We start from the raw sequence: 72,089 nt of genomic DNA, 5'->3' as shown, positions 1-72,089 counted from the left end.
CTGCATGTGTCTTTACGTATCAATGTTTCTGAGTTTTGGGGATATATACCCAGTAGAGGGATTGCTGGGTCATAAGGTAGTTCTATTTGCAGTTTTTTGAGGAACCACCATACTTTCTTCCATAATGGTTGTACTACTTTACATTCCCACCAACAGTGTATGAGGGTTCCTTTTTCTCCACAGCCTCTCCAACATTTGCTATTACTTGACTTGCTAATAACAGCTAATCGAACAGGTGTGAGGTGGTATCTCATTGCCGTTTTGATTTGCATTTCTCTAATAGCTAAAGAAGATGAGCATCTTTTCATATATCTGTTGGCCATTTGTATTTCTTCCTGGGAGAAGTGTCTATTCATATCCTCTTCCCATTTTTTTATTGGATTGTTTGTTTGTTTGTTGTTGAGTTTTATGAGTTCTTTGTATATTTTGGATATTAGGCCCTTATCTGAGCTGTTGTTTGAAAATATCATTTCCCATTTAGTTGGCTTTCTGTTTATTTTGTTATCAGTTTCTCTTGCTGAGCAAAAACTTCTTAGTCTGATGTAGTCCCATTCATTAATTTTTGCCTTCACTTCTCTTGCCATTAGAGTCAAATTCATAAAATGCTCTTTAAAACCCAGGTCCATGAGTTGAGTACCTATGTCTTCTTCTATGTACTTAATTGTTTCAGGTCTTATGTTTAGATCTTTGATCCATTTTGAGTTACTTTTAGTACAGGGGGACAAACTGTAGTCCAGTTTCATTCTTTTGCATGTGGCTTTCCAGTTTTCCCAGCACCATTTATTGAAGAGGCTTTCTTTTCTCCATTGTGTGTTGTTGGCCCCTTTATCAAAAATTATTTGACTATATATATGTGGTTTTATTTCTGGACTTTCTATTCTGTTCCATTGGTCTGAGTGTCTATTTTTCTGCCAATACCATGCTGTTTTGATTGTCGTGGCCCTATAATAGAGTTTAAAGTCAGGTATTGTTATGCCCCCAGCTTCATTCTTTTTCTTTAGGATTGCTTTGGCTATTCGGGGTTTTTTATACTTCCATATAAATCTGATGATTTTTTGCTCTATTTCTTTAAAAAACGTCATTGGAAGTTTGATGGGAATTGCATTAAATTTGTATATTGCTTTGGGTAATATAGCCATCTTGATTATATTTATTCTTCCTAGCCAAGAACAAGGTATATTCTTCCATCTCATTATATCTTTTTCGATTTCCCTTAACAATGGTTTATAGTTTTCATTATATAAGTCCTTTACATTCTTTGTTATGTTTATTCCTAAGTATTTTATTTTTTTTGTTGCAATCGTGAAGGGGATTATTCTTTTGAGTTCCTTCTCAGTTGTTTCATTGTTGGCATATAGAAAGGCTATTGACTTCTGTATGTTAATTTTGTATCCTGCGACCTTACTGTATTGGCCTATTGTTTCTAGTAGTCTTTTTGTGGATTCTTTGGGGTTTTCGATGTATAGGATCATATCATGTGCAAAAAGTGATACCTTTACTTCTTATTTTCCGATATGGATGCCTTTTATTTCTTTGTCTTGTCTGATTGCTGTGGCGAGAACCTCTAGTACCACATTAAATAAGAGTGGAGAGAGTGGACAACCCTGTCTTGTTCCTGATTTAAGGGGGAAAGCCTTCAGTTTAGTGCCATTTAATATGATGTTAGCTGATGGTTTATCATATATGGCCTTTATCATGTTGAGATATTTTCCTTCTATACCCATTTTGTTGAGAGTCTTAAACATAAAATTGTGTTGTATTTTATCGAAAGCCTTTTCTGCATCTATTGATAAGATCATGTGGTTTTTGTTCTTTGTTTTGTTGATATGGTGTATTACATTAACCGTTTTACGTATGTTGAACCATCCTTGAGATTCTGGAATGAATCCCACTTGATCATGATGTATTATTTTTTTAATATGTTGTTGTATTCGATTTGCTAGTATTTTGTTTAGTATTTTAGCATCTGTATTAATTAGAGATATTGGTCTGTAGTTTTCTTTTTTTGTGCCATCCTTGCCTGGTTTTGGTATGAGGGTTATGTTGGCCTCATAAAATGTGTTTGGAAGTATTGCTTCTTCTTCAATTTTTTGGAAGACTTTGAGTAGAATAGGAACCAAGTCTTCTTTGAATGTTTGATAAAATTCGCTGGTATAGCCGTCAGGGCCTGGACTTTTATTTTTGGGGAGGTTTTTAATGGTTTTTTCTATTTCTTCTCTACTGATAGGTCTGTTTAGGCTTTCTGCTTCTTCTTGACTCAGTCTAGGAAGGTTGTATTGTTCTAGGAATTTATCCATTTCTTCTAGGTTGTTGAATTTAGTGGCATAAAGTTTTTCATAGTATTCTACAATAATTCTTTGTATATCTACAGTGTCCATGGTGATTTCTCCTTTTTCATTTTGGATTTTGTTTATATGAGTTTTTTATCTTTTTTCCTTGGTAAGTCTTGCCAAGGGTTTGTCAATTTTGTTGATCTTTTCAAAGAACCAGCTCCTTGTTCTATTAATTTTTTCTATAGTTTTTCTGTTCTCTAATTCATTTATTTCTGCTCTGATTTTTATTATTTCCTTTCTTCGGCTGGTTTTGGGTTGTCTTTGTTCTTCTTTTTCTAGTTCCTTAAGGTGGGAAGTTAAGTGGTTCACTTGGGCTCTCTCTTGTTTGTTCATATATGCCTGAAGCGATATGAACTTCCCTCTTATCACTGCTTTTGCTGCATCCCATAGATTCTGATATGTCGTATTGTCATTTTCATTAGTCTGTATATATCTTTTGATCTCTGCACTTATTTCTTCTTTGACCCATTCATTTTTTAAAAGTATGTTGTTTAGTTTCCACATTTTTGTGGGATTTTTTTCCTCTTTTTTGCAGTTGAATTCTAGTTTCAAGACTTTATGATCAGAAAATATGCTTGGTACAACTTCAATTTTTCTGAATTTGCTGATGTTGTTTTTGTGGCCCAACATATGGTCAATTCTTGAGAATGATCCATGTACACTGGAGAAAAATGTATACTCAGTCACTTTGGGATGAAATGTCCTGTAGATGTCTATCATATCCAGGTGCTCTAGTGTTTTGTTTAAGGCCACTATGTCTTTGTTGATTCTCTGTTTGGATGACCGATCTAGAGCCGTCAGCGGTGTATTGAGGTCTCCAAGTATGATTGTATTTTTGTCAGTTTTTGTTTTAAGATCAATAAGTAGCTGTCTTATATATTTTGGTGCTCCTTGGTTTGGTGCATATATATTAAGAATTGTTATGTCTTCTTGATTCAGTGTCCCCTTAGCCATTATGAAATGGCCATTTTTGTCTCTGAGTACTTTTCCTGTCTTGTAGTCAGCATTATCCGATATGAGTATTGCTACACCTGCTTTTTTTTGGATGTTATTTGCTTGGAGTATTGTTTTCCAGCCTTTCACTTTGAATTTGTTTTTATCCTTGTTACTTAGATGAGTTTCCTGTAGGCAGCATACAGTTGGATTTTCTTTTTTAATCCATTCTGCTACTCTGTGCCTTTTTATTGGTGAGTTTAATCCATTTACATTTAGTGTAATTATTGATACTTGTGAGTTCCCTATTGCCATTTTATATCTTGCTTTCTGTTAGTTTTGTGTCTTGTTTGATCCTTCTCTTTCGTTTTTCTATCTTTTGTTTTTATTTGGTTGTATTCCATACATCTTTCCTCTGTTGCTATCTTTTTTATCTCATGTGCTTCTGTGGTGGTTTTTTCAATGGTGGTTACCTTTGAGTAATGAAAAGGGTCCCTACCCTGTTCATTGTAGTGAACTATTTTGTGAGTACTTTTGCACTCCATCGTCCTTTACTACTGTTAATCTCCATCTTCTCCCCCTCTTTCTTTTTGTTGTTGTCACAGTTTAAATTTGGTTTTATTGTGTTCTTCTTGGAGCTTTTACTTGTGGCTCTGTTTTTTTTTGTTCTTTGTATCTGATTGGAGAACCCCCTTTAGTAATTCCTGGAGTGGGGGTTTTCTTATGATAAATTCCCTCATCTTTTCTGTATCTGTGAATGTTTTTATTTCTCCTTCGTATTTGAAGGATAGCTTTGATGGGTATAGTATTCGTGGCTGAAAGTTCCTCTCTTTCAGGACTTTAAATATTGGGGTCCACTCTCTTCTAGCTTGTAGAGTTTCTGCTGAGAAATCTGATGATAATCTAATGGGCCTTCCTTTATATGTTGTATTCTTCTTTTCCCTGGCTGCCTTGAGAATTTTTTCTTTGCTGTTGGTTTGTGTCAATTTCATTATGATATGCCTTGGAGTAGGTTTGTTGGGGTTCAGAAAACTTGGAGTTCTGTTTGCTTCTTGAACTTGAGGCTTTAGTTCTTTCCACAGGCTTGGGAAGTTCTCATCTATTATTTGTTTGAGTATGTTCTCCATTCCATTTTCTCTCTCTTCTCCCTCTGATATACCTATTATTCTTATGTTATTCTTTTTGATGGAGTCAGATAATTCTTGTAGGGCTATCTCATTTTTTTTAATTTTTGAGTCTCTTTCTTCTTCTCTCTGTTGTGCCTCAAGTTGCTTGTCTTCTATTTCACTAATCCTCTCTTCTATCTGACCTGTTCTATTAGCTAAGCTTGTTACTTCGTTTTTCAGCTCATGAATTGAGTTTTTCATCTCTGTTTGATTTGTTTTTATAGTTTCAATTTCCTTGGACATATATTCTTTGTGTTCATTGAGTTGTTTTCTGAGCTCCCTATATTGCCTTTCTGTGTTTTCTTGTATATCTCGGAGGATTTTTAGGATTTCTATCTTGAATTCTCTGTCATTTAGCTCCAAGGTTTCCAATATATTAAATTTTTTCTCCATAGATTTTTCCTCATCTAGCTGTGTTACCTCTCTTTCTTTTGTATCCATGATATTCGATTTTCTCTTCCTTAATGGCATCTGAGGGTGGTTTTGCTGATAGTATTAATGAGATTTAATAAAGAATAAAAAGTTAAAAAAAATAAAAAATCGAAAAGAGTTGTTTTTTTTTAAAAAAATTAATAATGGAATAAAGAAAAATAAAATAAAAAATTTTAAAAAATGAAATTATTCCCCCCCTCCTTTTTTCCTCTCCTCTCCTCTCCCCTCTTTCTTGAGAAAATCTTGTGGTGGACTGTGAGTTATAACAAACAATGCCTGTGATGGAGGGCCTGAATTGGGGAAAAGTAATAAAGGGGCAAAAAAGAAAAAAGAAAAAAAAAAAAGAAAAAAAAAAGAGCATATGGACCCACAAAAAGCAAATAAGGAAAAAATTTGGGTCAAGAATAAAATGATTTGCTTTTAGGTGTTGGTTGTCTAAGAGTTATGATGAGAGGAATAAGAGGAAAACGGAAAAATGGGGGGACAAATTAAAAACTTACTATTGTATTTAGTGGAACAAGAACTAGATAATATGGAGAGCCAGGGATGGGAGCACTGCTAGTGAGTTAAAAAGGTGAAGTAAAAACCCCCCAAAATGCCACAAACATAGGTTTGAGTCCCAGATAAGATAATTTGTTTGTTATTGAGGTTTGAATGAGAGGAGATGTAAAGGAGAAAGGAAGAAACTAATATAGAGGGAGAAAAGAAAGAGAGAGAGAGAAAAAAAAGAGGGAACCACTAAAAGAAGAAAAAAGAAAGGAGAGAGAGAGAGAGTTAAGGGTTTTGGAGTGCAACCCTCATAGAGAGAAAGGAAGAGAAGAGAAAAGATAATGGGAGATGTAACACTTATGGGTAGTGTAGTTCAAGGAGAGGAGAGAGTAAGACCAGTAGAGAGTTAATCGGCCAAATTGGAGGAAGAAAAAAAATATCAAGAATGAAGATAAGAGAAACAAACGAACAAATATAATAAAATGTGATAGGTTATAAAGTCTGCAGATTATTCTTGATTTTGAGAGGTTATCTTCTTGCTTTTTCTTTTCTCTCCCTCTTCCTGGTCGGTGACTCTGTACCCCGGGTTCTGCCCCTTTGGCACGCTCAGGTAGAGGCTTGCAGTTGATAAGTCTCTATGGCAATGTCATGTATTGTGCTTTAGTCTCGTGGGAGTTGAGGCTCATTAGCATTTATAGGCTCCGACAGTGAGAGAGTCCGTGTTCCTGGAGCCTTTCTCCTAGTCTTTCCTTCCTCAATTAGTAGCCTGATAATCCAGCTATGGGGTTGCTGCTGCCTCTGCCTGGATAGTAAGAGGCTCAAAGAGCTGGCAACTCCCCACTCTATTTCCACTCAGCACAGGGCTCTGGGTAAGGCTCAGTCAGTCAGAGCTGCTAGCATAATCAGGCGGGCTTTCTGCCCACTCAAAGACCACTGGCTCTGCCACTCTGTCCGGTAACACAAGCGGGCGCCCACTTCTGGGGGGCGCTTGGAGAAAACTCTCACTCACTGTCTGCGACCAGGATATCCAGCCAGCAGTCTCACGCTCTGAGTGAAACCCCCAACCGCAGGGAAAAGTTGCAGCGTTGGAATTGAGTCTCGCTCCGTCCCCGTGCGTGGCTTTTGCAAGGCGCTGGGTCGGCTCGAGATTCCGCTTTGGCTCACACAAAGGCCCCTGACTCTGCCCCTCTCTGCGATAACACGGGCGCGCACTGCGGAGGCACTCGGAGGAATCGCTCACTCCTTATCTGCGCGCGCACACCAGGATATGAGGCCGGCCGCGGTTCCCTCTGAGTGAAACCCTCAGCAGCATGGAAAATCTCCACCGTTGGAAGTAGTTGTCACTCCCTCCCGTGCTTGGCTTTCCCAGGGCGCTGGGGCTGCCCAGAGACTCTGTCCTCGGCCCACAGAAAGGCCTCTGACCCTGCCTCTCCATGGGGCAACACGGGCACCCACTCTCGGGGCCTAGGAAGAAATTCTCGCCCACTAACTGCGCACCGACCAGGAGACCGGGTAAAATGGCTGCTCCGCTTGTCTTTCTTTGTTTGGGTTTGGCGCGAGTGTTAGCTTGTATTGCCCGGGTTGCCACAGGATCAGATTTTCCTCGGCTTGGATCTCTGTGCCACAGCCTGGTTCTGCCGTTTGTGCCGCGGCGGCCTGGATCTATTCACCCCCTTTGCCCGCCTCAGTTTCTATATTCACAGTTACCAGAGAAAGCCGCCCTGTTTAGGTTAGTGAGGAAGGCGGAGCATTTCTTACTCCCTTTTTCCTTCGGGGTTTGGTTATATATTTAGCCAATTTTTCACTCAATCATACCTTTAGGTGTATTGTGAAGCATCTGGAAGCTCCAAGTATAGGTTTTTCTGTTTCTGGTTGAAGATCTTGTTGAGTTTTGGGGGAGATTTATCGGTATCGCTTCCTACCCCGCCATTACTCTCTGGATTTCTCATTTTTATAAAGGCATCAGTCATATTGGATTAGAAGCTTGCCCTATTCTAACTAGTATTATCTCATCTTAAGAAATTACACCTGCAACAAATATTCCCAAGTAAGGTCATATATTTCAACATACCATAACACAGTTGTGCCACATGTCATTCTGCATGTTTTCCATGTCTAGCACCTTGGCTTTCTCCACGTTCCTCTCCCTTGCATTATACCATTCAGTTTTCTAACTAGATTTTGTGTGTGTGTGTGTGACAGAGTCAGATAGAAGGACAGATAGGGACAGACAAACAGGAAGGGAGAGAGATGAGAAGCATTAATTCTTCGTTGCAGCACCTTAGTTGTTTATTGATTGTTTTTTCTCATATGTGCCTTGACTGGGGGGGCTACAGCAGACCGAGTGACTCCTTGCTTGATCCAGTGACCTTGGGCTCAAGCCAGCAACCTTGGGATCAAGCTGGTGAGCCTTGCTCGAACCAGATGAGCTTGAGCTCAAGCTGGCAACCTCGTGGTCTCAAACCTGGGTCTTGAGCATCCTAGTCCGATGCTCTATCTACTGTGCCACCGCCTGGTGAGGCAGTAGTTTTGTAACTAGAATTTAAAGAACTCTCATTCACGTGACAGCTAAGGCAGCACTCTGTATTCTTGAGACTTGTTTGGAGGTTCTAGCAGGGGAGCGCAGCTACTCGTATACCCTTGACCGAAGAACGGTCCTCTCCTCTAGCGGGGAAGGTCGTCCTCTTCGACCGAGTGCGCAGCTTCGGGAGGGACGCACATGGAGCAGTGAGGGAGGAAGGGGACTAGCCAGCCAAATCAGCCGAATCAACCCTGGCGATCCATGGGGTGACAGATGTCGCAGCCAGATCACCCTCACATCCAGCACTCTGTATTCTTATCACTGCCGATTTGCCATCTTACAATTCAGGCCTTGTGCTCTGCAGAGGAAGTAAGTTTGCTATCTTGGAAATGTTTCAGATAATAAAAAACAAACAAACAAACAAACAAACAAACAAACAGAACAACTTGTTTGAAGGACTGTTCGATGACCCACTCATCATTCCTATATTTGTGTTGTCTTTGCTTAGGTCTCTTTACTTTCTGATCTTTTCTCTTAGAAAACTCCTTCAGACAAAGAGTTTTTCTCCTCCTTAAGTTCAGCCACCCTGGCAGAGGATCTGACATGAAGCCCATGCGTAGAAATGATCAGTGTAGGCACCATGGAGCAAGGTTAATGAAGAGCAGTTTTTATTCTATGACCATATCTCCACACTGCCCCTCTCTATTTATATATTCAGCATATGGTTGGCTTTTTAATGTTGCTTTAATGTTTTCTCTTATATTTAATTATTTAAAGATTTAATAACAAACTGCTGAGAATCAATCACACACAAGGGACACATTTCTTTGAATTCTTGCTCTTTTTTTCTGCCTTTGCATAAGAGTTCATTTAAGCCACTGAAAATTAAAAGCACAAAGCCATAAAGGGAAAAAGACAAAAACAACTTAAATTCATTCAGAAAAAGATATCTGTAGGTGAAATCAAACTCTCAGCAATATCTGATAAGTATCTCTTATCAGCATTAGACAGTAATAATAACCAGGGAACACTAAAAAAAACCCCAAAAAACCCTTCAATTTCATTTTGTATCTAATAATAAAAAGACAGTAGCTTACATGTCAAAAATTTTCTTTTTAAAATAAATTTCTTTTGAGTTTGTTTCTGAGTATGAGGGTCAAGGAGAAGGAAGGATAATTACTGCTATGGGAATCTAGTCCTATCGACAGAAAAAGCAATTTCTAAAAATATCACTTAGGCCTGGCTGGTTGGTTCAGTGGTAGAATGTCAGCCTGGTGTGTGGATGTCCTGGGTTCGATTCCCAGCCAGGGCACACAGGAGAGGTGATTATCTGCTTTTCACCTCTCTTCCTCCCCTTCTCTCTCTCTCTTTCTCTCTCTCTCTTTCCCCCTCCTGCAGCCATGGCTCAGTTGGTTAAAGCAAGTTGGCCTAGAGGTACTGAGGATAGCTCTGGTGGCCTCCACATAAGACATTAAACAAATGGCTTAGTTGCTGAGCAATGGAGCAACAAGCTTCCCAGAGGAGCTGAGCATCAGCCCTAAGTGGGCTTGCCAGGTGGATCCTGGTAGGAGTGTGGGAGTTTGTCTCTCTGCCTCCCCTCCTCTCACTAAAATTAAAAAAAAAAGAATTACTTAGAGAATTTTAGTTTATTGCTTAATGTTTTAGGGTCTCCTCTATTTCTATTTATTATTTGTGTAAGCTAATCCAGTTTGGAAATCATTCACTAATTAGCATATTCTACTGATAGTTTTAAACAACCAACTTTGTCAGACAGTGCTTCAGGTAATAAAGATCCACCCAAAAGCAATATCAACTTTATTTCTGCCTTCATAGACAACCACACTCACCCTTGGGGTCAGAGTTAATAAAAAGAGAATTATAATTCATGTACTATGAAGTAGGAGGTATAGGATACTATGGAAGCCCAGAGGAAAAGCACCTAAACCAGATTTGGAGAAAATGAGCAACAAACCCTCTAAGAAGAGACAAGTATCCCAAGACCTGAAAACCCAATAGGAATACAACTGATGGTGTGTGGTGAGGATAAATAGTAGACTTTATGTAGAGGCCAGTAGTACTTAGTCATTTTCTATCTGTGTATTTTAAATAAGAATTAAGATACAAGTAGTTTACAAATAACTCTAGAAACTCTTCTAAAGACAAAAATCTCAGTGACCTTCTCCAGAAGAAGGTCCTCTCTAATCATCCCCATGTGACTGGGTCTGACACTCCATTTGCTTGCTTCATTTAACACTGCTAAGAAGAGAAACCCAAGTCTATATCTGCCAACCAGGGAGTTCCCTGAACCAAACTCTTAGAGTTCCAACTTTTAGACTGGCCAAAAGGCAGTCCAGAAAACTCCAAGAATATAATAAAGGGACTTCTCCTGACCTTGAACTAAGGGTTCACATCCCTTGAAATTCTCTCTGTGGCAGATTCCTTTGGCCTTTACATTCTATTTTCATGCCTATTTAAAACTGTGACTGTTATTTGCAAACCAAAATGCAATTATAAGAATATACAGTATTTTTCGCTCCATAAGATACACCTGACCATAAGATACAACTAGGGTTTTAAGGAGGAAAATAAGAAAAGAAATATTCTGAACCAAATGGTGTGTTAAAATATTTAATAAAATACTGTATTTTTCACTCCATAAGATGTACGGGCATTTTCCCCTCCACTTTTGGGGGGAGAAAGGTGTGCCTTATGAAGCAAAAAATACAGTATACCAAAGAATATTATATGCTATTATGGATTTTTTTCCAAGCTATATAAAGTTTATTTCAGTTAACCTTCTTATCTCAGAGAGCACACATTTATGAAATATATAATTAGAATACTTTTTAAAAAACAGTGGACAAATAAAACTTTATTTTTTAATTTTTAATGATGTTTCTCCAGGATTTCATTAATGAAAAAGTTAGTTTTTACTTACCATCCTGAGCACTGTAACAAATCTTACCATCCCATCTTATAATGCCTGCATTTTTCTGCAAAAATGAAACCAAAGAGACAGCACTGTTGGTTTTGAAAAATGTCATTTAGAGCATAGTGGAATATGTGTTTTTGATAAACAATAACATTTATTCCAAAAAGATTTGTTGTTCTACTTGCCAGGAACTGATCTAAACAAAAATCACCCAAAACAATAAAACAAATAAGTTTATAGTATTTTAGTTGGGAGGAGAAAAATAAATAAAACAAATTATACAGTATATTAGCAGGTGATAAGAAATGTCAGAAAAAATTAAGCAGATAAAGGAATAGAGAATGCTGGCATGAGGTTGCTGTATTAAACAGGATGATTGGAAGGTAGCCCTTAAGCAATCACTTAAAGGAATAGAGAACAAGCCACGTATTTATCTTTAGGAGTGTCCCAGGCGGGGAACACCTAATGGAAAGGCCTGGCATGTTCTAGGAGTCCCTAAGTCGGTGGCTAGAGTGAAGAAAATGAGGACCAAATTATGTGGGACTCCTCATGCCATGCAAGATCACTCCAACTTCTACTCTGAATAAGATGGAAGTCTTTGGAGCGTTTTGAGTAGGAACATGGCATGCTCTGATATTTCTCTGGCTGCTGTGTTGAAGATACATGGTAGGGCAATGAGAGTGGACACAGAAACTAGTTAGGAGACAATGACAATAGGTCAGAAATGATGGTGACTCAGGCTGTGGTGGTTGAAATAGTATCCACAGTTCAGATGGAGGATTAATTGTAAAGTTAGATCCAATAGACTTTTTCCATAGGTTGAAGATGAGATATAAGAGAAAAAGAGAAGTCAGGTGACTCTTAAATTTTTTACCTGAGCAAATGGTAAGATTGAGCTGCACTTCATCTGAGCAGGGTAGACAGCAGATAGGACAGATTAAGACTTATTTTTCTTGGAAAACACAAAAGAAATATTCCAGTACACCTTTTATCTCCTTAAAACTTTGATATAGGCCCTGGCCAGTTGGCTCAGTGGTAGAGCGTTGGCCTGGCATGCAGGAGTCCCAGGTTCGATTCTCGGCCAGGGCACACAGGAGAAGCGCCCATCTGCCTCTCCACCCCTCCCCCTCTCCTTCCTCTCTGTCTCTCTCTTCCCCTCCTGCAGCCAAGGCTCCATTGGAGCAAAGTTGGTGGCCCGGGTTGGCCCGGGCGCTGAGGATGGCTCTGTGGCCTCTGCCTCAGGTGCTAGAGTAGCTCTGGTTGCAACAGAGTGACACCCCGGATGGACAGAGCATCGCCCCCTGGTGGGCAGGCTGGGTGGATCCCGGTGGGGCGCATGCAGGAGTCTATCTGACTGCCTCCCCATTTCTGGCTTCGGAAAAATACAAAAAAAAATACAAAAAAAAAACTTTGATATAGATTTTTAAATTCTCAAATATAAAATTTGATCTAGTACAAATTGTCATAGATCAACAGCATACCTTATTTGGAAGCACTTACTGACAAACTGACCTACATGGAAAAACAAAAACAAAACCCCTTCTTTGACAAAAAGGATTATTTACTCTCTATTCTTAAGTGCTAACCATTCGCCATTTGCCATTGACATTTCTGGCTGGAGTTGAAATGCAAACATTTCCCTAAACCCATTAACTTTCCTCATCACTTCCTTTAGCATGGGTGTTTTTAAGGTTTGCTGAGGTGCAGTCTGGCCCACTCTTGACTGGGACCTGAAATAGAGACCAGAGGTTAACACATCTCTGGCCGCATCTTTTAATTGACCTTCAGTTTATTGTTTGGTTTCCACTTTTCTTATTCTCTCTTTGAAAAATGAAATCTAAATGACTAAGTCATTTACAATCTTCTATTCCAATTCCTTTCCCTGGTATCTCATTTCATGTTTATTACTCTTTTTGGATGAAATAGTTCTGCCTGAACTATCCATTTACATTTATTTATCAAAATGTTACATCATATCTTTTTCTTGTAGACTTCTATTATGTTCATTTCATCAACCTCCATCAAAACTCAATGAAATCTTTTATTTTTGTTCTCAGGTAATTTTTAAAAATATATTTAGAATTTTATTTAGAAAAGTAACTTTAATGAAGTGACATTGATCAGTAAGAGTACATAGTTTCAGGTGAACATTTCTATAGCATGTGAACTGTTGATTATGTTGTATACCCATCACCCAAAGTCAAATCACTTTCCATCAACTTATATTTTTCCTTCTTTACCCTTCCCCACCCCTCCCCCATCTCCTTCCCAAACATCCCCTTCCCCTTGTAACCACTTCACCTTTACCTATGTCCAGGAATCTCAGTTTTATATCCCATTTATATGTGAAATTATACAATGTTAAGCCAGAAGGCACGGCCACGGCCACTATCACAGCAGCCCGACCCATGCAGGTTCGCATTGGATTCGGACAGTCGGTAAAGAAATCATGGAGCCAAAAACTGGTGGGCCATAGTCTTTAATCCTAGCTTGCACCCGGCGGGCAAGTAAAAATACACACTGGGCTCCAAAACCCAGTCACATTCAGTGCTCACAAAGCTACTGATTTATCCGAGTTTCCTAGAATCAAAGGTTTCTAGCTCACCAGCCTTATTCTCCTCAGTTCCCCATCTCCTTCCTTATCCCAGATACAAACTCTGTACAAACTGGCATCTCACTCAGCACTCCGCCATCTTGGCTGCTTTTCCTGGCCTTCTCTACGTGGCCTCCTACCGCTGCTGGCTCTACTCTCTCTGCTCTCTCATGCTAACCTCCGGAACCAAAAGCCCAAAATCCCGTTTTGCCCCCACTTTATACTGTAGCTTCACAACCTCTAATCCAATATACAAAGTAGGGAAGTCTCCAACCCAAAGTCACCTTCTGAGGCATGATTGGATTGCACCACCCCACATCAAAAAGGGTAGGAAAGGCTTAATCCCAAAACCAAGCCCCAGGCTACAAGGATTCCGCCTGCCTTTAGCCCACCCAACACACATTAATATCACCTGGGCGACGGCCTCCTCATGTTATCTTTAACAAAGTGAGCATAATACATTCCATCTGCCCAACAATCCACCCCTATGCTCACTTTACTACCCACAATCTATACCACCGGCATCCCTGTGCAAGGAAATTAGAACATTACACAAATTACAACAGCAAAAATAATACAGTTTCAACAATTACAAAGGTACACTTCACCAGTCTCTGAGCACTTAGCGCAAAATGTCCTCGGCCTTCTTTCTAGCCACGGGAAAAGATTCCTGGGGTAGGGGAAGGGCCTCCATTAAAGCCACCCCCACCCCCATCAGGGTATTTCACATTGTCCAAAATCCATAATCCGTAAGCCCATCCAACAAAGGAGCCAATGCCCACTCCGGTCATAGTCCAGAAAACCAGTCCACGCACATGGGGTGTCAGCCACCCCCCTCATTCCTGCCATCCTCGCAGGTCTTACACTGTCCCAAAGAGGGGCACGTGGCAATGGCAGTCAGCATTTTCATCTCTGCTCCGGAAAGCATGTCCAGCCCTATGTCACCAAATCGCAAACCTACCGGGGCCATAGTAGGTGCTCCTTCCAGCTGGGCTTCCATCTTCTGGGGACTGCAGATCACAACTCCAGCCCAATTCTCCTCATCCTCCAAAGAGGAACTGAAAACACCAACTCCTGCTGCCAGGCTCAAACCCCAGGCTGCCGCCGCCTTCTGCTCCGCAGACCTTGCAGCTCCGGACCCGGCCTCAGCTTCAGCCTCAGCCTCAGCCCCGGCCTCCTGCTGCTGCTGGCTCTCCACAACATCCAGGGCGAGCTGCAACTCACAAACCTCTGAATCCTCCTCCAGCGTTTGCTCCATTTCCAGGCGAATCACGAACACCTGGTTGGCCTCCTCCTCCAGCATTTCCTCCAGCTCCAGGGTCAGCATCGGTTTCTCCTGCGTTTCCTCCATCTCCTTCCACTGCTCGGTTTGCAGGTCCCGGGCAGCCTCTTCCACAGAGCTCTCAGTTTCCTCACGCATGGTTGTAAAAGTCAGCCAGCATATGATCCCCAAAAGGACAGCCATGGGGAACCCTAACACTAGCCAGTCCTCTACTCCACCACTCAAAGGCTCCTTGCCGATCTGTATCGAATCCTGCCGACTACGCCAAATGTAAAGCCAAAAGCCATGGCCAAGGCCACTATCACAGCCGCCCGGCCCATGCAAGTTCGCATTGGATTTGGACAGTCGGTAAAGAAACAGCGGAGCCAAAAACTGATGGGCCATAGTCTTTAATCCTAGCTTGCACCCGGCGGGCAAGTAAAAATACACACTGGGCTCCAAAACCCAGTCACATTCAGTGCTCACAAAGCCACTGACTTATCCGAGTTTCCTAGAATCAAAGGTTTCTAGCTCACCAGACTTATTCACCTCTGTTCCCCGTCTCCTTCCTTATCCCAAATACAAACTCTACACAAACTGGCATCTCACTCAGCACTTCGTCATCTTGGCTGCTTTTCCTGGCCTCCTCCACGTGGCCTCCTACCGCTGCTGGCTCTACTCTCTCTGCTCTCTCATGCTAACCTCCGGAACCAAAAGCCCAAAATCCCGTTTTGCCCCCACTTTATACTGTAGCTTCACAACCTCTAATCCAATATACAAAGTAGGGAAGTCTCCAACCCAAAGTCACCTTCTGAGGCATGATTGGATTGCACCACCCCACATCAAAAAGGGTAGGAAAGGCTTAATCCCAAAACCAAGCCCCAGGCTACAAGGATTCCGCCTGCCTTTAGCCCACCCAACACACATTAATATCACCTGGGCGATGGCTTCCTCGTGTTATCTTTAACAAAGTGAGCATAATACATTCCATCTGCCCAACATACAGTTTTTACATTTTTCTCACTTATTTCACTCAGTATAATGTTATCTAGGTCCATCCATGTTGTCATAAATGGCAATATGTCATTGTTTCTTATGGCTAACTGCTATTTTATTATATATATATATAATAAAATATTATATAATATTATATATAATAAAATATAATAAATATATAATATATTTATATAATATATATAATATATTATATAATATATTATATAAATATATTATATAAATATATAATATATAATATATTTATTATATATAATATTTATTATATATAATAAAATATAATAAAATATATATATAATATTTTATTATATCCCAGTTTTATATCCCATCTATATGTGAAATTATACAATGTTAAGCCAGAAGGCACGGCCACGGCCACTATCACAGCAGCCCGACCCATGCAGGTTCGCATTGGATTCGGACAGTCGGTAAAGAAACCATGGAGCCAAAAACTGGTGGGCCATAGTCTTTAATCTAGCTTGCACCCAGCGGGCAAGTAAAAATACACACTGGGCTCCAAAACCCAGTCACATTCAGTGCTCACAAAGCTACTGATTTATCGGAGTTTCCTAGAATCAAAGGTTTGATTCTAGGAATATATATATATATATATATATATATATATATATATATATATGGATATATATCTATGGATAGATATCTGTACAAAATCTTCTTTATCCAATCCTCTATTGAGGGACACTTTGGTTGTTTCCATGTCTTGGCCACTGTGAATAATGCTGTGATGAACACAGGGGTGCATGTGGCTTTACATACCAATGTTTTTTTGAGTTTTTGGAGTAATGTTTTACCCAGTAAAGGGACTGTTGAGTAATATAGTAGTTCTATTCTTAATTTTTTTGAAGAACCACCTTACTTCCTCCCATAATGTTTGTACTAATTTGCATTCCCACCAGCAGTGAATGAGGGTTCCTTTTTCTCCACAGCCTCTCCAACACTTGTTATTACCTGTCTTGTTGATAATAGCCAATCTAACAGGTGTGAGGTGCTATCTTGTCATTTTGATTTGCATTTCTCAAATAGCTAGTGAACATGAGTATTTTTTCATATATCTGTTGAATATTTGTATGTCCTCTTGGGAGAAGTGTCTGTTCTGGTCCCCTTCCCTTATTTTTTAGGTTTTTAAGTTTTTTCTTTTAAGTTTTTTTATTAATTTTATTGTGTTAACATGGATGCAAGTGTCCCCTTACCCCCAACTCACATGCTTCCCCTTGCATTCCCTTTGTTCCCCTCCTCCTAATGCCCTCCCCCCTTACCTCTGGGATTTTCTGTGCAGTTATCTGTATCTATGTGTTATGTATATGTAATTTCACTAATCCCTTCACCTTCTCTAATCCTGTCTTCTCATTCCCCTTCCCTCTGACAGCTGTCCCTCTGTTCCCGGTGATCCTGCCTCTGCCTCTATTCTGTTCCTTAGTTCACCTTGTTCATTAGATTCTACATATAAGTGAGATGATATGTTATTTGTCTTTCTCTGTCTGGCATAATGATCACCAGGTTCACCCAAGCCATCACAAAAGGTAAGATTTTCTTCTTTTTCACAGCCACATAGTATTCCATTGTGTATATGTACCACTGCTTTTTAATCCACTTATCCACTGATGGACACTTGGGCTGTTTCCAGATCTTGACTATTGTAAACATTGCTGCAGTAAATATGGGGGTGCATATCTTCTTTTCAATGAGTGTTTTGGGATTCTTAGGATATATTGCTAAAAGGGGGATAGCTAGGTCAAAAAGCAGTTCTATTTTTAATTTTTTGAGAAAGTGCTATAATGTTTTCCACAGTGGCTGCATAAGTCTACATTCCCACAGCAGTGCAGGAGGGGTCCATTTTCTCTACACTCTCACCAGTACTTATTGTGTGTTAATTTGTTAATGATTCTCATTGTTAATGTATCTCATTGTGGTTTTAATTTGCAATTCTCTGATGATAAGTGACATTGAACATTTTTTCATATGCCTATTGGCCATCTATGTCCTCTTTGGAGAAGTGTCTATTCAGTTTTTTTGCCCATTTTTACATTAGATTGTTTAACTTTCTGGAGTGAGTTTTAGAAGTTCTTTATAAATTTTGGTTATTAACCCCTTATCAGACTTATTGTTCAATATGTTCTCCCATTGTGTGGGCTGTCTTTTTATTTTGTCAATGGTGTCTTTTGATGTGCAAAAGATTTTAGTTTAATATAGTCCCATTTGTCTATTTAGTCCTTTATTTCACTTGTCCCTGGAGATATATCAACAAAAATATTGCTATGAGAAATATTGAAGGGTTTACAGCCTATGTTTTCTTCCAGGACGTTTATGGTTTCATGACTTACATTTAAGCTTTTTATCCATTTTGAGTTTATTTTTGTGAATGTTGTAAGTTGGTGGTCTAGTTTTATTTTTTTGCATGTACCTGTCCAATTTTCCCATCACTGTTTAATAACAAAATTTTCTTTACTCCATCGTATACTTGTGTGTCCTTCATCAAATACCAATTGACCATAAAGGCATGAGTTTATTTCTGAGTTCTCTGTTCTGTTCCATTGATCTATATGCCTGTTCTTATGTCATTATCAAGCTGTTTTGATTACAGTGGTCTTGTAGTATAACTTGATATCAGGAAGTGTGATACTTCCTAATTTATTCTTTATTTTCAAGAATCCTGAGGCTATTCAGGTTCTTTTTTGATTTGATATAAATTTTTGGAATATTTTTTCTATATCTTTGAGGTACACCATTAGTATTTTAATAGGAATTGCATTGAATCTATGGATTACTTTGGGTAGTATAGATGTTTTAATTATGTTTATTCTTCCTATCCATAAACAGGGTACATGCTTCCACTTGATTGTATCTTCCTTGATTGCTTTTTCCAATGTCTCATAATTTTCTGAGAACAAGTCCTTTACCTCCTTGGTTACATTTATTCCTAGGGACTTTATTTTTTGTTGTTGCTGCAATAGTGAAGTAAATTGTTTCCTTAGTTTCTCTTTCTGACATTTTATTGTTGGTATATAAAAATGCCACTGACTTCTGAATATTAATTTTATATCCTGCCATCTTACTGTATGCATTAATCAGGTTTACCAGTTTTTTGACTGAGACTTTAGACTTTTCTCTGTACGATATTATGTCATCAGCAAATAATAATAGTTTTACTTCTTATTTTCCAATTTGGATGCCTTTTGCTTCTTTTTTCATGTCTGATTTCTGTGGCTAGGACTTTCAGAACTATGTTAAATAAGAGTAGTGAAAAGGGCCACCCCTGCCTTCTTCTTAATCTTAACAGAATTTTTTAAAATTTCTGCAAATTGAGTATGGTGTCGGCTGTGGGTTTGTCATAGATAGACTCTTTTATGTTGAGGTATGTTCCCAGTATTCCCACTTTGCTGAGAGTTTTGATCATAAATGGGTGCCAAATTTTATCAAATGCTTTTTCTGCATCTATAGATATAATCATGTGAATTTTATTCTTCATTTTGTTTATGTGATGAATCATATTTATTAATTTGTGACTATTGTACCAGCCTTGCCTCCCCAAAATAAATTCCACTTGATCATAATGTATGATCTTTTTGTTGTATTGCTGGATCTAGTTTGCTAATATTTTGTTGAGAATTTTAGCATTTATGTTCATTGGGGATATTGGTCTATATTTTTCTTTCTTTGTAGTGTCTTTACCTGGTTTTGGAATGAGGATAATGCTTTCCTCCTAAAATAAACTTGGAAGTCTTACTTCCTCTTTAATTTTTTGAAATAATTTGAGAAGGATAGGTGTTGTTCTTTGAATGTTTGGTAAAATTTGACTGTAAAGTCATCTGGTCAAGTACTTTTGTTTGCTGGGATTTTTTTGATAACTGATTTAATTTCATTTGTTGTAATCTGTTTAGGTTTTCTGTTCTTGCAGATTGAGTTTTGTAAGATTGTATGTTTCTTGGAATTTATAAATTTTACCTAGGTTGTCCAATATTTTGGCACATAGATCTTCATAGTATTTTCTTACAATCCTTTGTATTTCTGCTGTGTCAGTTGTTACTTTCCTACTTTCACTTCTAATTTTATTTCTTTGAGTACTCTCTCTTTTTATCTTGATGAGTTGGTTAAAGGTTCATCAATCTTGTTTAACTTTTCAAAAAAAACTAGCTCATGGTTTCATTGATCTTTTCTATTGATTTTTTAGCTTCTGCATCATTCATTTCCACTCTGATATTATTATTTTCTTTCCTCTACTTCTTCTGGGCTTTATTTGTTATTTTTCTAGTTTTTTAAGTACATGGTTAGATTGTTTGAGATTATTTTGCTTCATAAGGTATGCCTATAGTGCTATGAATTTTCCTCTCAGGACTTCCTTTCTGTGTCCCATAGATTTTGAGTTGTTGTATGTTTATTTTCATTTGTTTTAAGAAAATTTTTTATTTCTTCCTTGATCTCATTGTTAACCCATTTGTTATTTAATAACATTCTATTTAGCTTCCACATGTTTGAATTTTTTTGTTTTTTTATTGTCATTGATTTCTAGTTTCATGCCATTGTGATAAGAGAAGATGCTTGATATGATTTCAATCTTTTTAACTTTATTGAGACTTTTTTTGTGTCCTAACATGTAGTCTATCTTAGAGAATGTACAATCAGCACTTGAAAAGAATGTATATTCTGCTGCTTTGGGGTGAAAGGTTCTGAAGATATCTGTTAGGTCCATTTGATCTAATGTATCATTTATGGCCACTGTTTCTTCATTATTTTTCTGTCTAAAGCAGTGGTCGGCAAACTCATTAGTCAACAGAGCCAAATATCAGCAGTACAACAATTGAAATTTCTTTTGAGAGCCAAATTTTTTAAACTTAAACTATATAGGTAGGTACATTGTTATTAACTTAATTAGGGTACTCCTAAGCTGGCCTTTGCACTTGCACTCAAGGGCCAAAGAGCCGCATGTGGCTCATGAGCCACAGTTTGCAGACCTCTTGTAGATCTGGCTATTGATGTAAGTCAAGTATTAAAATCCCCCACTATTATAGTATTGCTGTCAATCTCACCCTCTATGTCCATCACAATCTGCTTTATATATACAGCTCACAAAAATTATGGAATGTTTCAAAATGAATATGAAGGTATAAAATGTCCCCTAATTTTTGTGAACAATATATTTAGGTGCTCTTATATTAGGCAAATAAATATTTACAATGGTAATATCCTTCTGTTGGATTGCTCCCTTTATCATTATGTAGTGACCTTCTCTATTCCTTACTATGTATAGCCTTTGTTTTAAAAGCTATTTTGTCAGATATAAGTATTGCTCCCCCAGCTTTTTTTTTCATTTCCATTTGCATGAAATACTTTTTCCTATCCCTTCACTTTCAGTCTCTGTGTATCCTTTGTCCTGTGGTGGGTCTATTGTAGACAGCATATGTATGAGTCTTGTTTTTTTATCCATGAAAAAGTCCTATGTCTTTTGATTGGAGCACTTAACCCATTTACATTTAAGGTTATTATTGACATGAACTTATTTATTGTCGTTTTATTCTTTAAATCTACTATCCTCTTTCTCTCAATTTCTTTTTTCCTTTGCTCTTTTTATAGCAGGTCTTTTAACATTTCTTGCAGTACTGACTTGGATGTAATGAATTCCTTAAGTGTTTTTTGTCTGGTAAGCTTTTTATTTCTCCATTAATTTTAAATTATAGTCTTGCTGGATAAAGTAGTCTGTTTATAGGTCCTTGTTTTGCATCACTCTGAATATTTTCTTGCCAATCTCTTCTGGCCTCAAGTGTTTCTGTTGAGAACTCAGATGTCATCCTTATAGGGGCTTCTCTGTAGGTACTTAACTGCTTTTTTCTTGCAGCTTTTAGTATTTTTTCTTTGTCTCTTAACTTTGTCATTTTAATTATGATGTGTCTTTGTGTAGGCCTCTTTGGATTCCTCTTTTATGGGACTCTCTATGCTTCTTGAACTTGTGTGACTTTTTTCTCACCAATATAGGGAAATTTTCAGCTATGATTTTTTTCAAACAGTTTCTCTATCCCTTGTTTGTTCTCTTCTCCTTCAAGAACCACTATGATGTAGATGTTGCTTCTCTTCATGTTTCCACAAAGGTCTCTTAGAGTTTCCTCATTCTTTTTGAACCTCTTTTTTAATTTTTATTTTTTTGCTGCTGTGCTTCTGTGCTTTTTTTCATCTTGTCCTCTAAATTGCTGATTTGATCCTCTGCTTTATCCAGCCTGCTGTTGATTCCTTCTAGTGCAGTCTTTATTTGTGATACTGTATTTGTCATTTCTGACTTTTTTTTATTTCAGTGTCCTTTTTGATGCTGCCTATCTCTCTCTAATTTCTCATTGTGAAGATACATTGTTGCTCTAAAATCCCTGGGCATCCTAAAAATCATTATTTTAAACTCCGCATCTGGTAGTTTGGTTACTTCCATTTGAGTTAGTTCTTTTTCTGGAGTTTTCTTCTGTTGATTTATTTGGTTCATATTTCTTTGTTCATTCATGTTGTCTAAGTATAAGGTAGAGTAGTCTGACTTTGAAATTTGTTGTGGGTATTTATGAGAAATATGAGCTCATTTGTATTGACCTGCAGGCCACCTTATTTCTTTTCTCTAAGAATGCTTCTTAAGGGTAGTATTTTCCCTCCTGATGTATGTGAGCAGTTGGTCCTTTTGTGGGTGCAGTTATCCCTTTAGGCTGGCTGGCCCTAGGGGTAAACCTTGATCATGTGTATTAGCCACTATGCAGTGTCTGTCCTGTTGGGAAAATTTATTTTCAAAGGTGTCAGGTACCTGATGGATTTCTTTTAGTGTGTTCTGCTTGTGTATTTAGCTGAGTCTAGGGTTGTTGCTTTTTGCCATCCACTACTGGTTATGTTGGTTCTAGGTATTCTTGGGTTGGCATCAGCCATTGTTTATAATTTGCTGTAGGCTACCTGTCTGGAGCTACTGCTTTGTTTGTTGTTTGTGACTGCATTCCCTGTGCTTGGGTAGAGTGGGAGGGTCCAACCTGTGTATAAGGATCAGCTTCCTCCTGCTTAGAAATGACAGAAGCTCTGTAAAAGTCCCAAGCTGCATAAGATTTGCTTCCCCTTCTCAGCTGCTCCACCTCCTCTTGCCCACAGAGTCTTCTGTAGAAAGATTGTAGTGTGGGTTAAGACTGGCCTCACCCAACCAACCCCTATATAGGTTGCACACTTGGTGGAGCAGGGCAGCTGAAGTTGGGAATACAATGTTTGTGGAACCCCCTACTTCAGGGGTTTCTTGGTCAGGAGCTCAGTAGAGGGAAAGTGGCCCCTACTGCAGAGCCTAATCCCCCAGCAACTGCTGGATTCTCAAATTTTATTTCTCCCCAGCAAGGTGAACAACTGGTTAAGACTGAGTGGAGCCAACAGTCCCCTCTGTAGAAGTTCTTCCAACTGGTGTGATGTTGATCTCAGGGAGGAAGTCTGAGAGAGTCCTCTCCTGGGGCTGACTATGCCTCCCCAGAAAGTGGCTAAGCCCCTCAACCAGACCCAACAATAGGTTTGTGGGGACCCACATTTTAAATATCTGTGCTCAAAGCCTCTCTCTACCTTCCTCCTGTAAAACCTAGCCCATCAGGGCAGGATATCCAGGTCAGCTGACTATGAAGTTTCACCCTGTCCAATGCACATGAGTTGCTGTGCTGGTGCTGATCACAGAAAGCAGAACTCGCCTCAACTGAGCCAGGTGTGGGGAACCCTTCCTTAGGACATGCAGCTAGCAATGATTGTTAGGTCCTAAAATGAAGTTCCACACAGCCTGCTACTGCATATGACAGCCCTGGGCCTCCCTGAAGGGAACCGGTGCAGACCAGTGGGGGACACTGCCCATGACTGACCTCAGCAACCTTCTTGGACCTATAAGCAGTCCAGTTTATGGCTGCCTCTGCTGGGCCCAGGTGCACATGGAAATACCATGCTTTACACCTCAGCTGGCTTTTACCCACATTTGTTTTAGGGAAGATCCACAAAAGGCCAAAGTTTCCTGAGCCTTGCCTCCTGCAGCCTTTGTCTACTGGCTGCCTACTGGGCTTGACCACTGAAAAACCTCTGATAGAGTTGCAGGCATCCCCAAACTACGGCCACCGGGCCGCATGCAGCCCCCTGAGGCCATTTATCTGGCCCTCCACCGCACTTCCGGAAGGGCCACCTCTTTCATTGGTGGTCAGTGAGAGGAGCACAGTATGTGGCGGCCCTCCAATGGTCTGAGAGACAGTGAACTGGCCCTCTGTGTAAAAAGTTTGGGGACCCCTGGGGGCAATTCAAGTATTAGGAAGTATGGTGGGTGTGGCTCAGCCCCAGGTGTCAGTCTGTCTAGATAGCTTTTACCCATCTCAGTAGAGTGTGGCCCCCAGGAGTCTGTGGGCTGGCCTCTGAGACCCAAAGGTGTGGTCTTCCCACAGTCTGGATAGTTTCTACTGAGTCTCCCTTGAGGTGGAAGCACCAGTCATAAACCCAGGAGCATCCGGGGAAAAGCTCCAACCTCAACACCAGAAAACCGCGTCACTGACATGCCCCCTTGCCTCCAGGCTGACCTCTGAGAACAGCTCAGTTTTCATGAAGTGTGCAAGAGAGACTCCCAAGGGTGGGGCAGATACTTTCCCCCAGACTGATACTGCATGGAGGGGAAGGCTCCTTCCCAAGAAAGATGGTTACTGCGATATTGGAGAATGACTTTTGATAGCCGTCCCTGTCCCAGTAGAGCCCAAGCTCTACGTAGATCAGGCATTTCTGATTCAACTTCCCTGTGCAGTGGGACACTTCTGCTTTTCAGGGGGCAGCCTCTTCCAGACTACTCTTGAGGCAGCTATGAGGATGCTACTGATCAGTGCCGACATTAACTGCGGTGTTCACCTTGCTGAGGAAAAACACAAGTGACACACAAGTTAGTTGCAAGAATCACACAGGCAATTTATTACTCACAAATCCTTTTGAAGTGACTGGGTACAACTTAAGGGGGTCCCATCTGCGTGCTCCTCTCAGCTGTCTTTGGTCAGAGCTCAGAGCAGCATGGAGACAGTCTACGTTCACGTTGGAGTCTGGGCGACTACCGCAGCAGGGAGCCCCTCAACTTCAGTACCTTTTCTGGCCAATGGCTTCTAACAGGTGTCAATCTACAAGATTATCATCTCAAACTACCTTTTTGAGAGTTCCTGAAAGGAGTCCTTTTTATGTTAATCTACTGAAATGTTACAACAAGCCACCTTTAAGATGTTCTTAAAGAAGCTTCTTGTTTATGTTAACTTACAGAGTTATGACATCAAGCCACTTCTTATTTATGTATAACTTAACACACACACTAACTGGGCCCTGCTCAAAAGTCAGAGTCTGTTTATCACATCTGAACACACTATATTAATTCCTATCCAGACAGCATAAATTTATTTAATTTCCTCAATTAATTTTAATATTCTATCATAATTATTTTTATATATCTTCCATATTTTTTAATATTTCTACATATTTAATTATTGTAACATTATATTACTACAAAAGTCCCCCACAGTGTCTCTATCTGGGCTTCCAACTTCACACTCTCTTTATGCAACTCTAGACTTCTCAGCCTTCCTTCTACTAGAGCCCCGTTAATTGACTGTGAATAAGATTTTCTGTGCTGGCCCTTTAAGATGGATCCTGTGTCTTTTACAGCTTCAGTCTCTTTCTCACTTAAAGAAATCTCAGCCCGCTTGACCTGTGGTGGTGCAGTGGATAAAGCATCAACCTGGAATGCTGAGGTTTCCAGTTCAAAACCCTGGGCTTGCCTGGTCAAGGCACATATGGGAGTTGAAGCTTCCTGCTCCTCCCCTCTTCTCTCTCTCTCCTCTAAAATGAATAAATGAATAAAAATAATTTAAAATAAATAAATAAAAGGTTGTTAAAAAAAAAAAGAAAAGAAAACGCGGCTCTTTTTACTGCCATATGCTGTGTGGGTGCCTCTTCTAGGCTAGCACTCGGCCTGGGGCTTAGGACCCTCTCTTTTTAAGGTGACCACAATGAGAGTCCCTTCAGACCCACTGCCACCACTTCCTCCTGGGCTTCTTTTGTGACTCCTTAGTTATAGACTCTTCTTCATTTAGTCCAAAGTTAGTTTTTCAAGATGACTGTTCTCAAATTAAATTGTAATCCTATTTGGTCCTTGGAGGTGGCAACTGGAATGTCCACCTACTCCATCGCAATCTTGGAATCTGCCTTTCCCCATTTTTTAATTGGATTATTGCTTGTTTCTTGCTGAATTTTGTGAGTTCTTTATATATTTTGGATATTAACCCTTTATTGGAGCTGTTGTTTCCAAATACCGTCACCCATTTGGTTGGCTGCCTATTTATTTGTTTTGTTGTCAGTTTATTTTGTTGTACAGAAACTTTTTACTTTGACATAGTCTCATTTATTAATTTTTGCATTTATTTCCCTTGCTTTTGGGGTCAAACTCCTAAATTGTTTTCAATGGCAAAGGTTCATGAGCTTAGTAGCTATGTTTTCTTCCATGTAATTTATTGTTTCAGCTCTTATATTTAGGTCTTTGATCCATTTTGAATTAATTTTTGTGCAGGGGGACAAACTGTAGTCAAGTTTCATTCTTTTGCATGTGGCTTTTCAATTTTCCCAGCACCATTTATTGAAGAGGCTTTTTTTTCTCCATTCTGTGTTTTTGTCTCCTTTGTTAAAAATGATTTGTCCAAGAGTGTGGTGGTTACCAAGGGTGGGGGGGGGAGGGAGGACATGGGAGGGAGGGAGGGAGGGAGAGAGTTAGGGGGAGGGGGAGGGGCACAGAGAACTAGATGGAGGGTGACGGAGGACAATCTGACTTTGGGCGAGGGGTTTGCAACATAATTTGATGACAAAATAACCTAGACATGTTTTCTTTGAATATATGTACCCTGATTTATTAATGTCATCCCATTACCATTAATAAAAATTTATTTAAAAAAAAATGATTTGTCCAGATATGTGTGATTTATTTCTGGGCTCTCAATTCTATTCTATTAGTCCATGTGTCTGGTTTTCTGCCAATACCATTTTGTTTTGATTATCGTGGCTCTATAGTATATTTTGAAGTCAGGTAATGTGATACATCCAGCTTTATTCTTTTTCCTCAGGATTGCTTTGACTGGTCAGAGTATTTTATAGAACCGTACAACCCTGGTAATATTTTGTTCTATTTCTTTAAAAAATGGCATTGAGATTGCTTTAAATTTGTTTATTGTTTTGGGTTATATGACCATTTTAACTATGTTGATTCTTCCAACCCATGAACATGGAATATTTTTCCATTTCATTGTGTCTTTTTCAATTTCTTTCAGTAATGTTTTGTAGTTTTCAGTATATAGGCCCTTCATATCCTTTGTTAAGTTTATTCCTAGATGTTTTATTTTTTGTTGTTGTTGCAATTGCAAAAGTAATTGTTTGTTTGTTTTTTTAGTTTATTTTCTGAATGTTTCATTGTTGGCATATAGGAAAGCAGTGGACTTTTGTACATTGATTTTGTATCCTGTGATTTTACTGTATTGGTTTATTGTTTCTAATGGCTTTTTGGTGGAGTCTTTGAGATATTCTATATACAGGATCATGTCATCTTCAAAAAGTAATACCTTTAATTCTTCTTTTGTGAAATAAATGGCTTTTATTTCTTTCTCTTGCCTGATCATTCTGGCTAAAAATTCCAGAACTCTGTTGCATAAGAGTGGAGCGAGTGGGCACCCTTGTCTTGTTCCTGATTTTAGAGGAAAAACCTTCATTTCTTTCACCATTTATTATGGTATTAGCTGATGGTTTGTCGTATATGGCCTTTATTATGTTGAGGTACTATCTTTCTATTTCAATGTTATTGAATGTTTTAAACATAAAAGGATATGGAATCTTATTGAATGCCTTTCTGCATCTATTGATTGGATCATATGACTTTTGGTCTTTGTTTTGTTGATTTGGTTTATTATATTGATCGATTTTCATATGTTGAACCATCCTTGGGCTCCTAAAATGAATCCCACTTGATTGTTATGTATTATTTTTTTAATGTGTTGTTGTATTTAATTTTCTAGTATTTTGTTTAGGATTTTTGCATCTGTATTCACTAGAGATATTGGTCTGTAGTTTTCTTGTTTTGTGTTTTCCTTGCCAGGTTTTTGTATAAGGGTTATGTTGGCCTCATGATATTTGTTAGGGAGTATTTCTTCTTATTCTATTTTATGGAAGACTTTGAAAAGAATAGGTATCAAATCTTCTTTGAATGTTTGATATAACTTACAAGAGTAGTCATCTGGTCCTGGCCTTTTGTTTTAGGGGAGGTTTTTAATAGTTGTTTCTATTTCTTCCTTGCTAATATGTCTATTCAGGTTTTTCACTTCATGACTCAGTATAGGAAGATTGTATAGGTCTAGAAATTTATTAATTTTATCTAGGTTGTTAATTTGGTGGCATATAATCTCTCGTTATAGTCTATTATGATCCTTTGTATATCTATGATGTCTGCAGTAATTTTTCCTCTCTCATTTCAGATTTTGTTTATATGAGACCTTCCTTTTTTCCCCTTAGTGAGGCCAGCCAGTGGTTTGTCAATATTATTGATCTTTTCAAAGAAACAGCTCTTTCTTGTATTAATCTTTTTATATATTTTTTGTTTTCTATTTCATTTTGTTCTGCTCTAATTTTTACTATTTCCTTTCTTCTGCTTAAATTCGGTTGCCTTTTTACTTCTTTTTCTAGTTTCTTAATGTGTGATGTTAGGTTTTTAACTGGGATCTCTCTTGTTTCTTGATATAAGCCTGAAATAATACAAACTTCCCTCTTACTGCTTTTGCGGCATCCCCAAAATTTTGATATGTCATGTTGTCATTTTCATTGCCTGTATATATCTTTTGGTTTCTGCTTTTATTTCTTCTTTGACCGAGTCATTTTTTAGAAATATGTTATTTAATTTACACAATTTTGTGGGTTTCTTTAGTTTCCTTTTCCATTTGAATTGTAATTCCAAAGCTTTATGATTAGAGAATATGCTTGGTATAATTTTAATTTTCCTGAATTTGTTTATGTTAGTTTTGTAGCCTAACATATAATCTATCCTTGAGAATGATCCACGCACACTGGAGAAGAATATATAATCTGATGTTTTGCAATAAAATGTCCTATAAATTTCTAATATGTCTATTTGGTCTAGAGTGTCATTTATGGCCAATATTTCTTTATTAATCTTCTGTTTGGATGATCTATCTAAAGCCGTTATGGTGTGTTGAAATCTCCAAGTATGATTATGTTTTTATCTGCTTCAATTTTTAGATCAGTTATTAGATGTCTTATAGATTTTGGTGCCCCCTGGTTCAGTGCATATATATTAAGAAGTGTTATGTCTTCTTGATTCAATGTTCCCTTTATCATTATGAAATGTCTATCTTTGTCTCTGGTTACCTTTGTTGTCTTGAAGCCAGCATTGTCAGATATGAGTATGGCTGCATCTGTATTTCTTTGGATATTCTTTGCTTAGCAAATCATTTTCCAACATTTTATTTTGATTTGATCTTTATCATCTTTAAATAGTTCATGTTAACAAAGAGTTGATATGGTTTGTGATTTGGTGCAGTACTGCATCCAGAACTACACACTATAGCAAATATAAGAAAGATTATCCTAGAAATTCCAGCAATGGGATGAGTTAATTGCCTGATGAAGCATTGTGTTTTCCCATTTATTAAAAGGCTGATGCAGTAAGAGAAATATTAGAAAATGGATCTTTGGTTGAGTAGAGAGTTAAATTATAAATGTTACAACTTTAATTTTATAAATAATATACTTGAATTTTATTTTTTTAAGGTTTATTTTATATAAGGATCATTTTATATAAATATAGCATGTACCAGAACCTGGGAAAGAAAATATATTTAATAATTTGTAGTTGTGCTAGTAATAAAAGTAGCAGCAATAATAATGAGTTATAAGAAAAATAAGAAAAGTAAAAAAAAAATTAAATGCTCTGTAAATACATCTACACAAAAAAAGCACTCATGTTTTTGACATTTTCTTTGTGATGGATGGATGGGAAACAAAGAGTTGTGGAGAGAAAGAATGAAGAAGGAAAGAAAGAAGGGAGGGAGGAAATGAGGGAGGAAGGGGACATGAGTGACAAACTTAGAAGGCCTTCTTTTGCCTTAATATTTAAATGATAAGTTGGCAAATAAAGGGTTATCTGTTCAAAATTATATTCCTTCCAGACTTTATCAACATTATATCATTATTTTTTAGCATCCCATATGACAACTGAGCATTCTGCTATTAATCTGATTCTTGCTTTTTGTAAGAAAATTTTCCTCTCCTTGAATTTATAGAATTTTTTTACTTTTGCTCAGAGGTTTCACAAATATGTCCCTAAAAGTTTCTTTTTTCATTTGATTTTATCTCCTTTTCTGTCAAGTCTTTATTCACATCAGAAACTTTTACTTCTATTTTTCTTGTGTATTTCTTCTCTCTGTTCTTTAATTCTTTTACTGTTATTAGACAGATATGGGATATCTTAGACATATCTTCCATACACCAGGGAAAGCAGGCAACTATTTTCTCCCTCAGCACTGAAGAGGTTGATAATCATAGAAACTTTGATTGCAATACATGGGAGAATATGAACAAAGAGGGAGCTTCCCTTCTGAGCCTGGGAGCCCCTTGCCCATTGCTTTATTCTACTTTATTCCCTGGGATCAATACCAATGCTGCATTTTCCTATAAACCAATTGCTGCATTTATTCCAAAAGCTGTTCCTGTGTCTCTAAACTAGAGCAAATGCTGTCTTAGCAAGAATAAAGATTGGAGTAGTTAACCCCTAAGGCCTTTTAATAATCATCACACTAACCACCTTTGGCTTATTTCTACTTGCAAGTCTTGCATCTTAGATCTAAAGATTTTTCCGAATTCAGCTGAAAAAAAAAATCATTCTTAAATGGTACCCACTTTCACTATTGGGTCACAGGCATTTCTCTATCAAGCCGAGTTTATTTTCTATGTGTCTTCCAAAAATCCCTTAATAATCCTGATCTGTTGATGATGTTTTTTCCAGGGGATGCCAAAAATAAGTTTGTAATTTTACTGCCCAATGGTATGTTGTGGTCCTGTCTTGCTTGGGTTTCTAGTTTCACTTTTTTTACCCTTATTTTTATATATTTTCTATCTCCTTCAGTAGGATTATAAAAGAAAAGACAATTTAATGTTTTTAGTCAGACATCTTGAATTGGCATTGTTAAATTGTGTTTTAGTTGTTTATTTACGTGACTATCCCCACTAGATCATAAATTCCATGATGTCAAGATCTCCATATAACTTTACTTTGATATACCTTCCCTGACATGTGAAAGATACAAAATAGAGGTTACATAATAAATAATTATTTAAATTAGGTAGAGTGGCTATAAAAAATATACTATTACATTAAGTTTATCAGTACATTATAGAAAATAGTCATCTCCTGAACTTGCCACAGAATGATAGGAAAGGAAATCTTTATCATGTCTACTGCACTTTCACTGTGCTATGCAGAAGGAAGCACTATAAAGAAGGTAGCATTTTTATGGAAGCTCAGACAAGGGTGCTCAGGGTGGTCAGAGAGGAGGCAATGTGAGAAATAGAGGGAGAATGAATTCTCAACTTCTCTCCTCAACCTTTTTCTATAAGAGATTCCAGTCCTGTCTTACACATTTTACAGTGTATTGATTATCACTCCTCTTCTCTAAATTTCTTGCTTAGCTTCATTTCTCTGGCCACATTCTGGTTTCCTACCCCTACTTCTCTGACTTTGGTTATCTCAGTTGAATCCACCTCTGACTAAGTGCAATCCTGAGTCTGTTCCTTGTTGTTGTGCAACATCACCGGTCCCAGCCCAATACATAAGATCCGGACAAGTTTGTACATATTGTTATCTAAATTTTCTCAGTTATATATTTAACCTTAATAAAATTAGTATAATAATTGCATCTCTCCCACAGCCTAGGGATAATGGTAAGCTTAATGCATCATCATTTATTTTCAGTCTCAAAAAAGTATAACTAGAGCCTCATGCAAGAGCCATGGTAACTTATGAGCAAAAAAGCGAGTCGAAGCACTGAGGGTTCTCAGGTTACTAGCCACTTTCTTCATAACTTCCCACATAAAAACTTAAAAAGTGATAATTATTATATGCATTAACAAGTCAAAATAATTAAGGCTGATTTTTATAATTACATGAAATAATAAAGAGAGCAACAAAAAGATTATTATAGCACTGTAAAGCAGAGTTTATGATTGAATAAATTTACATAAAATAAATTTACAATAAAACTTGTTAGTCAATCTAGCAGCTAGTGTAACCAACCATTTTTTTTAAATTTTTTATTTAAATAAATTTTTATTAATGTTAATGGGGTGACATTAATAAATCAGGGTACATATATTCAAAGAAAACATGTCTAGGTTATCTTGTCATTCACTTATGTTGCATACCCATCACCCAAAGTCAGATTGTCCTCCGTCACCTTCAATCTACTTTTCTTTGTGCCCCTCACCCTCCCCCTAATTCTCTCCCTCCTTCCCTCCCGCGTCCTCCCTCCCCCCACCCCTGGTAACCACCACACTTTTGTCCATGTCTCTTAGTCTCGTTTTTATGTTCCACCAATGTATGGAATCATGTAGCTCTTGTTTTTTTCTGATTTAATTATTTCACTCCGTATAATGTTATCAAGATCTCACCATTTTGTTGTAAATGATCCGAAGTCATCATTTCTTATGGCCGAGTAGTATTCCACAGTGTATATGTGCCACATTTTTTTTATCCAGTCTTCTATTGAAGGGCTTTTTGGTTGTTTCCATGTCTTGGCCACTGTGAACAGTGCTGCAATGAACATGAGGCTACATGTGTCTTTATTTATCCATGTTTCTGAGGTTTTGGGGTATATACGCAGTAGAGGGATTGCTGGGTCATAAGGTAGTTCTATTTGCAGTTTTTTGAGGAATGACCATACTTTCCTTCATAATGGTTGTACAGTCCCACCAACAGTGGATGAGAGTTCCCTTTTCTCCACAGCCTCTCCAACATTAGCTATTACCTGTCTTGTTGATAATAGCTAATCTAACAGGTGTGAGGTGGTATCTCATTGTAGTTTCGATTTGCATTTCTCTAATAACTAATGAAGCTGAGCATCTTTTCATATATCTGTTGGCCATTTGTATTTCTTCCTGGGAGAAGTGTCTGTTCATGTCCTCTTCCCATTTTTTTATTGGATTATTTGTTTGTTTGTTTTTGAATTTTATGAGTTCTTTGTAAATTTTGGATATTAGGCCCTTATCTGAGCTGTTGTTTGAAAATAACATTTCCCATTTAGTTGGCTGTCTGTTTATTTTGATATCAGTTTCTCTTGCTGAGCAAAAACTTTTTATTCTGATGTAGTCCCATTCATTTATCTTTGCCTTCACTTCTCTTGCCTGTGGAGTCAAGTTCATAAAATGTTCTTTAAAACCCAGGTCTATGAGTTTAGTACCTATGTCTTCTTCTATGTACTTTATTGTTTCAGGTCTTATATTTAGGTCTTTGATCTATTTTGAATTAATTTTAGTACACGAGGACAAGCTGTAGTCGAGTTTCATTCTTTTGCATGTGGCTTTCCAGTTTTCCCAACACCATTTGTTGAAGAGGCTTTCTTTTCTCCATTGTGTGTTGTTGGCCCCTTTATCAAAAATTATTTGACCATATATATGTGGTTTTATTTCTGGGCTTTCTATTCTGTTCCATTGGTCTGAGTGTCTATTTTTCTGCCGATACCATGCTGTTTTGATTGTCGTGGCCCTATAATATAGTTTGAAGTCAGGTATTGTAATGCCCCCAGCTTCATTCTTTTTCCTTAGGATTGCTTTGGCTATTCGGAGTTTTTTATAGTTCCATATAAATCTGATGATTTTTTATTCCATTTCTTTAAAAAATGTCATAGGAATTTTGATGGGAATTGCATTAAATTTATAAATTGCTTTGGGTAATATGGCCATTTTAATTATATTTATTCTTCCTATCCAAGAACAAGGAATATTTTTTCATCTCATTGTGTCTTTTTCTATTTCTCTTAACAATGCTTTGTAGTTTTCATTATATAGGTCCTTTATGTTCTTTGTTATGTTTAGGTATTTTATTTTTTTTGTTGCAATCGTGAAGGGGATTATTTTTTTTAGTTTGTTTTCTAATATTTCATTGTTGGCATATAGAAAGGCTATGGACTTTTGTATGTTAATTTTGTATCCTGCGACCTTACTGTATTGGTTTATTGTTTATAGTAATCTTTTTGTGGAGTCCTTCGGGTTTTTGATGTATAGGATCATATCATCAGCAAAAAGTGATACCTTTACTTCTTCTTTTTCGATATGGATGCCTTTTATTTCTTTGTCTTGTCTGATTGCTCGGGCCAGAACTTCTAGCACCACGTTAAATAAGAGTGGAGACAGTGGACAACCCTGTCTTGTTCCTGACTTAAGGTGGAAAGTCCTCAGTTTTATGCCATTTAATATGATGTTGGCTGATGGTTTATCATATATGGCCTTTATCATGTTGAGATATTTTCCTTCTATACCCATTTTGTTGAGAGTCTTAAACATAAAATTGTGTTGTATTTTATCAAAAGCCTTTTCTGCGTCTATTGATAAGATCATGTGGTTTTTGTTGATATGGTATATTTTTTTTAATAAATTTTTATTAATGGTAATGGGATGACATTAATAAATCAGGGTACATATATTCAAAGAAAACATGTCTAGGTTATTTTGTCATCAAATTATGTTGCAAACCCCTCGCCCAAAGTCAGATTGTCCTCCGTCACACTCCATCTAGTTCTCTGTGCCCCTCCCCCTCCCCTAACTCTCTCCCTCCCTCCCTCCCATGTCCTCCCTCCCCCCCCACCCTTGGTAACCACCACACTCTTGTCCATGTCTCTTAGTCTCATTTTTATGTTCCACCAATGTATGGAATCATGTAGTTCTTGTTTTTTTCTGATTTACTTATTTCACTCCGTATAATGTTATCAAGATCCCACCATTGTGCTGTAAATGATCTGATGTCATCATTTCTTATGGCTGAGTAGTATTCCATAGTGTATATGTGCCACATCTTCTTTATCCAGTCTTCTATTGAAGGGCCTTTTGGTTGTTTCCATGTCTTGGCCACTGTGAACAGTGCTGCAATGAACATGGGGCTACATGTGTCTTCACGTATCAATGTTTCTGAGGTTTTGGGGTATATACCCAGTAGAGGGATTGCTGGGTCATAAGGTAGTTCTATTTGCAGTTTTTTGAGGAACCACCATACTTTCCTCCATAATGGTTGTACTACTTTACAGTCCCACCAACAGTGAATGAGGGTTCCTTTTTCTCCACAGCCTCTCCAACATTTGCTATTACCCGTCTTGTTGATAATAGCTAATCTAACAGGAGTGAGGTGGTATCTCATTGTAGTTTTGATTTGCATTTCTCTAATAACTAATGAAGCTGAGCATCTTTTCATATATTTGTTGGCCATTTGTATCTCTTCCTGGGAGAAGTGTCTGTTCATGTCCTCTTCCCATTTTTTTATTGGATTGCTTGTTTGTTTGTTGTTGAGTTTTATGAGTTCTTTGTAAATTTTGGATATTAGGCCCTTATCTGAGCTGTCGTTTGAAAATATCAGTTCCCATATAGTTGGCTGTCTGTTTATTTTGATATCAGTTTCTCTTGCTGAGCAAAAACATTTAATGGGACTACAATGAATGTAGTCCCATTCATTTATCTTTGCCTTCACTTCTCTTGCCATTGGAGTCAAGTTCATAAAATGTTCTTTAAAACCCAGGTCCATGATTTTAGTACCTATTTCTTCTTCTATGTACTTTATTGTTTCAGGTCTTATATTTAGGTCTTTGATCCATTTTGAATTAATTTTAGTACACAGGGACAGGCTGTAGTCGAGTTTCATTCTTTTGCATGTGGCTTTCCAGTTTTCCCAACACCATTTGTTGAAGAGGCTTTCTTTTCTCCATTGTGTGTTGTTGGCCCCTTTATCAAAGATTATTTGACCATATATATGTGGTTTTATTTCTGAGCTTTCTATTCTGTTCCATTGGTCTGAGTGTCTATTTTTTTGCCAATACCATGCTGTTTTGATTATCGTGGCCCTATAATATAGTTTAAAGTCAGGTATTGTAATGCCCCCAGCTTCATTCTTTTTCCTTAGGATTGTTTTGGCTATTCGGGGTTTTTTATAGTTCCATATAAATCTGATGATTTTTTGTTCCATTTCTTTAAAAAATCTCATAGGGATTTTGATGGGAATTGCATTAAATTTGTATATTGCTTTGGGTAATATGGCCATTTTGATTATATTTATTCTTCCTATCCAAGAACAAGGAATATTTTTCCATCTCATTGCATCTTTTTCGATTTCCCTTAACAATGCTTTGTAATTTTCATTATATAGGTCCTTTATGTTCTTTGTTATGTTTATTCCTAGGTATTTTTTTTGTTGTTGTTGCAATCGTGAAGGTGATTATTTTTTTGAGTTCGTTTTCTAATATTTCATTGTTGGCATATAGAAAGGCTATGGACTTTTGTATGTTAATTTTGTATCCTGCGACCTTACTGTATTGGTTTATTGTTTCTAATAATCTTTTTGTGGAGTCCTTCGGGTTTTCGATGTATAGGATCATATCATCAGCAAAAAGTGATAGCTTTACTTCTTCTTTTCCGATATGGATGCCTTTTATTTCTTTGTCTTGTCTGATTGCTCTGGCCAGAACTTCTAGCACCACGTTGAATAAGAGTGGAGAGAGTGGACAACCCTGTCTTGTTCCTGATTTAAGGTAGAAAGTCCTCAGTTTTATGCCGTTTAATAGGATGTTGGCTGATGGTTTATCATATATGGCCTTTATCATGTTGAGATATTTTCCTTCTATACCCATTTTGTTGAGAGTCTTAAACATAAAATTGTGTTGTATTTTATCAAAAGCCTTTTCTGCATCTATTGATAAGATCATGTGGTTTTTGTTCTTTGTTTTGTTGATATGGTGTATTACGTTAACCGTTTTGCGTATGTTGAGCCATCCTTGAGATTCTGGGATGAATCCCACTTGATCATGATGTATTATTTTTTTAATATGTTGTTGTATTCAGTTTGCCAGTATTTTGTTTAGTATTTTAGCATCTGTATTCATTAGAGATATTGGTCTGTAGTTTTCTTTTTTTGTGCCATCCTTGCCAGGTTTTGGTATGAGGGTTATGTTGGCCTCATAAAATGTGTTTGGAAGTATTGCTTCTTCTTCAGTTTTTTGGAAGACTTTGAGTAGAATAGGAACCAAGTCTTCTTTGAATGTTTGATAGAATTCACTAGTATAACCGTCTGGGCCTGGACTTTTATTTTTGGGGAGATTTTTAATAGTTTTTTCTATTTCCTCCCTGCTGATTAGTCTGTTTAGGCTTTGTGCTTCTTCATGACTCAGTCTAGGAAGGTTGTATTGTTCTAGGAATTTATCCATTTCTTCTAGATTGTTGTATTTGGTGGCATATAATTTTTCATAGTATTCTACAATAATTCTTTGTATATCTATGATGTCTGTGGTGATCTCTCCTCTTTCATTTTGGATTTTATTTATTTGAGTCCGGTGCCTTTTTTCCTTGGTGAGTCTTGCCAAGGGTTTGTCAATTTTGTTGATCTTTTCAAAGAACCAGCTCCTTGTTTTATTGATTTTTTCTATAGTTTTTCGGTTCTCTATTTCATTTATTTCTGCTCTGATTTTTATTATCTCCTTTCTTCGGCTGGTTTTGGGTTGTCTTTGTTCTTCTTTTTCTAGTTCCTTAAGGTGTGAAGTTAAGTGGTTTACTTCGGTTCTCTCTTGTTTGTTCATATAGGCCTGAAGTGATATGAACTTTCCTCTTATTACTGCTTTTGCTGCATCCCAGAGATTCTGATATGTCGTATTTTCATTTTCATTTGTCTGTATATATCTTTTGATTTCTGCGCTTATTTCTTCTTTGACCCATTCATTTTTTAGAAGTCTGTTGTTTAGTTTCCACATTTTTGTGGGTTTTTCCCCCTTCTTTTTGCAGTTGAATTCTAGTTTCAAGGCTTTATGATCAGAAAATATGCTTGGTACAATTTCAATTTTTCTAAATTTGCTGATATTGTCTTTGTGCCCCAACATATGGTCAATTCTTGAGAATGTTCCATGTACACTAGAGAAAAATGTATACTCTGTCGCTTTGCGATGAAGTGTCCTGTAGATGTCTATCATATCCAGGTGTTCTAGTATTTCTTTTAAGGCCACTATATCTTTATTGATTCTCTGTTTGGATGACCGATCTAGAGCCGTCAGCGGTGTATTGAGGTCTCCAAGTATGATTGTATTTTTGTTAGTTTTTTTTTTAAGGTCAATAAGTAGCTGTCTTATATATTTTGGTGCTCCTTGGTTTGGTGCATATATATTAAGGATTGTTATGTCTTCTTGATTCAACTTCCCCTTAATCATTATGAAATGACCATTTTTGTCTCTGAGTACTTTTTCTGTCTTGTAGTCAGCATTATTAGATATGAGTATTGCTACGCCTGCTTTTTTTTGGGTGTTGTTTGCTTGGAGTATTGTTTTCCAGCCTTTCACTTTGAATTTGTTTTTATCCTTGTTGCTTAGATGTGTTTCTTGTAGGCAGCATATAGTTGGATTTTCTTTTTTAATCCATTCTGCTACTCTGTGTCTTTTTATTGGTAAGTTTAATCCATTTACATTTAGTGTAATTATTGACACTTGTGGGTTCCCTACTGCCATTTTATAAATTGCTTTCTGTTAGTTTTGTATCTAGTTTGATTCTTCTTTTTTGTTTTTCTATCATTTGTTTTTGTTTGTTTGTGTTCCATACTTCTTTCCTCTGTTGCTACCTTTTTTAAGTCAAGTGTTTTTGTGGTGGTTTTTTTAAGGGTGGTTACCATTAAGTAATGAAAAGGGTACCTACCATATTCATTGTAGTACCCTATCTTATAAGTATTTCTGCACTTCATCATCCTTTGCTACTGTTAATCTCCATCCTCTCCCCCCTTTTTTTCCTTTGTTGTCACAGTTTAAGTTTGGTTTTATTGTGTTTTTGGTGGAGCTGTTACTTGTGGTGTTGTTTTCTTTTGTTCTTTGAATCTGGTTGGAAAACCCCCTTTAGTATTTCCTGGAGTGGGGGCTTTCTGTTGATAAATTCTCTCATCTTTTCTGTATTTGTGAATGTTTTTATATTTCCTTCATACTTGAAGGATAGTTTTGATGGGTATAGTATTCTTGGCTGAAAGTTCCTCTCTTTCAGGGCTTTAAATATTGGGGTCCACTCTCTTCTAGCTTGTAGAGTTTCTGCTGAGAAATCTGATGATAATCTAATAGGCCTTCCTTTATATGTTGTACTCTTCTTTTCCCTGGCTGCCTTGAGAATTTTTTCTTTGTCATTGGTTTGTGTCATCTTTATTATGATGTGCCTTGGAGTGGGTTTGTTGGGGTTAAGAAAACTTGGTGTTCTGTTTGCTTCTTGAATTTGAGGCTTTAGTTCCTTCCACAGGCTTGGGAAGTTCTCGTCTATTATTTGTTTGAGTATATTCTCCATTCCATTTTTTTTCTCTTCTCCCTCTGATATACCTATTATTCTTATGTTATTCTTTCTGATGGAGTCAGACAATTCCTGTAGGGCTTTCTCGTTTTTTATTATTTTTGAGTCTCTTTCTTCTTCTCTCTGTTGTGCCTCAAGTTGTTTGTCTTCTATTTCACTAATCCTATCTTCAATCTGGGCTGTTCTGTTAGCTAAGCTTGTTACCTCGTTTTTCAGCTCGTGAATTGAGTTTTTCATTTCTGTTTGATTTGTTTTTATAGTTTCAATTTCCTTGGTAATATATTCTTTGTGTTCATTGAGTTGTTTTCTGATCTCCCTATATTGCCTTTCTGTGTTTTCTTGTATATCTCTGAGTATTTTTAAGATTTCTATTTTAAATTCTCTGTCATTTAGCTCCAAGGCTTCCAATATGTTAAGTCTTTTCTCCATAGATTTTTCCACATCTATTTGTGTTACCTCTCTTTCTTTTGTATCCATAATATTCGATTTCCTCTTTCTTATTGGCATCTGAGGGTGGTCTTATTGATAGCACTAATTAGAATTAATAAAGAGTAAAAAGTAAAAAAAAAAAAAAAAAAGGTAAAACACCCCACAAACAAAAACAGTAATAATTTATTATTTCCCCCTTTTTTTCTCTCTTCTCTTTCCCTCCTCTCCCCTCCTCAGGGAAATATCTTGCCTATAATGGAGGGCTTGATTTGGGGTGAAGAGTTCAAGGGGCAAAAAAAAGGGAGTAGGGACCTACTAAATGCAAAAAAAAAAAAAAAAAAAAAAAAGGAAGAAAATCTTAGACAAGCATAAGATGATTTGCTTGTATGTGATGGTCAACTAAGAGATATAATGAGAGGGATAAGAGGGAACCAGAAAAAAGGACCAAAAAAGAATAATAAAGAAGAAAAAATAAAAATAATAAGTAAAAATCTGTTGTATTAAGTGGAGCGAAGACTAAATACAATGGAGACCTTGGGTTGGGAGGACCCAAAATGCCACAAAAATAAACAAACAAGAAAAAAAAATAAAAACAAAAGCAAAAAAGAGAAATAAAGCCAAAAAAAAGCCTTGAGTCCCAAATTAACTAATTTGTTTGTGATTGAGGATTATATGGGAGGAAAGTAAAATGAGAAAAGAAAAAACGAATAGAAAGGAAAAAATGAGAAAAAGAGAAAAACGAAGGAAGAAATAAAATAGGAAGAGAAAAAAAACAAAATAAAGCAAGACAAAAAAAAAAAAAAGAGGAGAGAGTGAGAGTTAAGTGTTTTGGAGTATAACCTTAAAGGAGGGTGAGGATGAAGAAGAAAAATAAAATGCAACACTCATGGGTAGTGTAGTTCAAGAAAGGGGAAGCATAAGATGGGCAGAGAATAGAAGGACCGAGGTGGAGGAAATAAAGGCAAAAAGATAGAAGAAACAAACAACAACAACAACAACAACAAAAATAGTGGATCAAGTTGTAAAGTCTGTGGTTTTTTCTTGATTTTGAGAGGTTAACTTTTTCCTTTTTCTTTTCTCTCCCTCTTCCTGGTCGGTGACTCTGTACCCCAGGCTCTGCCCCTGTGTCACTCTTAGGTAGGGATTTGCAGTTGATGGGATTCTATGGCAATGTCATATAATTGGCTTTAGTCTTGCTGGAAGTAAAGGCTTGTTGGCGTTTGCAGGGTCCAACGATGAGAGAGTTTGCTTTCCTGGATTCTCTCTCCTAGTTCCCCCTTTCTGAATTAGCAGCCTGGTGATTCAGCTATAAGGCTACAACTGCTTCTGCCTGGGGAGTAAGAGGCTCAAAGAGCTGAGAAATCCCCACTCTATCCCCACTCAGTGCAAGGCTTTGGGAAAGGCTCTGACAGTCAGGGCCTCCAGTGTAATCAGGCGGGGGTGGGAGTCAATTGTTGTCAAGGTGACTGTTCAGCGCCTATCATTTAGTTGGACCTCTCAACCCAGGCTTTCCACACTTTGTAGCCTGTTTTTGCAGGGAAGAAGAGGCACTAGTCTCTGCTTACGACTAGTGTAGTATAGACCTTATTATCTGCCAAGTCCTTCTTGTTAGCGTTTATCCCTAAATATGGAGGCTCTATTAATCAGAAGTTGCCCCCGCCCCTTTAGCAAGAGGCACTAAAAAATATCACGCCTCTTGTCTTGGAACGCTGAATTGAGAGAGATCTTATCAATTAGAACCGAGGGTGCGCAGATTTCATGGGTTAAGCTAATTTCAGTGATTGGGTCGCAGCTGTGCTTCCGAAGGTATTTTAGGCTGCCTGCGTGCGCCCCTCCCCCAATGCTTGATTGTTAGCTTGAATGGCTGGGTGAGGTGCCCCGCCCACGGAGAGAATCTCCCAAGCCTCTCCTGCTCGCCCCGCCGCTGGCGGCTGGACCGCACCAGGCGCAGGATAATGGAGCCCCCTGGGTGTGCGGGCCAGCAGGGCGCCCTGGGCGCGTGGAATGCCCAAGGCACGCGCGCGAATGGGGCGCTCCGGGCACCAGTGGCCGGCGATCCCCACTCGCAGTGTGCGGGCCGCTGGGAACATCAGTGGTGCTCAACCAGACCGGGTGCGCGCGCCGCGGTTCGTGGCGGCCGCTCCGCTCGCGGCGGCGGCTCGCGGGGGCTCGCGGCGGCTCGCGGTGGCGGCTCGCGGTTCCTAAGTATATGGGCTGACTCACCACAGGCGCACTTCCTTGCGGTTTGAAAGAACGTCCCTGTGGTAGATTCCTCCACACCCTCGTCTCTCAGATTCAAGTGATAACAGTCCTTTCGCTATCAGGTTGTGTGGAACTCCGGAATGCTCCGAGGATAAATTTTTCTGTTTCTAGTTGATAAATTTGTTGTGATTTAGGGGAGAGCTGTCGGACGCGCTGCTCACGGAGCCATTTCCGTGACGTCACCCGATATGGTATATTAACATTAACCGTTTTACGTATGTTGAATCGTCCTTGAGATTCTGGGATGAATCCCATTTGATCATGATGTATTATTTTTTTTAATATGTTGTTGTATTCGATTTGCCAGTATTTTGTTTAGTATTTTAGCATCTGTATTCATTAGAGATATTGGTCTGTAGTTTTCTTTCTTTGTGCTGTCCTTGCCAGGTTTCGGTATGAGGGTTATGTTGGTCTCATAAAATGTGTTTGGAAGTATTGCTTCTTCTTCAGTTTTTTGGAAGACTTTGAGTAGAACACGAACCAAGTCTTCTTTGAATGTTTGATAGAATTCACTCGTATAACCGTCTGGGCCTGGACTTTTATTTTTGGGGTGGTTTTTAATAGTTTTTTCTATTTCCTCCCTGCTAATTGGTCTGTTTAGGCTTTGTGCTTCTTCATGACTCAGTCTAGGAAGGTTGTATTGTTCTAGGAATTTATCCATTTCTTCTAGATTGTTGAATTTGGTGGCATATAGTTTTTCATAGTATTCTACAATGATTCTTTGTATATCTATGATGTCTGTGGTGATTTCTCCTCTTTTATTTTGGATATTATTTATTTGAGTCTTGTGCCTTTTTTCCTTGGTGAGTCTTACCAAGGGTTTGTCAATTTTACTGATCTTTTCAAAGAACCAGCTCCTTGTTTTATTGATTTTTTCTATAGTTTTTCTGTTCTCTAATTCATTCATTTCTGCTCTGATTTTTATTATCTCCTTTCTTCGGCTGGTTTTGGGTTGTCTTTGTTCTTCTTTTTCTAGTTCCTTAAGGTGTGAAGTTAAGTGGTTTACTTGGGCTCCCTCTTGTTTGTTCATATAGGCCTGAAGTGATATGAACTTTCCTCTTATTACTGCTTTTGATGCATCCCAGACCAACCATTTTTTTATCTGAAGAAGAGGTGTTGTTTTACGTCATTTTGAGGCATTCAGATTAATGAGCTGGAAAGTATGTGCTGTGAATTTTTACACATAGCAGGAAGTTTTGTGGTGAAGTTCCATATTTGTAATTTATGAGTGAATCTGATTTATCATTTAGATTTGTAAAAATGAGCCAGTTTGTGGGAATAAGTAAGATGCATGATTTTTACAGTAGCAAATTAATAAAAGTGAGTAAAAATAATCTTTGGAGATAAATTTACTCAAAACTTATTTTATCATATGCACTTTTTTTCTGGCATTATAGTGGTCAGTAAATTTGGAAAATTTTCAAACCTTAGGAAAAGAACTTTGGAGTTGCAAACTGTAGCAGAAACTAAACAGACTTTCACAAAGCTTATTTTCCCTTCTCCTCGAACCACACTGAAGCTACATTTCTCATGCACCTCTGCAGTGAGACATAGCCTCATACTAGAATGTGCACATCAACACTTTTCATTACAGGTCCACAAAATCCTCCTATGAGTGGTCCTTCCCTTTCTTTCCCCTGTCATCTTGCTGAATGTGGAGAACTCTGAGGAGGATGGATCCAAGCATGGAAAGAGTCTGGATTTCAAAAGGTCATAAACTGACAAGGAAGACTGACATTGAACTGTAGCACAGATAAGATTAAGTTTCTGTTGTATTTAACTGCTGAGATTTGGAGATTTGCTTGTTATGACAGCTAGCATTAACCCAACTTATTATACTTACTTATGTTAATGGCTAGGTTTTCAAAATTAGAATTGGTCACTACGGCAAAGGAATTCTCAATAATCTTAATGACCACAGAGGAAGAAAAATAACTAAATAGATGGTGAAAGGTCAACCATATACTTAAAATAGTAAGCATCTATAACACCTCAGTTAAGCTTAACCCTTTTGAATCTTCTCATCATATAGGACAGAGAGACACAATGCTACCTGCTCAGAGGCTTTCATTCATCACATTAACCCAAACCAACATCCCTGCTACATGGTTTTCTCTATAGAACTAATTACTCATTGTTTTAAATTATCCTAGACTGCTATTTGTTTATTTTCTGACACCCTTCTTCTTGAGGGTCAGCTCTGTGAAAAAAAGAGGCCTTGCTTGTCCTGTTACTTCCATGCAGCAACTTGAACACTTGATCTATTTTATATACTCCATGGATAATTTTTGTTGAGTGAATGAATGACCCTTATTAGCCTATGACTAATAAGTTTTTTAAATTATTATTAGAATATTCCTCCAATCAACAAGTATTAATGTGACTAAAAACAAGTATAAGATATTAGTCAGTGTTCTCAAGGGGCCTATTGTCCAAGAGAAGGAACATAAAACATGATAGAGTGAAGCGCTAAAAATGGTTAATAGTAAATGCTATTTAATTAAGGTGGTAGAATTCAGGTGTTTATAGAACCTCAAAGTAAAAAAGAAAAAAAATGGTTAAGAAAAATTTCAGCTGACCAGGTGTTGGCACAGTGGATAGAGCATCAGACTGGGATGCAGAGGCCCTGTTTGGAAACCCCAAGGATGCCAGCTTGAGTGCAGGCTTATCTGGTCTGAGCAAAGCTCACCAGCTTGAGCCCAAAATCTCTGGTTTGAGCAAGAGGTCACTTGCTCTGCTGTAGCCCCCTGGTCAAGGCACAGGTGAGAAAGCAATCAATGAATAACTAAGGTGCCACAGCAGAGAACGGATGCTTCTCATCTCTCTCCCTTCCTGTTTATCTGTCCCAATGTGTCTCCCTCTCTGTCTCTCTGTCTCTGTCTCCCCATAAAAAATAAAGAAAAAAGTTTCATAGGAAGAGTATCTTGAGTTAAATGAAAGTGTTTGTAGAAATGAATAGCTTAGAGACATGCTTACCAAGCAAGATGTGCTTGCCTCAAAGTGGTGAGGGATGGGTTGGAGGTTCACAAGATATCTCCTGAAGTGGAAGGTGAAATTATTAGAACTTACATTTGCACTCACTATATATATATATATATATATATATATATATATATATATATATATATATATAATATATATATAAATATTCTTTAATAAAGAATATATATATTCTTTAAATTAGACTTTACTAATATTCAACATATTAGTTAATAATATATGAATATAATTTATAAAATTAATATGCACATTTTATAGGGACATGTTTTCAATCAGAAAGTTTGAAGATTGCTCCTATAGAGAAGATATTTTAATGAGGAGACATGAACATGGCATGAGTGTGGGAATGCATAAAGTGACAAAGTTGTATCCCAGCCTGGATGGCACAAAGGGGTTGTATAGAAGTAAAGTGTAAGTAAGGTTCAAATACACAGTTGTAGTGAAATTATGAGAAGCATTAAATACCAGTAGAAACATTTGTATTTGATTGTTGACTCTTTCTCAATGACATATCCCTGAGTCCACTGTTCTTATCTCCATGATTGCCTTTTTATGAGAAATCCCCATGAGTAAGACCATTGGTAACTGCAACACTTCCCAACTCATCTTCCTGACTCCATGATGACCCCATGACTATCTACTTCTCACACATTAGCTACTGTGATATTTTATAAACTTAAACGGGATAATTTCACTTCCTGGCTCAAAAGCTTCAAATGAGACACCATTGCACGTAGAATAAAATCCAAACTTCTTCCAGTTTCTTTAAAATCTGTCCCCTGCTTGTTTTTCCAAACTCATCTTGTATCCCTGCTGCCCTCCCTTCTTTTACTCAAGCAACCTCAGTCCATCCTTTTATCTCTCCTCTGCTTAAATGTCCCACCTTGTGAATGCATGCCCTGCACCTTCTCATTATTCAGGCCTCCTCTGTGCTAGGTACTTTCCTATATACAAAGCAGTAATTTTATCCTCTCCACAACACAGTGAGTGAGAAAGGGTTGACTTAGATTTAAGGTGTACATATGAAGAGAGCATTTGAGATCTTGCTTCCTGGCATATGTTACCAGTTTTAGCTCAAACTCTTCTACAGCCTCAGTCCAGTGAAAGCTGAATTGGACCATACACTGAATTGGACCAGGCAGAACAATACCATGGCTGACATCAGGATCTGATATAATGATCAACTACTTTTGACCTTGGCCCCAACCAATAAGGAGAGTCCATGACCCTATATCCTAATATGTCTCTTACATAGTCCATCCCCTGAAAGCCATTGGGAACCAGGTGTTTGACACTAACTTACCTGAGACTCCAGGCTTGTTATCATTTTCTCAACTAATAAACCATTACTTTCTTTGCTCTAACAATACATAAATAAAAGTATATGCATGTATACATGTGTGTACACAAATGTGCATTGATTAGTGTACAAACATGAGTCCATTTTATACTTACTCTATTCTGTCAGGTAGAAACAAACAGATTTATAGAGGGGAAAAAAGGGTTTAGAAAGAGTGTGGTTTCATCAAAATCACACATAAATTTTAAGTGTTCATTAAGGATTCAACTAATGTCATATGGCTTCAAAATCCTGTGGTCTTTCTATTCCAGATACAACAGAGGAAAGATATTTTAAGAATGTGAGGAGAAGCAATAGCATACCTTAGAGAGTCAGGAAAAAAATTTATATATACATATATATTAGGAGGTCAGTAGTAGCCTCTGATAATATAGTGAATCAACCTGCATATTTGTTGAATTAAAATATTCATTAAATTTCTAACATGTGTAAAGCACTGACCTAAGCTAAAAGCAGCATAAAAAATGGTTCTTCTCTAAGATGAAATTTGAAAGAATAATGATGAGTGCAGAAGTCAGATTAATAGAAGACAAGATATAATTATCTGAAGAAATAAAATAGCGCACCCAGGTCAGTTCTCCGAGATTTTGGCTGTGAAAGGAGGAGCCACTAGTTGATAACAGGAAGTAGGAGCAGGTCAAATGAAGGTTATATTCAAGACTCAAGGCAACAAGTTTTAGGTAGGTTTCAGCTTTTTTAGCTTGACATTATTTTGTGGACTTTTCAGTTTATATTAAGAAATTTGCATTTTCACCTCAGGCCTCCAGTTACCAACATTTCAGTGCTGTCATCAAATTGACTTTTCCTAAAGGCCTCTTCTGGGAGCACATGTCAATATTGAAAGCTCAGTATTCAGGGAGGTCTAATGTTGACTCATAGAAAATGCCCTTCTGATGACTGAGGCTCTTACTACCTCAAGTTGGCAGAATGACACATTGACCCAGGGTCTCCTAGTATTTGGCTGATCCTTGGGAGTAAGGTAAGAGCTTTGGAATAATTCTGATGGGGATAGGAGGCATTTGATAGCTACATGTCTGCCTTTGTGTACTCATTGGTGCTTTATAGACCTAAAAATAGTAAAACTTCCAAAAGTCTACTTATTTCATAGAGTATAAAGCTCTGAATTTAACTCAAAATACTTCACAATCAGATGAAAATTCAGTTTACAAGGCACATATCATTAACATTATCTTGAACTAATGATATCATCTAGTATTGCTCTATTGTCTGGGTCCTGTCTCTGAGGTCTATTCCTCAAAAAGCTCAGCACAAGCCTTGGCCAGGTAGCTCAGTTGGTTAGAGCATCAGTCTGATACACCAAGGTTGTGAGCTCCATCTCTAGTTAGGGCATGTATACGAATCAACCAATAAATGCACAACTAAGTGGAACAACATATTGATGCTTCTCTTTCTCTCTCTCTCTCTCTCTCTCTCTCTCAACTCAACAATTAAAAAAAAAAGTGCAGCGCATGAAAGTGAAGCATGGGCCCAAGAAATTTGGTCTATTCGGAAATTTTCTATGAATTTTTTATGAGAAGAGATAAAAGCATGACAAGAATGAAAGCTGAGGCTAACAGCTAGACATGCTGAAGGGATGAGATATCTCAATCTGGATTTCACTCTGAAAGCTTGGTGATGGGCGCTGCCTCCTGATTCTGGTCCAAAGCGCTTCTGATATCCAGCTCGTCTAACATTCCTATAAACATATATTTCAGATTCTTCCTCTAAAATGTTCTGTAAGGTTGTCTCCTGAGTATTCCACAGTGATAATACTCAGGTAGCTCTAAAAGATTATCTGTCTTGAAAGGATGTAGGTAAGAACTGCTATGATATATCCCAATGGACTTTTTTCAACTCTTTTACTAAGTATTACTACCTCTCCATGACAGCCTCCCAAGAATATCCAATTGCCCCCTTGATCTTGTTGTTTTTTTCTTACCTTTTTTCTTCTCTCCTGTTCCCTGAAATTCTTCAACAGAAGAAAAAGTAAAATTCAGTAGCCATGGGAGTAACAACCAGGAACTCCTCTGTTGACAGTGAATCTGACATTTTTCCTGATCTGTGTGATCAGCATGAACCATTCATACTTTGAAAAAGACACAGCTATAACCCATTGATGTTAACTTGAGGAGCTGCTTTTTCTCACAACAGTATACATAAGCAAGTTGAATGTGTTATTTTAATGGATCCAGAAATGGCTACATTTAGGTAATGTACCAAGAAGGGGAAGGAAAGAATTCAGTGGTTCTCAATCCCAGATGCACATCAGAATCACTTGGCCTTTAAAAACTATTATCCAGACCCCACTGCAGACCAATTAAATCATAATATGTGAATGTGGGGTTCCTTTTAGTTTTTCAAAGCCCCAGACTATGCTGTTATGCAGCAGGCTGAGGACCATTGATAACCTCAGAAGAGTGTAAATCCAAGGACTTTGTACTAGTCTTTGCTCCACCACTCATTTGTGCTGTGACCTTGAACAAGTTACCTAGCCTCTTGGGTTGCAGTTTCTTCCTCCAGAAAATATCTTTGGCTCCTTCTTTCTCTTTTCCTCCTCTTTCTCCTGCTCTACAATATCACTCAATTTTAAAAGTTTATGATTTTCAGTATCTACAGATGACTCAGGTGGTATTATTTTGGCTTCTCAGATAATAGAAAGATCTCATGAGAGAAGGCATGAACTAAGTGTAATAAAGAGATTGTCTAAGAGGAAAGATAGGAAACAGTGGTTAGACATCCAGGGACTCACCAGAGCTGGAAGAAAGATCTAAGCTCCCCAAATGTCATCTTTCCATGAACTTGGAGGAAGATAATAAGGAAGGAATTGCCCAGTTTGTTGACAAAGTGGTTCAACCACAGAAGAGTTATGATGGTACAATATTAAAATATTCTGCTTTTAAATCTTCAGTTCTATTCTTTGCAAGAAATCAAAATAAACTTGGAAACCTAGTTTTATTTTATATCAATGCTATATCAAACATACATCTGTGTATTTATTCAGATACACATATTCACATCTGTTACATATCAGTATAAGTATATATATACACGTATGTGTTCAATGCAATTTTTTTTTAATTCAGTGAGAGGAGGGAGGCAGAAAGACAGACTGCTACACAAGCCTAACCTAACTGGGATCCATCCAGCAAGCCCACTAAGGGGCAATGCTCTGCCCATCTGGGGCGTTGCTCCATTACTCAGCAACTGAGCTCTTCTTAGTACCTGAGGCAGAGGCCATGGAGCCATCCTCAGTGCCTGGGGCCAACTCACTCCAATTGAGCCATGGAGGGAGAGAGAGAGAGAGAGAGAGAGAGAGAGAGAGAGAGATTAGAGGGGGAGGGGTGGAGAAGCAGATGCGTGTTTCTCCTGTGTGCCCTGACTGGGAATTGAACCCATGACATCCACAAACCGGCCAATGCTCTACCACTGAGCCAACTGGCCAGAGTTGCAATTTTTCATTAAACGGATATTTATTGAACATCTATTAGGTGATTACTGGAGACACAACCTAAACAAAACAGCATAATTCCTTTCTTAACAGAGCTTATATTCTAGTGAAGTAGACAGAATATAAACAAGATAGGTAAATATATGCTGACAAAGGCTAGATAGAAAAATATTGCAGGAAAAAATATCAGAGGTGTTGAGAAAGGGGCATAGTTTTAGGTAAGGAACCAGAGAAACGATAATCTCATATATCTTATTTGGATTTAAATCTAATTCATTTAGCCTTCCTCTCCAAGTTTGTTGGGAAGGTTAAGTAAAATTTTGTATAGTCCTTGGAAGGTGGATTAACAGAGAAAGAGAAAGCAAAAGGAACATTAGAGACTGAAAAACTAGCCCAGAGTCAGTAGCAAGTCAATAGTAAAGGTAGAAGCTACACCAGAGCTTCGGACATCACAGGAGGTGCCTGCTCCTTCACATCTCAACTCTTCAGTACTGTGTTTGAAGAGTGATTCTAAGTATTTAAAGGCATGACAATCTTACCATATTTGTAAGGGGTGGGGGGAGTGTGAGGTCTACAAAGTCAGAAATAGAAAGCTTGGGTCCATTATAATCCAGAAAGATAGTAACTACTCAAGTAATATTTGTGGAACACTAAATCTACTTGCTACTCTCTCTAATTTCAAAAGGTAACCCATAACATTCAGCAAACATTAGGCATGGAAATGCTGTACTTCTGCAGGAGTGTTTGGTTTTGCACTGCGTGATGCATGAGACATGAACACATTTAACTAAATTAATGTTTTGTTTATTGGCTCAGTTTACTTTAGATTACATGAAAATAAATGGATTTGCTGGTTTAAAATAAGAATGTGAAAGATACCACTTAAAATTACATGTTGACTTTTTCTATCTTTGTCTATCACCACAGTATTTCAATGCCTAATATTCTGAGTTTCAAACTTATTTTCTCTGTAAGTAAAAAAGATAGGTTTATAACTTAATCATTACATACAAGGCTTCCAACTCTACACTCTCGACCCACTCTTCAACCTCTTTCCCCATAATGGACACCCCTCTTTTGAAGATCATTAAGGCCACTTTAGAACCTCAATTCTGTCCCATCCTTCTTGTCTTCAGCAGCCCTTGGACCCTGATAAATATCCTCAGTCCTCCTTGAAACTGTTCCTTCCCTTGTCTTTCAGAAGCTTGGACTGTTGGTGTTTCATGCTCTTCTACTCCTCCTTCCCTGTCTTTCTGCAGGTATTGCCTTTTGCTCTCCACCTGTTGGCATTCCCAGAATACAGTCCTCACTAATCTTCCTTTCTTTGATTAACCTCTTCTTGCTTAAATTATGGTAATTATCATTTTTATGAAGGATGCCTTTGTCTAATTCTCTCTCTAGGTCATATATCCAAGATGGTTTCTAGGTCTACATTTATAGTATAAGCAGGATATTTTCTTGGGCATGTTTCTCTGTTTTTGTACATGTAGCACATGCAAACTGAAATTTTTTTAATCCTCAGTATGTTTGTCCCCTGCCATACTTCTGGTCTTTCTATGTTTTGTACCTCTGCTCATGGCTTTGTTATGCTATTCTTCTACTCATCTAGACTTAAAAACTCTATTTAACTACTTCTTTCTGTTCTTTACCCACCAGGTGTGCTGAGTCATTAAGTCGAATACACTTTGGTTCCATGCTGTTTCTCATGTCCATCCCTTTCTTTTAACTCTTTCTGTTGTGGTCAATGTTAACTCTTCCTTATATCATTGCTTCATAGCAGTTCTCAGCTTCCCTACATCCTCAGATCCACCTGCCACACTTCCACAATTCTAATTGTGTTGCTCTCCTTCCACTGCTTCCAGGATAGAACTCAAAATCTTTTTATCTAAAACCCTTAACAATCTGGCCTCAAATACTGTTTTCCTCTTAATTTCTTATTATTCCCTCTCCTGTGCTCTTCCAACTGCACCAGATCAGATCCCTTCCCATTACTCACACTTGCTGCCTCTGGGCTTCCCCTGCCCCAACCTGGTGGTGCCCTACATCTGACATCATTGAACTCTCCTCTGCCTACCAGATTCTTCCTCTCTTCTTATAGGTTTCTGTCATGTCAACTCTTTCAGGAAGTTTCCCGTGGTGCTCCCAAAATAAAATAACATTTTCTCTTCTGTGCTCCATTTGCATTTTACCTTTTCTTTTCCCATCTCTCCATCACAGCATCTTTTAGTAGAGTTGTTAAGTGTATGTGTTGTAGAGTCATTTGATCATGTGACTACATGGTTCCCTCCCTGCCTAACCGAACCCCCATGACTTCTGACCTATCACTTCTGTTATTACCCAGATGACCATCAAGCTCAGGAAGCCTCCATCATTGCCTTTCAGCAGGCCTGGCTCCTTCTTGCACACTTGTATCTTCTTAGGGAGAGCATCCCCAAATGTCAACACTACTCACCCTAATAATCACTCTCTTTTGAGAAAGGGCAAGAAATTTCAGTTAATGTGTCATCTTTACATCTCCCTTTTTTTTTCACTTAATTTTGCTAATCAATTCTCTTTAATCACCACTTTCCCATCAGCCCCAAAGTTCCAATTATCTTCCTGTTCCTTAGGCTAAGATTCTCAGATCAGGGTCATGCTGCAGAGCTGGGAACACCTTCTTAAGAACCTCTCCGTTTTGTGATTAGAAATGCATGCTGCAACCTTGCCTGACTGCTCAGCTTCAAGGCTGAGAATTCAAAAAAATTCTCTTGCCAGTGGACATTATGTGTTTACTTAGTAGCAAAGAGAGTATTTTCTAAATAATTAATTGAAAGCAAGGATTTTCCGGACCAGTATACTCAGTTCCTGGAATCCATCCTGAATGCTCTTGTGTGTTACCCATTGAAATCATAGAGCTGCCTCTTACACTTTTGAGTTTTCTTCTAGTTTTTCTCTAAAGAAAAAAAAAGAATTCTCAGCAGTGTAATCTTAAAAATTTATTTTGATTAGTCAAAAATGGAGAATATGAAAAAGTTCTTCCCTGGGGTACTAATCCTCCAAATGCTTACATTTGAATTTGTTTTTGGCATGCTATTTCTCACATTCCTGCTCACATAGTCAGAAGTTCTTTGCCTAAGCATGCTTCCCATCCTTGCTTTTGTTAGTGGGCTTAGTATTTTAAATAGTGGGTGCAAATTGTGAACAAAGCAGACTTCAGCTCAAGGGAGATTGATGGGTCATATCAAAACATACCTATGAGAAAAAATATTTTCCCACCACATTCTAAATTCATTTTGGCCAAGTAAAACCTACAGGCCTAAATGAGATAATAACTCAAAATTATCTTCATGATAAATAAATACTCGAAATCTACCCAGAACTAGGTTCCTTTTTTCAGTATTGTATTGTGGCAACAAAATATACTGTTAGGAAGTGCAAGAAATTTCTGTAACCAAAACAAAGGTTCATAAAAAGATATAAAAGATAAGGATAAAACATCAATTTCAAACACAAGATTTTCTCCTATGTTATCTTCTACGAGTTTTATAATTTTGTGTTTTACATTTAGGTGTATGATCTATTTTTTTTACCAAGAACATTTATACATCATTTTAATTAGATTAGTTTTACAAGCAACTTGAGAAGTCTTTCATAGTGAAACACTGCTTTTCAAATTACCTGACTTTATAGTATGTGTATGAATCCTGAAATTATTTGCCTGCTATTTATAAAGGTCTGTGGTTTACAGCTGGTTAATGTGTTGAATAAAAATATAGTGAGAAGCTTAAAAAAAAAGAAAAAAGAGAAAAATATCAGTGATGCTCAGGTGCCCTGAAATAAAACCAAGACAATTCTAGAGCAGTGAGCTACCATCAAAGCCAGCTCTCTTAGGAAACTGACAGGTAAAGGATCTTGCCCAACCAAGGTCTCCCAATTAATTTGTTAGTACTAAAATTAGATGAAAGTTTTATGACTCCTTGAAGTCATGCCGTTAAGCCAAACCACATTTAGTATTATACATATGAGATAGCCTGTTGAAATTTGCCCAGAGTTTTTCAGAGAAACCAGCTTAAAAAAAAACCCATCAAGTGTTGAATGAAAGCTCTTATTTGGAGTGAGAATGGGATAAGAAAAACAGTTGGACCTCTATAGCCACAGGTTCCATATCTGTGGATTAAAATGAATTAAAAATATTTGGGAGAAAAGTTACATTGCTGCTGATATGTACTAAGTAGTTAGCCTATGATGGTTGGATCTATACTAAACATTTAGAGACTTTTTTCTTGTCATTATTCCCTAAACAATATAGAATGACAACTATTTATATAGCATTTACATTATAATAGGAATAATAAATAATCTAGAGATTATTTAAAGTATATGTATAGGTTATATGCAAATACTGTGCCATTTTATATAAAGAACTTTGAGCGTCCACAGATTGTAGTATTCGTGGAGGATCCTGGAACCAATCCCCCTCAAATACTGAGAGATGACTGGAATTTTAAGCTTGAAGGCCTAGTAAATCACATATTAAAGGAGAAATAAATTTGCCAGTGAGTGGTCTCTCTTTGTTCTCCATCTTTACTTCTGCTTTCAACACCTTTCTTTCCTTTCCTCTTCCCCTTCAACTAAAGAATCCAACCAAAATTAGCCAGAAGGTCTTAAATGAAAAAAACCTCTTAGGGAGAAGTCTCTGCCATTTATCATTTTTTTGTTTTGTCTTGTTTTGTTTTGTTTGTAAGAGAAAGAGGGAGAGACAGAGACAGGAAGGGAGAAAGATGAGAAGCATCAACTCATAGTTGTAGCACCTTAGTTGTTCATTGATTGCTTCTCATAGGTGTCTTGACCTGGGGGCTCCAGCTGAGCCAGTGACCCCTTGCTCAAGACAGCTCAAGCCAGCAACCTTGGAGCTCAAGCCAGTGACCATGGGATCATGTCTATGATCCCACTATACTCAAGCTGGAGACCCTGTGCTCAAGCTGGTAAGCCTGTGCTCAAAATAGATGAGCCCACGCTCAAGCCGGCAACCTCAGGGTTAGAACCTGTGTCCTCAGCATCCCAGGCTGATGCTCTATCCACTGCGCTACCACCTGGTCAGGCTCTGCCATTTACCTTTAATTAATCAAATGACAAATGTAAAGACTCGCTCAGAATCAGCTTCAGAGAATCTCTGCAAAAAGTGTGCTTTCAGGGTTCAAGAGCTGTCAATGCAACTCACAGCCTCTTTCTCTTCATTAGAAAGAGATTCAACCTGATTGCATAAGTATTTTTGAGTAGATGCTTAAAGGGGCTTAGTTTAAGTAGTAGCCATCAGGGAAGGATGAGCTGTCACAGCCCGGTGTATAAAGACCAAAGTATCAAATCTAGGTAAAACTTTTTATCTCAGTGGAGATGGAGAAGCTGTAGGAGAGCTCATCACTCCACCTGATTCACCCTCTTCACTATCCTTCTTGTGCACAACCCAGCATGGCCATTCCTCACCATCGAGCTTCATCTAATCAACTTCCTGTGCACTCTCTTGTAGGAAATCACGCATCTAACCTTAAACCCTCTATGACTTGGATTGGGGAACTTTAGTTAAAAGCCCTGAGTGAATGTCTCTTGGATGAAAACACCAAGAAGCTGTGTGAGTGACCTTTGTGCAGACACATAGGAATGCATGTGAACAGGCTTTAGAAAATTAGCCTAGAGGTTCTGGGTTGCCCCTTCCTTTGTGCTTGTTAATTAGCAAAAGGAAAAGAATGTACTGACCCAAATTAGCCCTTTCTCCATGTCAGCAATATGGCCATTAGCCATTCTTTCCCCTTATCACCTGGCCTCCCTCCCTTGTAATCTTGTTACCTCTGTTCTTCTTCTATAATAAAAGATGAGGGAGAAGGAGATTCAGGAGGTCTTCTTTGCCTCCCTTGGCAGGCCTCCCCCTATTCCTCTTGACATTAGTTTATGTCTTTAGTAGTCTTTTTCCAGGTGACACGGTAGTTCCCAGCACGCTAGAATACTACACTCTCCTAAAGCAAAAAGGTCCTGATTAAATGGTACTAGACCTGGTGTTTTGTGTTACATTTTCCTATATACTGTACAACTTTAAAAATATGTCCCACAGTGAGACCTGTGCAAAAATGGCAGCTGTACTGGTGTTCCCTTGGCAGGACTCAAATTCTGGTTTAAATTCATTTCCATTTTACTTCTCTTATCCACCTCAACCTGGGATTTTCTCTAACATTTCAATGCAAAACTTCTGAGGGTTGTGTCTTATTCATCTCGATACCTTCATCCCAGGCCAGCACCTGGTAAACAGTATCTGATAGGTGTGTTGAGTGAGGGAGTAAATAAAAACTCATATTTCTGCTTCCCCCTTGAAGCAGTATCTTTGGTCTTTGGTTTTCTCTACCTCTGTTTTCCCTTCTACTAAGGACATTTTCCTCACCTCTGAACATTTTCTGCAGATGTCTCATTATTCTTACAGGCATCTATCAGCTGCACATTCTCTCCTTTCATGACAGGGCAGGACATTGAGTTTTTTTTCTAGCTGGATCTTATTTTTTCTAAGTCAACTGGAAACATATCTAGCAAGTACATCATTAGAGTGATTTTTCAGTGGCTAACCAAGCTGTCATTGGCATTTAACACTGCCATATAATAAGCTCTTTATGCTACTTGGTATCCATTTCTCCTTTATTTGTTTATACAAAATATTTCAGTGCTTTGTTGTGCACATAAAGCAACTCCAGAGAAGTGCAGCAAGAAGCAAGTCAATGGGGGGATTAATGGGGTTTTGTTTGTAGAATGTAAAATTTTGTAACAATTCTTTTTTTTTATAGATTAAAGGCCTTAAGTTGACCTTAAATTAATTCATTCTTTTTTTTATAATTTTATTTTTTTTAATGGGGTGACATCAATAAATCAGGATACATATATTCAAAGATAACATGTCCAGGTTATCTTGTCGTTCAATTATGTTGCCTACCCATCACCCAAAGTCAGATTGTCCTCTGTCACCTTCTATCTAGTTTTCTTTGTGCCTCTCCCCCTTTACCTCTCCCTCTCCTCCCTCCCCCCATAACCACCACACTCTTAACAATGTCTCTTAGTCTCACTTTTATGTCCCACCTACGTATGGAATAATGCAGTTCCTGTTTTTTTTCTGATTTACTTATTTCACTTCATATAATGTTATCAAGATCCCACCATTTTGCTGTAAATGATCTGATGTCATCATTTCTTATGGCTGAGTAGTATTCCATAGTGTATATGTGCCACATCTTCTTTATCCAGTCATCTATTGACGGGCTTTTTGGTTGTTTCCATGTCCTGGCCACTGTGAACAATGCTGCAATGAACATGGGGCTGCATGTTTCTTTACATATCAATGTTTCTTAGTTTTGGGGGTATATACCCAGTAGAGGGATTGCTGGGTCATAAGGTAGTTCTATTTTCAGTTTTTTGGGGAACCACCATACTTACTTCCATAATGGTTGTACTAATTTACATTCCCACAACAGTGAATGAGGGTTCCTTTTTCTCCACAACCTCTCCAACATTTGCTATTACCTGTCTTGTTAACAATAGCTAATCTAACAGGTGTGAGGTGGTATCTCATTGCAGTTTTGATTTGCATTTCTCTAATAACTAAAGAAGATGAGCATCTTTTCATATATCTGTTGGCCATTTGTATTTCTTCCTGGGAGAAGTGTCTGTTCATGTCCTCTTCCCATTTTTTTATTGGATTGTTTGTTTGTTTGTTGTTGAGTTTTATGAGTTCTTTGTATATTTTGGATATTAGGTCCTTATCTGAGCTGTTGTTTGAAAATATCATTTCCCATTTAGTTGGCTGTCTGTTTATTTTGATATCAGTTTCTCTTGCTGAGCAAAAACTTCTTAGTCTGATGTAGTCCCATTCATTAATTTTTGCCTTCCTTCTCTTGCCTTTGGAATCAAACTCATAAAAGCTCTTTAAAATCCAGGTCCATGATTCTGAGGGCAAATTTCTGAAGCATGAGATGTTTTCAATTCATATTTTTTTAAACAATATTTTCTGTATGAACTCCAGCTTGGGACTGTGGGAATAAAATTAGTGAGAAAGATAGCTTTATTTTATTTTTGTTTGCAGATGGCAGGCAGATCAGATTCCTTTTTATACTTTAGAGATTTCTTGCCCTGGTGAAGGTGACCAGTAGATTCAACAGTTTGGGGTGTTCAGTTTCCAACTTTGAGTGAGGGTAAAGTGAGAAGAATTAGTTCTGAAAACTTTCAGCAATAGTTAATCAAGAGGTAGTATTTGTTTTTATATACTATTTTTCATCCTGCTTGTACCAGACCTATAATACAGGGCAATTGATTATTCATTTTTTTCAGGCTGGGAGTCTGGAAATACTTTGTTGTAATGATTAAGGACTTAGCATTTCAATGCAACATACCTGCTTGCATTTCAGGCATCTTGCAGGAATAAAGGTGTCACTATCTCAAGAAAACCTAATAAATTTATTATTTTAATTATGATTTGATTCTCATTTTTTAAAATTTGATATTAAAAGGGATCAGGGTAGAAGGCAGAGTCTCTCATAAAATTTATCCACCAAGAGAGAACAGCTTTTTCTCCTGTTACAGAAAGTGCTCCGTACACTCACTGAATGGATTCAGGGGCCATCGTGATGCCAGCTGTTGGCTTCTATGACAAAGTCTATATAATGTGACTAGCATGGAAAGAAAGTTTACTGCTTCCTTGACAAAGGGCCTGAGAAAAGGTAGAAAGAGATGCCTCACAATGCCATCAAGAATGAAAGCTCTTGGGTAGACAAATTAGAAGAGTAAGATAGTACAGGATCGGCACAAACCTCTTAAAAATCAGAAGACAAATATTTAATAAACATCACTGTTTTTTAAGAAACTGTGGATTTACCTATCCTGGAAGTCTATAACCTCAACATGTTATCTCTAGATGAGACACCAGGGGTGAAATCATTAAATCCCTCACTTGCCATAAGTGCATGGAGCCAAGAGAGATTAATGACTTAGCCATGGTATATTGAAGCAAAGACAAAACTATAATCTAAGCTCTGTCACTACATCCAGGCCTAAGGATGAGTCTGTAAAATCTCTAGTATTCTGTTAGTGATGCTAAAGTTAATGCCATAAGTACCATAAGGCTAATTTTGAGAAATTTCCTAAATGAGGTAAGATGGAAACTAGAGTACACACTTAAAATAAAAATTTAGCTTTATCATATTTGATAAGAAAAGGGAATGGATAAATCAATGCTTATACATTATGTTTTAAATTCCAAGTTTCCTACAGTAAGATTTTTTTTTATATAGTTGGTAGGTTCATACCAGCTGTTTTAAATTTAGTGCTCCAATCTGAGGGAAGAAAAAGGTTCTAAAGGGCCTGCCATATATGTGGGTACACAGGTAGAGAGAGATTTAGTTTTGCCTCTTTCAGGTTTTATTGAATTGGGAAAATGTTGTTCTCTCTGGAGCTCCCATGAACATCTAAGGGAAATAGTGTATTTGTTTTCTATTGCTATGTAACAAATTACCACGGATTTAGCAGCTTAAATAAAACAATACTTATTTATTTGCTTAAAGTTCTATAGGTAACAAGTCTTGTGGAGCATGGCAGGATGTCTGCTCAGGGTATATCACAAAGCTGAAATTAAAGTGTTGGTGGGGCTGAGCTCTCTCGTATAAAGACTCCAAAGGAAAATCTGCTTTCAAGCTCATTCTTGCTGTTGGCAGAATTTATCCTGCAGCTGTAGGACTAAGGTCCCTGTTCCCTTGCTGGCTTCAGCCAGAGGTTATTTTCAGCCCCTAGAGACCACCGATGTGTCTTGCCAAGTGACCTTCTCCCTTGCCAAAATCAAAGCAATGATGCCTTGAATTCTCTCATTCCTCAGTTTGTCTTCCTGTTCTCTGACCAGCTGGAGAAGACTCTTTTTCAAAGGGCTTCTGTGATGGCTCACAACTGTTGGAGGCAGGGTGGGGGGAATAAGGAAGATGGAGAGATAGAACACAAAATTACAAAAGAAATTATGGACACAGATGACAGGGTGGTGATGGTGGTGTGAAGGGATAGAAGAGAGTGTAGGGGGGATAATGGTGATGGACAAAGAGTTGACTTGAGGGATAAGCACAATATGGTGTTCAAAGATGTGTTGTAGTATTGGGCATCTGAAACCTGTATAATTAAGTTAATCAGTGCCACCTCAATAAATTCAAATAAAAAATAAATAAGGTGATTAAGTCAAGCCCACCCAGATAATCTCCCTGTATTAAGATTCATCATTTTGAGACCTTAATTACATCTGCAAAATACTTTCCAGCAATCCTTATATTAGTGTTTGATTGAATAACTGGGACAAGGTGTGTGCATATCAGGTGCGAAGAAGATTGGTGAACCACTGAAATTCTTTCTACCCCATGTGGCATGGCACTAACTTAACTATCCAAAGTTATGGATAATGCTTCATTTCTTCCTTAAGAAATGCTGCCACCCAACACTGAATATGCAAAGACCAAGATAAATTATCATTAATTTTTTTTTCCTGTATTTTTCTGAAGCCGGAAATGGGGAGAGACAGTCAGACTCCCGCATGCGCCCCACTGGGATCCACCCTGCACGCCCACCAGGGGGCGATGCTCTGCCCCTCTGGGGCGTCGCTCTGTTGTGACCAGAGCCACTCTAGCGCCTTGGGCAGAGGCCGAGGAGCCATCCCCAGCGCCGGGGCCATCTTTGCTCCAGTGGAGCCTCGGCTGCAGGATGGGAAGAGAGAGACAGAGAGGAAGGAGAGGGGGAGGGGTGGAGAAGAGATGGGCGCTTCTCCTGTGTGCCCTGGCTGGGAATCGAACCCGGGACTTCTGCATGCCAGGCCGATGCTCTACCACTGAGCCAACCGGCCAGGGCCCAATAAATTATCATTATTTAATGTGAGTTCACCTCCTAACTCAGATTGTTATGTTTTAATCCCAATAGCTTAAACCACCTGGACTTAGATGTGGACTTGGTGTGACCCATACATACACATTTCCAGAGAAGAAGGGTCCATACATTTTATCAGAGTATAAAAAAGTTTAGGACCTTCCACCCAATCATGATCCTCTCTTACCAGAATATAGAAAACAACTGTTTTGGTCTTGTTGGAAGTTGCTTGTCACTCTCACCATACAGAGAGCATGAGCAATTAGTAGAAAACCCTGGCCCTGGCCAGTTGGCTCAGTGGTGGAGCATCGGCCTGGTGTGCAAAAGTCCCGGGTTCGATTCCCAGCCAGGGCACACAGGAGAAGCGCCCATCTGCTTCTCCACCCATCCCCCTCTCCTTCCTCTCTGTCTCTCTCTTCCCCTCCCGCAGTCAAGGCTCCATTGGAGCAAAGATGGCCCGGGTGCTGGGGATGGCTCCATGGCCTCTGCCTCAGGCGCTAGAATGGCTCTGGTCACGACAGAGCAACGCCCCAGATGGGCAGAGCATCGCCCCCTGGTGGGCGTGCCGGGTGGATCCCTGTCGGGCGCATGCGGGTGTCTGTCTGACTGTCTCCCCGTTTCGAGCTTCAGAAAAGTACAAAAAAAAAAAAAGAAAGAAAACCCTAAGAATTATTCTGTCTCCCTGAGTATTAGAAACAACTCACTTGTTAGCATTCTTAGTAAGTCCAGCTCAAGTCTTGCTCAGGTTGAATGCTGTGGAATCACTAGTACTTGGCCCTGGTGTCCCCATTTCCTTGTGCTCCTGCAGACCTCACCATCTCTGTCTGGCTTGAACTTTTGGACTCCTTGGAAATTATAAAGCTAAAAAGCAGCTGACCTTTTGCAACTTCAAATGACTCTATTTTCATAGCTGCCTTGTGAATAGAATGAATTATCATTAGTATGTGTGACACAGTTCTATCACGTAGGAAGAGACATGTGTGTAATGGTTAAGAGAGCAAGTTGCAGATTAGCCTGGAGGATTTGAATCCTGCCTCCAACATTTCTTGGTGGGGAACCTGTGACAATTTCCATAACTCTTCCGAGCTTTGATGTTCATCTTCAGAACGTAATTTGTACGGATTTCCAATTATAAGACTAATGGATGGATTAAATGAGATAATACATATAACTACTTAGAAGTCAATAAATGCTAGAGTAGTTGTTTTATCTTTATTGCTGTTATATAGTAATTTATTACCTCTTATTACCACCTCTCTTGTCTGAAGCAAAACATGTATCCATGGGCATGCTGGTCTCTTGGGTTTATTCCTCCACTTCTCCAAGATGCTCCTTTAATTGTCTACAATGCACCGTCATTCTATTTCAAAGCAACATGAGGAGGAGAAGGTATCCACCCAAATGTAGGAAAACTGATAGTAAGCCCACAAAATCTTCCACAAAGGCCTCTTTGTGCAAATAGTCTCCAACATAAGCCACACATGCCTGAGAAAAATCATGAAAAATTAGTTCCAGGATCATAGTGAAAGAAAAGAAATAGGAATACAACTTTGGAAAACTAAGATAAGAAGAAAGCTCATTATTTATGATTGGGTATGTTGTAATTGCAGTTAAAACTAAATAATTGTTGAGAATATCAATGTTTTTTGTTGTTGTTTGTTTTTAGTGAGAGAGAGAGAGAGAGAGAGAGAGAGAGAAGAACAGACAGGAAGGGAGAGAGATGAGAAGCATCAGCTTATTGTTGAAGCACTTTAGTTGTTCCTTGATTGCTTTCTCATATATGCCTTGACCAGGGGGCTCCAGATGAGGCAGTGGCCCCTTGCTCAAGTCAGCGTCCTTGGGTTCAAGCCAGTGACCGTGGGTCATGTCTATGATCCCACACTCAGGCTGGTGACTTTGCCCTCGAGCTGGTGACTTCAGGGTTTCAAACCTGGGTCCTCAGCATCCCAGGTTGATGTTATATCCACTACACCACTGCCTGGTCAGGCCTGATGTGATGAGAAAGAAATGAAATTTGAATACCAAACAGCTGCAGCAGTCTCTAGTGCTATAGAGCAGTGGTAGTCAACCTGGTCCCTACCACCCACCAGTGGGCATTCCAACTTTCATGGTAGGTGGTAGCAGAGCAACCAAAGTATAAATAAAAAGATAGATTTAACTATAGTAAGTTGTTTTATAAAAATTTATTCTGCCAAACTTAGTGAAAATCTGACATAAAGTACTTGGTAAGTAATTATTATTATATGCTTTAACTTGCTGTAACTCTGCTTTATAAATTTTATAAAGTAAAGTTACTTCCCTACTCTGTAAATCACCATTACTGTGGAACCAGTGGGTGGTTAGAAAATTTTACTACTAACAGAGATACAAAAGTAGGCGGTAGGTATAAAAAGGTTGACTACCCCTGTACATAGCTGATGCCTTCTGTCATTTCTTGTAAAACAAAAACTAGCCTCTTAGAAATCACCAAGGGAACAGAGAGTGAGTAACTTTGACATGAAGCTCTGATCGAAAAGAAAAATTTAAAAAGTATTATAGAAGAGCCCTGAGTCCTTCAGAAAAGACATAGAGAAATAACTTTAAAAGTGGAATATCAAATATTACCAGGAGAACTAAAGAAGTAATATAAATAAAGGTCTAATCTATTATAGTAAGATGTTACATTAATTGTTTCATTATTTCAAAGCTTTAAAATGCCAATACTCATGTCAGTAAAAAATGAAAATTTTCTCTTTTCACAAAGCAATGATGAGAATGACAATGATGATAATAATTAAGACAGTGTTTCTTGGCCCTGGCCGGTTGGCTCAGCGGTAGAGCATCGGCCTGGCGTGCGGAGGACCCGGGTTTGATTCCCGGCCAGGGCACACAGGAGAGGCGCCCATTTGCTTCTCCACCCCCCATCCCCCTCCTTCCTCTCTGTCTCTCTCTTCCCCTCCCGCAGCCGAGGCTCCATTGGAGCACGGATGGCCCGGGCGCTGGGGATGGCTCCTTGGCTTCTGCCCCAGGTGCTAGAGAGGCTCTAGTCGCGGCAGAGCAAGCCCCAAAGGGGCAGAGCATCGCCCCCTGGTGGGCAGAGCGTCGCCCCTGGTGGGCGTGCCAGGTGGATCCCGGTTGGGCGCATGCGGGAGTCTGTCTGACTGTCTCTCCCTGTTTCCAGCTTCAGAAAAATTAAAAAAAAAAAAAAGACAGTGTTTCTCAAGCACCGGCCCGCAGACTGGTGCCACTTCACCAGAAATTTCACGCCGGTCCATGAAACAGTTAGCCACCCTGAAGTTGTATGAAAATGACAGATGCAATGATCTTAGTCAAATTTGTTTATGCTCAGGGTGATTGCCACTTACCAGCCTGTGTCATAGATAAAAATACAGTTGAGGTTGTCCTAGATATCTTTGGAACTTATAGGCTTATTGAAACAACTTTTTGCCTCATGCAGAGAATTTACAAATCATGCACATCTCAAGTACTATATTTCAGTCATATTCAGCATACCCTTCAATATCTATGTCAGTCATGGACATTATCAATACATCTATTGGTGTTTGGGTTTATGAGGATATCTAAGAATTTATATATCTACATCAAGTTGCCATGTTATTCCAAGTTACTGGTTTTTATAGAACCAAGAAGTGAATGAAAAGGTGAGAAAGCCCACAGCTAATGAAAGATTCTATCCTCAGTGGATAATGAAATAAATGGACAATTTGAATGCTCAGATGGAAGAAGATAAAAACAGATCGGTTAAAAACAAATTGACCAAAGAGGCTCTTGGGTTGAAAATGGATCTTCTGCGTCACTGTTTTTCTGGTACTTTAAAAATTTTTTTCTCATTTATGTTGTGTTTTTTTATTATTATTTTTAATAAAAAAATAAATGTTGGAAGCAAACTCAATGTTCATCACTAGTCAAATCACGATGTCCCAGTTAATATCATTTACTCTGTGCAAATAAATTATAAAATATAAAATGATAGAAATAACTTTCAACCAATTTCCACATTTGTAAACACTGACAAACAAAACAAGCAAAATTACTTGATAAATATAATAGAAATTTAAAAAATCAAGTTGAAAATTTATAAACTTTCATTTTAATGTTTTAAATATTTGTTTTTTCTTATTTTTCTATTACAATCATAGAAAAAATGGAAATACAGACATAGAAAAATATATTTCTATATTTACATCATAGAAAAATTAGAAACACAAACAGAAAAACATATACATGCATAATTCCATTCTCAGAGATGGTCAGATTATTAACTCCATAGTAAATCTCTTACAGATTCTTTTTAAAACATGTGTCATATATATATGTATGTATTATGTTATATACGTACTAATGTAATATACTTGTATTATATGTTATTCACAATAGATTCATACTGTAAATAAACTACTTTGTATCTATGTACTCTGGTTCACCAATGTCACCCTGTTAAATTTAATAGTCTAAATAAAAAATAAATAAAATCTAAAAAAAACCCCACAAAAGAACAAAAAAACAAAAGAAACTACTTTGTAATCTGATTTTAAGCCTAACAACACATCCTAAATATTTTGTCAAGATATACATTTCTGAAACATAATTTTACATAGCTGCATAGTATTCCATTATATAGACATCTCATACTTTAGTTCAATCAATTTCCTATTGCTGTGCATTTAGGTGGCTTCCACCTTTTAGGAAATAATGCAGAGTAGACATAAATGCTGGGAAATGAGTTAGAAAAATAGGGAAAATAATTAAATCTGAAAATGTACAAAATTGCTTAAAATAGCACAAAGGGTAAAAAAACCTCAAGTATAATAAATAAATATAGGGAAAAATTAATATAAAACTTAGAGTATTTATTTTTTGACCTATTCTTTTTTCCAACTGTTATCTGAATTGAGTTCCTTTAATTCAATAATTTAAACCAAACTTGGTTCAAAGAGGAAGCTCTCTGGTTTTTCATTCTCTCACATGGATTTTCTTAATCAACATTAAAGTTAGTTTTGAGAAATGTGCCTCTGATAAGAAGGAAAAAGTCTCCTGCTATCTGAAGGCAGACACTGAAGGAGCTAAATGTGATGGTGTTGGGAGGCAGTAAAGAGAATACAAGTGTTTAGTTAGCTGGAATAATTAAATGTCATTATTGTTCTAAAAGTGCCAAGATCATATTCATCTGAAATACGAAAACAGTTTGCTGGCAATCACACTTTGGGTTTATATCACATCTTCAAGTGAGACATTTCCATCCAAAGCTATCCACCGTGGCTGTGAATGCTGGCAGAGATTATATTGCCCTAATCCAAATTATGAATTGATCTCCATGAATCATTTGTCCTAAAATTTTAAGCAGAGACTGTACTTTTCTCCATTAAAGGACTGTGTAGTTACAGAATAAATGCAAGAAGCATTAAATGTTATTGTGGACTAACATGATTTCTAGATTGTTAACTGTCTGCCTTTTTTGTTGTGACACTAGTTTAATTAAAACATCCGACAAACTAATACCTACTTTCAGCCTTATTAGAAACATTAATACTTTAATAAGATGTGACATTATATATTCAAAACCTTTTTTAAAAGCAAATCATTTCCTCTAAATATAAATAATAAAATTATTTCAAAATGATAGTATTTCTTTTTGTATTATTCTAAATTGCAGTTTAATCCAGTTTATTGTCTAATAGAATTTAACTTGACCTGAAGAAAATTTCACTGGTTAATTCAAAAGAATAACTGACTGTTTTATTCTTGTATATTTATATATATATACAAATATATATTATGTTATATTATTTTATTCAACATTTATGGGGTGTTATCACATACTAAGCACTGGGAATATAAAGATTAGAGGGGTGAAGAGGGAAGGAACTTTGCGTCAAACACAATGCCTACAGGTCTTATAACAGTGCCTGGCACATAATAGGTTCTTATTTTTTTCATTTTTTTTTTTTGAAATGAGAGGAAGGGAGATAGTAAGACAGACTCCTGCATGTGCCCCGACTGGGATCTACCCTACAACCCCTGTTTGGGGCCCATGCTCGAACCAATTGAGCCACTGGCTGTAGGAGGGAAAGAAAGAGGGAAGAGGGTGAGGGAGGGCAAGAGAAGCAGATGGTTTCTTCTCATGTGTGCCCTGACAGGGAATTGAATCCCAGACATCTATATGCCAGGCAGATGCTCTATCCACTGAGCAAACCGGCCATGGCTAATAGGGTCTTAATATGTAAATACTGATTAAATAGAAGATAAGGAGAAGGTAAGGAGGAAAAGGAAAGAAAGGAGGAGAGAAGGAAGGACAAGTTTTCTTCCCTTAACAGTTTACAAATTTTTGTGTGAAGTTATAGAAAAAAAAAGCCCTAGGTTTGGAAAGCAAGACACCTGGGTTCCCCTAGTCAGCTACTAAGCTCCCAGAATCTGGGAAAATTACCATACTTCTGTTCTCTGGGACTTAATTTCCTGAAATGAAGGTTTTGTGCTCCATTTCAAAGTTTTAGAATATTATAAATAACACTTAATCCACAAAAGTGGTCATCTATTTTTCCTACTTGTCTTTTGTGTCCACAGTCATCCTGTCATAGAGCTCAGTTCACCTCTCTCTCTTCTTAAGCTTGTCATCAAAAAGCAACAGGCCTAAGGATAATCTTCTTCTTCCAGCCCTAATCTTCTGTCCTAAAAATAAGTATTGCTTTCTAATTTGGGCCAGTTCTGGCCTTTTTCTTTTCTCTTTAATGAAATGAATTGTAGCCAGTTCAACTTCACTCAGATAAATGGTACAGTGCACACAACTTTATGCCAGAGACCAACCAGAAATTCAGGCTTTTCTTATAAAGATAAGTGAGTATTCTAAGCAGCTCAGCTGGTTTGGACCTGCAGCAACTCCTTAGAGGGGTCACTCCAAAAATCTGCAGCAAGTCCTGGAAACTGAGTTTGGATCTTAGAACACAGGAAAAGAAAATAAAAAGCATTGAGGTTGCTAATGCTGCTTTCCTGGGTTGGTTTGGCTGCTGCCTTCTGGGCTTCCATTAAAAACCTCTTTAATATAATTATTACTTTTTGATTTTTCAAAATGTCATGAAGCCTATTTGGCCAATAGATTACTTCATGCAAGGCTGTAACTTCTCTTTTTAAGTATTGCATTAATCTTTTAGATGTCGAAACCTGTGAGTTATTGGCTGGGCAACAAAATGGTTTTTTCTCGTGGCGCTTTTTATCCTTCTCTGATTATTACAGAAAAGCCAAACCAACACTTCACAATGAACACTTATACCATGTCCTCAGGGTCTAATACTCCTTTGTTTTCACCTATCACTTAATGTGTTTTCTATGTTATAGAGGCATTGAGGAGGCATGCCGCCCCAGTCATGCTTATCTGGGACATGGCTCACTCAACGGTGCTCATCAGCAGAGATTCTGAGAACAGTTCACCCACAAGAAGAGAGGCTAAAGGAAGTTCTGGATGATGGTCCAAGACCTAGATCTGGTCTAGCCCTGTCCCAGACCAGGTGTGAAACCTGGGTAAAGTCAATTAATTTCTCGGAATTCTCTAATATAAGGAAGTTATAAAGATTGTCTTTAAGCTCTGAAATTCTGGGATTATTAGACTCTTTACTGTCCCAAATGTTTTACAGAGAAAATACAGTGGCTACAGCAAGAACCTTACATTGTAAACTGTGGTCAACAAGGGCATGAAGCTTTACAGGATACATGAGATCAGCGATTACTATTGGGACATATGGTTCAGCCTTCTCGAAAGGAGGCTAATCAAGCAATAAATGTCCAATTCTTGGGAGCAGAAGTTCTTATCTTATATCCTTCATCTATTATTTATGAAGTCCTTAAGTGAATCATTTAAATTATCTAACCTCAACTCTCATTTGTAAGATAAGTGTATATGTTTGTGTTCTGTCTGTGATAGTGTAAATGGGGCTCTGTGTTAATTTCGAGAGACATATGTCATTTCACTGTGTCTGACTGGCCATGCCATGGTCCTGTGATTATATGAGTCTGAGATTACAATAACTGAGATTTTTTTTTTTTGCATCATGGGAATATTTGCGGCACTCTTCATGTCCTCATTTCCCTGGGTATGGGACTGGATTTATCACAGCTGTGTGGCTGAAGGTTGCTAGGCTTGCAGGTGATGTCCATCCTAACTGCCTTGCAGAGCTGATATAAAGTAAAATAAAATGATGAGCATGAACAATATGCCATATTTACATAACTTTTAAAGGGCCTGTCCACATGACATCTGTTTTTGGCATCTTTACAGCTTAATGAAATGTTTTATTTTATAGTATTATTACTGTATAGATCAGGATATCTAAAACTTAAATGATAAACTTGAAGTAACTCAGCTAATCAAGTGGAGAGCTATGTTGAATCTAGTTCTTAATCATGCCCAATACTTCGTTTATGTTTCCCCATTATACCCACCTCCTTGTGAAGAGCTCACAAGCTCTATTGTAAAGCACATTACAAATGTAAGATGTTGTTGATATTAAGGAAAATTCTGTGCAGTTATAATTTCTTAGGCTATTTATTGATTAAGTTTTCCTGAGTAACTGCATTATTTCCTACTTCTCGACCACTGAGGATATAGCCAAAGTTGATGGCAAAGTCAGAAAAGTGTCATAGTTTTGACTGTCATCTGGTAAAATAATTTGTCTGAAAGACCCACACTGCATGTTCTGTGGTTGAAACTGATGTCAAACTTACCTAATGCTTTTAGTGTCTGAACAGGGTCTCTACCTGATCTAGTTTATGATCAATACTTCCTCCAGCAGATATTGGAAAGACCTTGCCTTTCCTCTACTAAGATACCAAGACTTAGTCATCAGCAGAATGGGATATGAACCATGAACTACTTCTACAAGGTCAAGGAAAGTTGTCACTAAGCCATTTTTTTTTCTTATCACTCTGCTGATCACTTGCTCAGGTAGGAGCTGCTCCCATAGTCCATGCACTCTAATTTTTCTTTCTTGTCAGAGTATAATAACAGGGGCCTTGTGGGATTAGTTTGTATACTTTTAAAACAGCACAATAAATAACAGATACTAAAATCATATCTGACATATTTGTCTTTCAGCATAGAACTCCAATCAGTCAGCCATAGTCATTTCCATTCCCATTTCTTTTTTTTTTTTTTTTTTAAATTATTTATTTATTTATTCATTTTTAGAGAGGAGAGAGAGAGGGAGAGAGAGAAACAGAGAGAGAGAAGGGGGGAGGAGCAGGCGCATCAACTCCCATATGTGCCTTGACCAGGCAAGCCCAGGGTTTCAAACCGGCGACCTCAGCATTTCCAGGTCAACGCTTTATCCACTGTGCCACCACAGGTCAGGCCCCATTCCCATTTCTTAAACACTTATCCTGGATAGGTGGGTGGGAGGGGAATTAATTAATTTAATAAACATTTTTTATTGATAACTATCTTTAAGTAAAATCTTTGATATTTCTTATTTAAGTTTTGTGCATGTGTTTACTGCTCTCTTTAGAATAATGAATAAATTAATTTATTTTCTTAGTTGGCAAAGGATGTCTTTATAGGTATTGTTAATGCATGAGCAGCTTGGTTTTAGGTCTTTGCTGAAGAACAAATGAATTCATAGGATTCTATAGGTCCTGAGGCAAGAAGCTAATGTGTTGTTTTTATTGTTGTTAATCAATTTCACTTATTTAGCACATAGCATATGCCAAGTTCTGAGCTAAATGTTTTATATACATCATTAATTAATTTATTTATTGAGCACCTACCATATGCCAGGAGCTATAGTCAAATAAATCATTGAGAAACCAGGGTTCTGATCTCTGTATAATGATATACTGAGTTGTGTTTTTTAAATCATGATTTTCTAGGTCTTATACTCTTCATCTGTCTACGGAAGATAATAAAAATTATTTCTTTTTCTAAACTTTTATTAAGATCTAAAGAGATAATAGATATTAAACCTTGTGAATAATTAAAAGGGTTTCAAAAATATATTAATTAAACCACAGAAATGTTTGGTTTAGATTTTTGTCTTACTTATTTGTTTTACTAGATTCTGAAACACCTTTTATATCAGCTAAGATTTTATTAGAATGCCTTACAGAGAAAATCCTAACAAAAACAGTTTAATTAAAAACACTTATTTTTGCAAAATAACTAAAAATATGTGGGTAGGCAGTTTAGGGCTCAAAAATGACGTTAAGAATCAGGTTAATTCTATCTTTCCTGCCACTCCAAATTTAGAGTTTGTTTTTTTCCTTCATAGTCATATAATAGCTGCTTCACCTCTAGAATTGTATCCATATTCCAAGCAGACCTCCTCATGAAGTTTTGTCAGACAATTCAGGAAAAGAAGCTCTTTCTAACTGAATTTAAAATTCAAAATATAAGTTATAGTTTTCTGCAGAGAAAAAAGGTTAGTTTATTAATAAATAATTAAAAAGGAATAAAATTCCTTAGTATAAAAAGAATAGGCCATTGCAACTCTAAGAAGAGACACAGGGGTTAGTAGGTGGGCAGAAAGACAACCACTGGGATCCCTGTGCTGAGTCATTCTCCAATATGGCAGTTGCCATCTTTCTTGGATAGAGCATTCTCCTTCATAAGGCATCATCAGCCTGAGGAAAAGCAACTATCCCACCTTCAAAACTGCCTCTCACTCCACCCTAAGGAGATTAAACATTGCTGAGGAGTCAGCAGCCCTGCCCTGGGTCTAGAGGTCTAGATAGACTCAGGGTGTGAGAGTGACACAATTGTTTGGCCTTGAGGCAAGGGTCATTTCCCCTACTTTCCCATGAATCTGACTGGCACTACCCCATCAAAGGAGATTCAATAAAACCACCCTCCTGGCTACCAGCAGACCTACCTTCTGGGCTCCAGAACACCACCTACCCAACTCCAAATAGCTCCACTGTGCTGGAGTCAGGGAAAAATCTGGGGCAGACTGAAACCTGTGACTCTGGGGTTTGGGTCACACATACCACCTTCCCTGAAGCTTGACTGGCCATTCTCCTTCAGGAAGATACTCTAGTCCCATCTTCCCAACTTCACGAGAATTTCTTTCAGAGACTGAGCCTAACAGTTAACCAGCAGATCGTATCAGCCAGAGACAGATTTCAGGGTGCCTTGGGACACTTGCTGACATGCCCCCAAGTCCAGTGCTGGTGAAAGTCAGTCTTAGTGTGCAGACTGGTCCTTCCTGTATACAACTAAGACCAGTAGAGGCAGCAATACACTGTGAATTGCTTAGCAATAGCTCCAAACAGGTTGCTGAGGGCCAGTCACAAGCAGTGTTTTACATTGACTTGCACAAGCTTGGCTTCCAGGAAGCCCAGAACCAACACACCCAATGGCCATCTTCAGGTGACATCACAGTAAGATCAAATTAGCTTCACAAGCAGCTCATCCAAAGGGAAATCTCATCAGGCACTA

The sequence above is a fragment of the Saccopteryx bilineata genome, chromosome 2 (genome assembly GCF_036850765.1).
Source record: "Saccopteryx bilineata isolate mSacBil1 chromosome 2, mSacBil1_pri_phased_curated, whole genome shotgun sequence".
Classification (NCBI taxonomy): Eukaryota; Metazoa; Chordata; class Mammalia; order Chiroptera; family Emballonuridae; genus Saccopteryx; species Saccopteryx bilineata.
The sequence above is the reverse complement of the archived record's forward strand: the minus strand, read 5'-3'. Positions refer to the sequence as shown.